The 67,463-nt window shown below is 48.7% G+C and overlaps 7 protein-coding genes across 14 annotated transcripts; 5 read left to right on the top strand and 2 right to left on the bottom strand.

The window, feature by feature from the left end:
- Positions 1-935: 935 nt before the first annotated feature.
- Positions 936-2,561, bottom strand: bk4 (brittle stalk4). The gene is made up of 3 exons (NM_001148862.1): positions 1,928-2,561; positions 1,690-1,846; positions 936-1,595 (listed from the first exon to the last, which is right to left on the bottom strand). The coding sequence occupies exons 1-3, from the start codon at positions 2,328-2,330 to the stop codon at positions 1,169-1,171; spliced, it is 987 nt and encodes a 328-aa protein (NP_001142334.1). The 5' UTR covers positions 2,331-2,561; the 3' UTR covers positions 936-1,168.
- A 4,452-nt stretch (positions 2,562-7,013) lies between these two features.
- On the top strand, positions 7,014-13,647 carry LOC100284051 (uncharacterized). Its single transcript, NM_001370574.1, has 10 exons — positions 7,014-7,395; positions 7,485-7,544; positions 8,303-8,385; positions 8,553-8,712; positions 9,830-9,959; positions 11,421-11,579; positions 11,662-11,840; positions 11,953-12,033; positions 12,117-12,263; positions 13,279-13,647. Exons 1-10 carry the CDS (start codon positions 7,309-7,311, stop codon positions 13,375-13,377), a joined length of 1,185 nt encoding a protein of 394 aa, NP_001357503.1. The 5' UTR covers positions 7,014-7,308; the 3' UTR covers positions 13,378-13,647.
- Positions 13,648-32,901: 19,254 nt separating this feature from the next.
- Positions 32,902-35,187, top strand: LOC100281801 (uncharacterized). The gene is given in 1 exon segment (NM_001154721.1): positions 32,902-35,187. A coding segment is annotated over 1 exon segment (1,971 nt). The 5' UTR covers positions 32,902-33,045; the 3' UTR covers positions 35,017-35,187.
- LOC100191556 (uncharacterized) lies at positions 33,660-39,080 on the top strand. 4 transcript variants are annotated; one of them, XM_020540286.1, is made up of 6 exons: positions 34,905-35,331; positions 35,411-35,519; positions 35,730-36,221; positions 36,316-37,316; positions 37,726-38,272; positions 38,369-39,080. In XM_020540286.1, exons 3-6 carry the CDS (start codon positions 36,059-36,061, stop codon positions 38,785-38,787), a joined length of 2,130 nt encoding a protein of 709 aa, XP_020395875.1. In that variant the 5' UTR covers positions 34,905-35,331; positions 35,411-35,519; positions 35,730-36,058; the 3' UTR covers positions 38,788-39,080. The 4 variants fall into 4 exon arrangements, with proteins under 4 accessions (XP_008650797.1, XP_020395875.1, XP_020395874.1 ...); XM_008652575.2 differs by having other exon boundaries at positions 33,660-35,331; positions 35,411-36,221; XM_020540285.3 differs by lacking the exons at positions 34,905-35,331; positions 35,411-35,519 and having other exon boundaries at positions 35,941-36,221; positions 38,366-39,080.
- A 2,429-nt stretch (positions 39,081-41,509) lies between these two features.
- Positions 41,510-52,203, top strand: LOC542470 (iojap striping 1). The gene is made up of 5 exons (NM_001112025.1): positions 41,510-41,844; positions 41,927-42,059; positions 42,359-42,497; positions 42,592-42,680; positions 51,723-52,203. Exons 1-5 carry the CDS (start codon positions 41,632-41,634, stop codon positions 51,833-51,835), a joined length of 687 nt encoding a protein of 228 aa, NP_001105495.1. The 5' UTR covers positions 41,510-41,631; the 3' UTR covers positions 51,836-52,203.
- On the top strand, positions 51,891-54,380 carry LOC542650 (dihydroflavanoid reductase-like 1). 2 transcript variants are annotated; one of them, XM_020540730.3, is made up of 6 exons: positions 51,891-52,787; positions 52,904-53,058; positions 53,178-53,372; positions 53,489-53,651; positions 53,751-53,943; positions 54,030-54,380. In XM_020540730.3, exons 1-6 carry the CDS (start codon positions 52,667-52,669, stop codon positions 54,178-54,180), a joined length of 978 nt encoding a protein of 325 aa, XP_020396319.1. In that variant the 5' UTR covers positions 51,891-52,666; the 3' UTR covers positions 54,181-54,380. The 2 variants fall into 2 exon arrangements, with proteins under 2 accessions (XP_020396319.1, NP_001105644.2); NM_001112174.2 differs by having other exon boundaries at positions 52,506-52,787; positions 52,886-53,058; positions 54,030-54,377.
- Positions 54,381-54,606: 226 nt separating this feature from the next.
- Positions 54,607-59,498, bottom strand: LOC100304293 (uncharacterized). Of its 4 annotated transcripts, none has more exons than XM_008653381.4 (12): positions 58,190-59,498; positions 57,871-58,000; positions 57,360-57,420; positions 57,139-57,252; positions 56,737-56,868; positions 56,541-56,651; positions 55,992-56,410; positions 55,796-55,895; positions 55,605-55,664; positions 55,416-55,505; positions 55,228-55,347; positions 54,607-55,128 (listed from the first exon to the last, which is right to left on the bottom strand). In XM_008653381.4, exons 2-12 carry the CDS (start codon positions 57,978-57,980, stop codon positions 54,823-54,825), a joined length of 1,623 nt encoding a protein of 540 aa, XP_008651603.1. In that variant the 5' UTR covers positions 57,981-58,000; positions 58,190-59,498; the 3' UTR covers positions 54,607-54,822. The 4 variants fall into 4 exon arrangements, with proteins under 4 accessions (XP_008651603.1, XP_035816530.1, XP_023156308.1 ...); XM_035960637.1 differs by having other exon boundaries at positions 56,541-56,645; XM_023300540.2 differs by lacking the exon at positions 58,190-59,498 and adding an exon at positions 57,555-57,742 and having other exon boundaries at positions 57,871-57,956.
- Between the last annotated feature and the right edge of the window lie 7,965 nt (positions 59,499-67,463).

Genomic DNA, 67,463 nt, shown 5'->3' with positions numbered 1-67,463 from the left:
AAAAATTTGTATTTTTGAGCTATGTGTTGTTGAAAAATTATATCACAACTAAGTCGTGCCAACCATTTATCTTAGGCACCTAAGAATATTTAACACTTAAAAAGTCTCTAAAAAATTGCATTTTGTCAAGTTAGACTAGACCAGACCAGGGGTGTCAAGTTAATTGAAAATGAATTCGATTCTAAGTTTAGGCTCATTTTCTCCTGGGGCTGAGTTTTAGGTATAGAGATTCCACAGGCAAGGTCAAGGGCACCGGCCCTTCCTGCGCCCTGGCGCCAGCTTCCCCAATCCCCAGCAGCGTACCTTGTAGCACCTCGAGGAAGGACCGCCCCTGCGTAGTTGTACTTTTGGAGATCATCACGCACTGGTTATCAGCAACAAACAGCGCCTTTGATCATTTAAGTTTGCATTTCTCTGCACATAGTTCCCAGCCTTTTGAGCATATACATATCACGGAGTCCATGGCTGCGGCAAACCTTGCCAGCACCCATTCTGAAAACAGACGTTGTCTCTTAGCTTCAAAAGGCTCCATAGAGGCGTTCAGTTAAACATGTTAAACGTTCTATTCATTTTCTCACGGAGCAACAGTTTAGTTCAAGGATTCAAAATCATATGCATTCCGCATGCCTGTACATTCAGCCATGCCAAGCGAGTCCACATTCTCTAGCTACACGCCTACAACTCACTCCAGAAGCAGGAACAAGTGTGGAATACTTTCTCTATTTTTCACAGTACAAGCAAGTTCACATCATTCATTTTTGTACCTCGGTTAGGTTGTCCCTGGTCGGAATAACCATGCTCTAGTCCAAATGTTAACAATGTGCTAGCGCTAGATAACAACCCAATAATACGAGACATACAAAAGGCCAGGTGATGTTTCGGTAGGAAGCACACAGAGAAGTTCAAGCGGAAAAAGGGTCCTGGTATGTTCAGTTCTCTTTAAACATGTGTATAACGTATCTGACAGAACCAAAGAAACCAAAACAGACTATCTATGGACAACATGGTAGTAAATAACCACAAATCTCGCAATTCACATAGACAGTACATACAGTCTATTCAAAACAACATCAACACGATGCATGCAGCTTCACGCATCCTGAAGAATCTGTAGCTCAATCTAGCGCTGTGGAAGCTTGATCAGTGGCAATGGCGCAATGAGTCCGTCTTAGCTTCCTGATTGCTGCTGCTTCTGGTCATCCGTCGGGCTGGAGGGGTTGAACGGTGCCTGCTCGGCGCAATCACGGTTGTCGCCAGAGTGCTCACGGCCGACGCCCATGAGATCAAGGTAATACTGGTAGTGCGAGATTATAACGTTCATGGCGTCGACGTATCCCTTGCCGCAGATCGACTCGCCGTAGAGTATGTTCATGGTGGCGCCGAACCCAGGCAGGCGTTTGCTGAGCGTGTCGTTCTTGGTGGGCTTCCAGTTGCCCACGAAGGCGTCGTGCGCCGACGGCTGGCTCTTCTTGATCGGCGTCATCCACCGCCACATCGCCGCCATGAATGCCAGCGTCGCGTTCTGCTCCAGGTACTCTGGGTGGTGGAGCAGATCCGCCTTGATCCCGTCACCGGCAGCGCCGTAGTTGTAGTTCCTGAAAGAAGTGCCCGACCAGAGAGAGATTCAGGGCTTGGTTGCTAATCTCTACTGCTCTCCAACTTTCGAATTGATTCAGCGGCCAGCATTACCAGTAGACAGGAATCGCGCCTCGGCCGTAGTACTCGGCGCCCTCGACGCAGGGGTACTGGGTGTAGGTCTTGTCGCAGTAGGTCTGGTCGGGGCTCATCTCGTGGTTGTAGCACAGCCCCCACGCCGTCGGCCCGCCGGTCGCCACGCCGTACCCACCTGCAATCAGTTTCGTAGCCGCTAGTCAGTCAATCGGTTCCTCCTGCAGCCCAAGCACCAGAGAGGGAGCAAGGATGTTACATGAAGTCTTGGCGCCGACGTGCCCGAGGAAGGCGCAGAGCTCCATCATCTGCATCTGCTTGCCGCCGGTGGTGCAGAACCCCTGGGGCTCGAAGAGGGCCGCGGCGGTGATGAAGGCCTGGTAGTCCCAGAACCCGACGGCGTGCGCGACGGGGGTGTTGCGCTTGGCGAAGAGGTTCTCGAACTGGTACACCTTGAAGAAGTCGGTGATGGTGTCGTTGCAGCAGTACTTGCTCCCCGAGCACTCCCACCCCTTGTTACAGATCTTCTCCTGCGACTTCTTTATCTTGGCCTTCCACGTCCCCGCCGTGAGCACCAGCGCAATCGTGCCGCCCACCAGAATCGCCACTGCAGCCAGGGCCAGCGTCCATACGATGATCTTGTTCCGCGTCTTCCGCTTCATCTTCTCTCTCGCCGAGCCCCCCGCTGCTCGCTCCGCCGGATGCTTGATAGAGAGCTAGCTGGATCTCGAAGCGGGGCTGGGGCTCGAATCTGGATCTGAGGAATGCGGATGCAAACGCGACCGGAGAGAGCGGTAGCTGAAGATCTCGCGGTTGTTGAGGGGGAGGAGATTAATCGATGGAGAGGAGTGTGAGGTAAGGTGAGAGAACGGGAAAGCGAAGTGGCAACTACACATGTGCCGACGGGGAGAGATGTGGGTGTCGGTGGCGGGAGGCTGTCAGGGGGGAGACGCGCCCGGGCAGGCAGCAACTCAGGATAGATTTTCCGCGTAGATAAAGAAAAAGTGAACGAAATTTGAGTGTTTTTCACATAAGGGGCCGTTCGGTTACTACGGAATGGAGGCCTGGAACAATTCCTATCTGAATTGTTTCTCTAATTTATATAGGTTTTGATTAGCTGGAATAAATCAGGATGTAATCCTGTGCAAACGAACGAGGCCTAAACAATTCACACAGAAGCGGTACGAAGTGTTATTATTATAGACCGATTCTAACGTCAGAATGCTTAGCAATCACAGCCGGGCATAACACGAAATAATACGATTCTCGCATTAGAAGAAAAGGAATATTACTACAATTGAAATTCCCGTGTCAATTTACGAAAGCGACAGGCTCACAGCTCAATGACAGATCATCTGTCACTCGTATAAAAAATCAGGTGGGTGATGCCGTGATATGGACTGAAGCTAGCTAGCTGGCTAGCTTGCGACATCAACTCCAACAAACACCCGCTAAAAAAACATGTACGCGAAATTTAGCGTTCCATGTCCACGCTACCACCTCCAACAACATCCGAATTTTGTCAAAACAATACGTGTGTGTTCAGTGTTCACGCTAAAAACCCCACTTTATTTCTACATTATATTAATTAATATGAATAAAAACAATTTGCAAACTGTGGATCAGTTAAAATCTTGTCAAAACAATATGTGCTCGGAAATTCATAGGATATAGAGGATACAATTTAGAGTACATTGTTGGAGATAATAAAGATATATAGAATAAAATCTTTTAGAGTGTACTGTGAATAACACAATTTTTTTTTTAGAATATGAAATTTAGCGAAGGTTGTTGAAGGCAGCCTTATGTTTGATCTGGCCTGTGTTGACGTTGTAGAGATTTTAAGAGTTCCACAACTTGCGGATAAGAGAAATGAGAAAGTAAGACTAGTATTTGTATTGGCTATGTATATAAGAAGTAGTTCTAATAAAGTTTATTTTTAAACGAATGGGAAATATACTGATATAAGGGCACAAATCTCGCGTTTGGCAAAAAAAAAAATGCCAACAACGTGAGATGTGTGCTCACGGGTTCATTTGGCAAACAAAACATCAATATCCTTAGGACTGAGATACCACGGATTCATTTGGCAAACAAATGACTTTCTGATTAGAATTATGTGTGTGTATATAATCTTGCTGCCAAAAAAAGTATACAAAACATTGTTGTTCTTACTTTATAAACCCAACCAATATTTGCATTGCGTGAAAAACAACCCCAAGAAAGAAAATGAACATTTTAAGCAAGGCTACAAATATTTAGACGCATCGTGGCTTGCTAATCACGTGTTCATTACCTGTAAGAAAATTCACCACACTGGAAACCTACGATATTTAAACATTATTGTACTTGTTCAACTCTTATCACATTGCCTCACCTACACCATAATAAGAATAGACCTAATACAACAAGCTCAATCTTTTGTTGTATAAACTATACCTGATAGAGAAATATGAAAGAATCAAAATATTCAAGAGTATACTGAATTGGTCTGATCTATTTTTTAATAATTAAGATCTATCATTTATTCCATTACATTTGTTTTGTCTAGCATTGATTTCTGTACTATGCATAAAATTCTACACTCTTAAGTTTTCAATCCTACACTAGCGTGGCAATTCTAGGAATGTAAAGACATTAATGTAATTGCACAAATGTAAATACATAAAAGTAAAGAGGGATAGAAGTACATTGATGGTTTTTAAGGTATTGGACAGTCAACACTTTCCACCGGTTCTTGTTAGAGCACTTGTGTAAGGGTATTACTTTTCCTTGATCCACAAAGGAACAAGTCTTCACTAAAGGCTATTTTTTGTTACTCCAATGCGGTGAATCACCAATGCGGTGAATCACCCACAACTGCTCACATCTTGAGTTTACTCTTTGTTCACTAATAAGCTTCTTAATCTTATCAAATATTAACCACTTCAGTAGACAAGAACTTCTCCTTGTTTTTCAAATTATTTTTTACTTCAACAAATAAGCAAGAGAGACTCTAAATACGAGATGGAGGGGTATGTATAGCCCTAAGACAAAGGATTATTTGTTGCCTCTCCACTCAATATTTATGGGACACTGGACATGTTCGGTGTGACCTTGCTACCTGCACCGAACATGTTTGGTGATACTCTAACAACTAGTTTCAAAACTAGCCATATGTGACACTCTGACTGTTAGTTTCAAAACTAGCCATTAATAGTACATAACGTCTAGTGGACACGCCCGATGAGTCCAGAGCCAACCATCTAGAAGTCTTTGTCTGTGAATAACTCATGTCGAGCGAGAAATTTAATGCATTACCAGATAACAGACATGTCCGGTGAGTGCATTGGCTCTCCGGCTCTCTTTTATCTTAGTCAAAAGGTCGAGGAAGGTATAACCATATAAGGGCACGTACAACCTTTTATCTTACCTAGCACCACGTTAGCTGAAGAACAGAGAGTCATCCACTTTTAACGTCGTTGTCCTTCAGCTAACGTAGTACGTGGTGCTGGGTGCGACTTTCTATCGTGTTGTGCTGGGATGGTTTCTTATGGGTCATATGTAATGTAACAGTTAGAGATGGCCAAATGGGCGGCACGGCACGGCCCGGCCCGGGCACGACTAGGCACGACATGGTTAGGGCACGGCCCGTTTGGCCCGTTTAATAGTCGTGTCGTGCCGGCACGGCACTAGTGCCTAAGGCCAGGCCCAAGCACGGCACTAAGCCTGCTTAGCCTTGCCGTGCCGGCCCGTTTAGCCCATATAGCCCGTTTAGCCCATATAGCCCGTTTAGCACTACACCACAGAATTTTAGTCAAATATTCACAAACACAGTTAAAACATACTAAAATAGCTAATATTGAACTGTTTAGTGCAATGGCTGACTCATTAAAAACCTATTTAGGTAAAAACTCACCCTTATGAGAAAACCCTATATAAGAAAAAAGATTACAACACACAGCTAACTAGGTGTGTTTGGATCTAATCATGCATAATCGTGCCTAACCGTGCCTGGGGGCTAATCGTGCCGTGCCCGTGCCGGCCAGCATGCCTGATGCTCGGCCCAGGCACGCAGTGGCGAATCTAGCCGAAAATATGATCGGGGTCATCAAGAGCAGCTTTGCTATATCATACAAATTTTTATGAACTTTAACAGTATTTTGCTAAAGGATTTATAAAATTTATCGGGGTCGCCTGACCCCGATAAACCCCCCTAGATTCGCCCCTGCAGGCACGACACTACCTATTGGGCCGTGCCGGCACGGGCCCGACACCAGCCGTGTCGTGTCGTGCTCCGGACCGGCACGATTAGCCCGGCACGGCTGGCCATCTATAGTAACGGTTCATTGGTAGAGGAGAATTGGAAGAGAGAAACAAACTTACACGTTTCACATATGATGTACGAGATACAACGCATAAAACCAGTACTTTAAAGGAGTAGACACGCCTCCCGAACCAACCTATACACGGGTGATTCAGCATACCAAGTTAAGATCCTAGACACATGGTTAACGAAAATAACAATTAACATGCAATTCCGCGAAACACGCCGTGGAATGGCTTTTCCTTAACGACGAAGTGTCGTCGACCATACCTGCCCATTTCGGCAGCCTCGCGAATGTTCGCCCCCCCATGCGTGTTCTGCGCTGCTCGTCGTCGTCGTCCTCGTCCTCGGATGGGGGCTGTCCTGCTCCTGCGGACGCCTTTTGCAGCTGTAGGGGCGTCGGACTAGTGGCTTTACACGCACGTACTAGTTAGTACCTGCGACATGAGGGCGCCTCCACCGCCCATTCCAAGCCCCACTTTTTTCTCCCTTCCTTTGAAGAAAGAATCCAGTCATCCACTCAGGTTCGTTCCCAATTCCATGCGTGCCCGTGCGTTTGCTGCACCAAAGCCAAACCGAGCGATCGAGCTCCTGACGCGTGCCGGGAACAGCAGCCTCTCATGCGTTGCGCCGGGTCCGGTCCATGCGGAATCAGCATAGAGCTGTGAAGTGAAGTCTATAGGCATTTTTTTTTGCATGAAGTTTGCTTTAGTTTAGTTTAGGCTAATCCCTCGTAGCACAAATTCTGGAAGAGCTTAAATAAATATATATACGCGCGGGCCTTATCCGGCCCAGTGGTCACCACGTGGTGGGCCACCAAACCTGACCGCTACCGCGCCTCATTCGTTTGACCGGGGTCAGCGCCGGCCATGTGGTCCACCTCACCAGCGCGATAATTCACTCGCGAAACCGCGGGATCAGCGAGTGAGGGTTTTAGTTTTACCGAGAGGGGAGAGGGGAGAGGGGAACGGGGAACACGATTTTGATTTTGACTAGCGAGGAAGAGCTCCATGTCAATGTGACTCATCCCCGCATTATAATACGGTGGAGGAGAGGGGAGGCGGGGAAAAAGCATGCGAATTATTCGAGGCGGCTTTATGGTCGGACGGATCACCCCCAGCAAGGAGCCGCCACCCGCCACTCCGCCAGAGCATTGCAGCGCCAGCCACCTCGCCCCCTCTCGCTGTCCCGCACCACCCGCTCCGAGGGAAGGAGAGGTAACCGGTGGCGGGCGCGGCGGCGAGCGGAGATCCCGGGAACTCCGATCGAGCGCAAGCGGCGGGACCTGCGGGAGCAGAGAGCGCGCAGGGAGGAGAAGTGAGTAGCGTGGTTCGATGGTAAGGGAGACGGGATACTACGACGTGCTGGAAGTGAGCCCGACGGCCTCCGAGGCCGAGATCAAGAAGGCATACTACGTCAAGGTGCTGCCTGCGCGCCCTTCCCCATCGTTGCCGTGCGTTCAGAGATGGTTACTTTCGCCTCATTTCGGTGGTTGCTGCTCGTGTTGCAGGCGAGGCAGGTCCATCCGGACAAGAACCCAGATGATCCGCTTGCGGCGGCGAGGTTCCAGGCAAGTATTCTAATGCTCCACTGACTCGTTCAGTTCTCAACCGCAGCAGCGGCGGATCCTACTTGTTTTCCCTGATACTACCTGCCATTGTGCTAACGCGACTGAGCTCCAATCGGCTAAATCACTGCATTTTTCGCATTACTCAACTTTTTAGGTGCGCATTTCAGAAACAGCTGAACATTTATGAGTGCGTTTGGTTGGACGTAAAATGAGGGATGAAAAGGGACGGACAGATTTTCTATAGTGTTTGCATTATAGTGTTTGCATGAGAGTCACTATGGGTGAAAATCAGATAAAAAATCAAAGAGACGGTGACGTCCCCGCCTCATACTACTTTGGCCTCAAACCAAACACATCCTTAAGTGGATAAATAAATGCACTGTGGGATCCTTGTGCCATACACCCAACAACAGTATTCCGTTGTTCAGGGTAGAAAACAATACCACCTCCGTCCCAAAATATAGTTCTTTCTAATCCACTTTTTTTCTATTCATATTCATTTAATGATAATGAATATAAACATATATACAAACTACATTCATATGTTACTTAATGAATATATGATTAGTCTAAAACGAATTATATTTTGGGACGGAGGGAGTACTATATTGAACTGGCGATTCTGCCACATGTCCATTTATCGTGGATTCCTTCACTCTGCATCTTGTTGCTTTTGAGATACATATTTGATGTCAATGCAAATCGGACTGTATAAAAAGAAAGACGCCACATCTTCATCTGAGTTACTACTACTGCAGGAATTGGGGGAGGCATACCAAGTGCTCAGTAATCCCAAGCAGCGTGAAGACTATGACTTACATGGGAAACCTGGTATTTCAACGTATGTTTAAGTACCGATACATGCCATTGTGTTGTTGAAAATTCAAGTGCTCTAGTAGAATTTATTTTTCTTGATAGTTTACTTATGTAGCTGGTATTTAATCTCATATGCTGTCAAATCTTGTCTGATGGTTGCATTCTGATTTGCTTTCTAACATTATCCTATAGGGAAGCGATAATTGATCCTGCAGCAATTTTTGCGATGCTGTTCGGTAGCGAGCTTTTTGAGGACTACATTGGTCAGCTGGCGATGGCATCCATGGCTTCACTTGATGGTTTTACTGAAAACGAACAGATCGATCCAAGAAGGTTGCAAGAGCAAATGCGAGTATGACTCTTTACCAGGATGATTTGTTGCCCTTTTGGGCATTCTATCATATTTGTCATATTCATTCTTGATTGGAAATTCATAACTGTTTTGTTTTACTGAAGACTATGATTTTTCTAAGTTTTTCATTATGTACTACCCCAAACAATTCATAGTGGTTTGTTGTTACTTGCTGTTACTATTACTTTAAGAATTTCCAAGTGAAAATGAAGCTATTGTTTGGCAAAACAGATATCCTTATTCCTGACACTAGAAGCCAGAAAGTTCATGAGAAATCATAGATCATATTAGCTTCATGAAACCTACCTTTTCTCATACATTATGTCCCAGGTTACATAAATGTGAATGTGATCTACACACACTAATTTTGACACTATTTCTCCTATTTCTTTGTTAAAACCTGTTATTTGAATGAGAAGTATTCAATCAGTGTCAGCCTTTGTAGTCACTTACTCTACACAGTACTCTAATAAAATCTAATGTTGGAATGTGAAGTTACTGCTTGCATTTAATGCTTTACCTGCGTTTAACACTACAAGATTGGCCTTTTCAACATTTTGGGAACTTCCATGAGCTGCAGAGCTTAACAAGCTTCTAATAATGATAAATTTGAGAAACTCAAGAAATAATACACTCTATGAGTTGTTTTTGCATGGCATTTCTCATGCAGAATATCAATCTTCATGCTTGTTGACCTCTGCAGCACTTTCAAATTATAGTGGTGATCCCATTTAGCCTTTATTATACCAGATCGGAATGATGGATTTATCAACCATCATTGTCGACTGAGATTAATGACACTTGATGTGGTATTATTATTAGCTGTATGGAAATGCTACCCAAATTTCTGTTCTTTAGACTATTTCCGGCAGCTTACCCATCCTCATTCCTATATTCAAATTTCAATCTGCAAACAGTGCATTCTACAGTGCAGAACAGTGTAGAACAGTGTTTTGGGTAAACATATAAATAAACTACTGGACACGGTCTTACTAGTACTTTAAATATTCAAACAACAAAACCTTTCTGGTGCTTGAAATGTTCAATTTGTTGCTCGGTGTTTCACTATTTATACTTTCTGGCGTACTGTTGATTTAATGATTTAATTATGATGTAGGTTGTACAAAAAGAAAGAGAGGAGAAACTTGCAGAGGCACTAAAAGATAGGTTGCATCTTTATGTTCAAGGAAACAAAGAGGAATTTATCCAGTATGCTGATGCTGAGGTTACTAGACTCTCTAATGCCGGTATGTGTTCATGACAACCATTCCTTCACCTCCCCAAAATATTAATGATAGCCCTATAATCCTAGTCTGTATATCCATGCAACAACTCGTGGGTTCTGTATGTATTTTCTGCTTTGATCCCTGCTTGGTAGCTCTAAATCTTTTGTTTTTTTCTCGAACCACGCAGGAGAACTGCGCGTCATTTCATTAAGAAAGAAAAAGAGATAGCCCCTAGGAGATTAGGCTCCCCCAGGCCCCCCAGGGGTGTACAGAAACAGAACACTTTACAGACTTAAACCATACACGACCATGACCTCTAGGGGGCAACACTCACGACTAAATCCTGTAGAGCTCTCGCCCCCGCGAGACACCATAAATGCCCATCTGCAGCCACAGATTGCACCACAACATGTGCATCCGGCCTAACCCTATCAAAGAAACATGCATTCCTATGTTTCCAAAGCTCCCAAGAGACAAGCACCACCACGGAGTTAAATCCCTTCCGCAACTCCTTAGGTTGTCTCCAGCAACGTCCACTAAATTTCATCCTCTAAAGGAATATTCTCTATCTTTTACAGCACTCTCGAAAAGATTATGTACTCTATATCTTCTTATATCCCCTAAATTTCATCCTCTATATCAACAATGTTACCAGATTTGACATTCTATATTATTTCTTACCGCTCGTGAGCACGTGAACACATAGACATAGGAATCAGCACAGTGCATAGAGGATCACCATACACCCTCTATACATAGCGGACGCATGCCATCCTCTAAATTTTAGTGGACCTTTTAGAGTCTCTTGTTGGAGGGATAAAGGATCTGACAAACCTCTATATTTAGAGTACATAATCTTTTACAGGTTCTGCTGGAGCCAGTCTTAGGCAGCGATCCTACTGATCGACACCATCAGGAATTGAGTCTGCTATCAGGGTCTGGAGGTCGCACAACTTGGTTCAGCCATTGCAGCACCAAGGACCAGACTTCCCTGGCCAAAACACAGGAAGAGAGCACATGATTGATCGTTTCTGGTGCTTGGTCTAAATCTTTTGTTTGCTCTTGTATCCCTGTGTATTCTTACAATTCGGGCAATAAAGAATGTTCTGTAGCACTTCCTTTAAAAAAAAATCGGTCGGGGAGGGAAAGACCGCCCTCCCGGTATTCCATATAAGAAGAGACCGAAACAATGGTCCCGACCGAGAAAATCCCCGAACCCTGGCCTCCCATCACTAACGGGCCGGCGTCAATTGTCTACTCTGCAACGGCCCAACCGGAGGGTGGCGCACAGGACATCGCAACCCGAGAGCGGATATGGCACAACAAGGGGATTTTTTTAACCAAGCCTGAAAATTCGCTCCCGATAGGAATCGAACCCAGGACTTGGAGGTGTTCCTTTTGTTTTTATGGTCACATTTTGAATATAATTAAATATTGACTACGAGTTTTTTTTCTGGTTCTATTTTTTTTCTTATTTTGCAGCATACGGTGTTGATATGTTGAGTACTATTGGTTATGTGTATTCGAGACAAGCTTCTAAGGAGCTTGGAAAGCAAGCTAAATATCTTGGTGTTCCATTTATTGCTGAATGGTTCAGAAACAAAGGGCATTCTATTAAATCCCAAATAACTGCTGCAACAGGTAAAGTTATTTTGTTCACTAAATATCATTGATGTTAGCATAGATCTGTAATTTGTTCATGAGATTTGCTTTGTATCTGCAGGTGCATTAGCTCTTATGCAGCTGCAGGAAGACTGGAGAAAGCATCTCAGTGATGAGTGCCACTACAATGAAGAGGAACTGGAGGCTTACATGCTGACACATAAGAGTGTTATGGTGGACTCGTTATGGAAGCTTAATGTTGCTGATATAGAGGAAACCCTGTCACATGTGTGTCAAATGGTCTGTTTTCATATCTTCTCTATATTTCTAAGGGGTTTAAAGATATTTTGTATCTGATATTTCGCTGTTGTTAGTTGTGACAGTGGTTTTAGTTGTTTTTAATCAATATCAGGTGCTTCATGACAGCAGTGCCAGGAAAGAGGAACTGCGAGTTCGAGCTAAAGGATTGAAAACTTTAGGCAAAATATTCCATGTACAATTCTTCATATATTTTTCAATGCATCTTGTAAGTTATCAAGTGTATTCCATGATCTGATTTAGGCTTTTATCTTGCAGCAAGCCAAGCTTAGCACTGCTGAGGGAGATCCAGCAGCAATGAATAATACAATAAATAACTTGGATGAGAATGATGATAGTTCACCGGAGTCATCTCCAAGATCTCCCAGGGACCAAATGTTCGATACAAACCCACCTTATTCCCAGGTGCTTATTTGCTACGTCCTAAGAACCAAAAAAATGTTTTTGTTGGTTGGTCAGTGCCATACTTATTGTGAGGTGGTTAATGTTAATTGCTATAATTGTCGGGAGCTATAGTATAATGATTTAGGGGAGGGGGGGGGATAAATAGTGTTATCTGAAGAAGTGTCACAAAGTGGAACATTTTTTTGTTCTGTTTATAAGCAGTATACGTGGAGATAGATTTTGTCAGGTGTTACAGAATGCTATATAAATGAATATGATATAGCATTACCCAGACCACCGTAGACATAAAAAGAATGCATCAATATGACCTCTTAAGTCTTAACTAGTTCCTCGTCCTGTCAGTCGTATGCCTCCACTTGCCTCTGGATATAGATCACTAGTAATTATCTAAATCTCAACAAATGGGACCAACATATAAAACACGGTAGCCACCACATCTTATGGTGACTAATTGGGGTCCAACTCCATCGAATTTCACCAATCTCTGCTTCAAATACATACAGCCACCCTTTATTGTTTTCTCCAGCGTCAGGTCTAGCGACTGGTGCTTTAAGCCTCAGGGGGTGTTTGAATGCACTAGAGCTAATAGTTAGTTGGCTAAAAAATTGCGAGTGGAATTAGCTAGCTAACTATTAACTAATTTGCTAAAAGTAGCTAATAACTGAACTATTAGCTAGACTGTTTGGATGTCTTTCATCTAATTTTAACAGCTAATTATTAGCTTAATGCATTCAAACACTTGGACTTGGTATGTCCTACAATGAGGACAACCAACTACTGCACTGGTCACATCAACTCAAGTCTAACTTCAGCCTTAGACCACCAGCATAACATCCATGGTTATATGTACAATACAACAGTTAACTAACACTGCAAGTAGAAATTAGGTTTGGCAGGTTCGTTTTTGTTGTCTCTTACTGTAACTGTAAAAACGTGTCGTGGTAGCAAATCCCTTCATGGACATGAGATTCTGTTGTCAAGCATGAGACTAAAAGCTGCCCTTGTTTCTGTTCAGAGTCCATACGTGGAGGCCCCTGAGTTGGGCGGGTATTTTTCCTTCGACTTCCCAATGCCTATCGCTCCGCCTGGCGCGCAGAGGGACCCTATTCCGTGACCGCCGTGAGTGCGGCGGCTCTGTTTTGTGTGGATCGTCATTTTGTACAATATTGCCTGTGTAAATCATTTTTATCTGTAACATTAGTAGCAGTAGTGTGAGACAGCAGCTTGGCACCCATTGCATCTTTTCTTTTCTTTTTCTTCGTGTAATCAATCAATCAAGCATGCGACGACGGCAGCCTTGTGTTGTTCGTAGGGCTTGGTCTGCTTCTGGCCACGGGTCAGCCATTGGTGTACATGAACTACCACCTCTTTGTTTCTTGTGTTTATCAGTTTATGGGTGCATAATTGTTTTAGCCTATGGGCCCATCTGGGCAAACAACACTTGCTTGTGCTAAGCTTTGCTCGAACTTCGTCTCGTGAAATTTGATCATCTCCTGTTCCTGCAACTCTGGCTCTGATGACTGGAATGTCTGATAACATTGCTCTACTGGATACTGAACTGCACTCTGATTCTTTTCTGATAACACCACCTTTATGTATGTTGATAGGCGGTTAGAAGATGAGAAGTTGAGTGGCTTGAAGAACTTCTACTGTGTTCTAACCTATCTATCCGCTTGCATGTTCGCCCGGTTTTAATCTATACTGATGCTTTTACAATGTTTTGTCTCTATAAATTATAGCTATAATCTTGAGCGAAGCTACGTACAAGATATCGGATACACATGCACCCACGGAAATTTATAAAACTAGTGATTTAAACCATTTTTCTCATATATGTACCACTTACATATTATTATCATGCACTCTTAAGACATTTGCACCCTCCTCTGATTTACTCTGGCTCGCCACTGGCTGTAGCAGCCTGAACACCTGGCTTTAATACAAAGTGAATATCCGGAGTTTGGTGACAAGGGAATATCAAGGGATTTGTGACAGATCTCCTCCAAGTCCCTTGTCATGAAACTAGCCTTCAATCCCCTCCAATTATCTTCCTAAACCAGTCTTAAAAACTTCTGGCTAGAAGTGGATTTGAAGGGGTCCCTTGCTAGTTAAAATTAAATTTAAAAAGGATTTAATCCTCAAAATATCCTCTAATTCCCATGTAACTGAACAAGATTTAAGAATGTAACATCTTCTAATCTGAATGGATATTGCTAGAAACATGCCTGTTAGGATGGCTCTCTGGTGAGCCTTTCTCACTTGAGGTTTCTCACTCATGATGCCGAAGCTCTCTAGTGGGCACGTGACCAACTTTTTTTTGTATTTTGATCCTTTTGCGAAAGATTTTCATAAGTATACTCTTTTCAGTTTAAATTCAGGAAATAGACTCTTATCTCGACGCTATTATTATTGACGCCGAGGTTACATATCTCGGCGCCGATAATAGTAGCGCCGAGCTCTCCTGACCTGGTGTCTAGATGGCAGGGTCGGCCCCGTGATCATTAGCGCCGACCCCCTCTCCTCGAGTGTGCCGCTCACTACAGAAGTTAAAGTAAATGTTACGCATAGAGCACGGTAGTACAGTGTGTACAGAAGTTAAAGTAAATGTTACGCTCCGTACCAAACAAAAAAGGAACGAAAAGGCTAGGCATCCTCCTTGCCACTGCCCACTGCTGCTTTAATTAAAAAGCTCATGTGCTAATCATCTCGCCAAACGTAGGTTATATTGACGGGTGAGTAGCACTCATGCATGGGCAAATAATAAATGACTCCGCTCGACTAGAGCACATGACCTAATACTAGTTCCAGAGTCCAGAGTCCAGACGCAGGTGCCTGCAAATGAACCAAAACTAATTCATCACGGCATTAACTACATACATATATGTCACGGTACCTAAATATTTTTCGGCACACTCCAACTGTATTCAAAATGCTGGTACAACTCCTTCACAGCATTCCTCAAAAAAAAAAAAAACTCCTTCACAGCATATACGATAATCAAACTTTTCCTTGCTTTTGACTATGTGTGTATAAAATTGAAAAAATTCTTATAATATACTAGCATATAGCCGGGCATGGGTAGGCGTTCGTTCGAGCCATGCAAAACCGAACCGTGCACTGATGAAGCTCTCCACCTAAGGCTTGTTCGGTTATTCCCAATACACATGGATTGGATGGGATTGGAAAAAATTGAGAAGAAGTTTGACTTACTTGGGATTCAAACCCATCTAATCCCACTCAATCCACATGGATTGAGAGCTAACCGAACAAGCCCTAATTTGATTAGCCTGCCCTTTTGTTCCTACTAGGCTACTACAAAGGATGGCTAGCTAGAACTATCGTCCCTGATTTTGTTTCCTTTGGAGATGAAAATCACGCGTCGTGCAGGAGCTGCGCTCGCATCGTGCTTCCGGTCGACACCGTTGTCCTCGCAGCCGTCGTCACACGCCTCGGGTTAGTCAACGGTGTAGACAACCTTCCATTCGCCGATGGCTGAGAACGACGATTGCCAGAGCTTGCGGTGGCCATCTGCGTCGGAGGCTAGAGAAGAACAGGACGTAGTAATGGAGACGGTATTTTAGTCATGTCCATTGTTAGGTCTACTAGTGGGGTGTTTCAACAAAAGTACCCGAGTACAAGGACTAGGACCGGATAGCGAGCCAGTTCGGCTCATTAACCTAACGACCTCGTTATGCTAACGAGCCACAGAATTAGCTCGTCTCATTTAAGAGCTCGAGCTGGCTCATTTAGCTCGCGAGTCAGAGCAGAAAAAAATATATAATAATTAATTTTTAGTTAATTTTAAACTAATTTAACAATAGAAAATAGTAATTATACTTATAGTTTTACAAACCATATCAATGTAACACCAAATTAACACAATTCATCACCCATCAATTTACAATTCATATACATATTCATCAGTTTAATCCACAATTATATTTGCATAGACAAATTTAACACATAGACATAATTCATTAATCATTAGTTTAAATCATATATCATAGATACCTCACATACATATAACATGTTCATCAATTATTCCGTAAATAATATGTATATAATTTCGTTTTCTAGAACGTGATAGCCTGTTTAGCTCATGAGCTAACTCGTTAACAAACCAAGCTAACTTATTAACGTACCGAGCTAGGATGTCAGTTCAGCTCAGGAAAAAATTCAAAGAAGTCGAGCCGACCATAAATCAAGCGAGCCAACGAGCAATGAGCATCTAGTCCCATCTTAGTAACGACCCACTTTTTATGAGTTGGAAAAGTGGCGACTCGCGACCTATTTTTGTAGAGAGAGAGTGATCTATTTTGACAAATTTCTGAGAAACGCACGTGCGGATTGCGGTAGTGTCCGCCGTGATACGAACACGATCCGTCCTCCCCTGCGCCGTGTGAAGTTTCAACGTTGAAGCAAAAGCCGCTCCTACACCAGGTGTGGGAGAAATTCGCCGTGATTCTTCGACCTCCCTCCCCACGAACGAGATCCTGTAACGTACTTCTTGCTATCCGATTTTTGTGTTTTCACTTTATTAAAAAAAAGAGGGGGGCCAGCCGAGCTGGGCCGCTACCAGGCCCACGGCCGAGCAGCCCAGCCGACCGGCATGCGCTGCTTTTTGGCTAGGGCTCGCATAGGAGCGCTGAGCAGAGTACGTAAGGGGATCAGGGAGCAGCGCAGGAAGCCTGGCGGCGACGCTAAACAGATTAGCGATCTGTTTGCCGCTTGGCCGGGTCCTGTGGCGCGGGCGTATTCATAAGAAGGGAAAACGCTTCCCTGGTTTTGTAAGGTCCTCTGCTCCTCTCTGCTCTTATCGGCTGATTGTTGTTCTAGTCTCCTCGATCCATTTGGTCCCTAGTGTTCCTGTGGTTAATCGCTGGTGGTGATTGGAAGCTGGTAGAGGTAGAGTTATTCTTGTGCAGCCAGTTTCTCCTGTGCCCCGTTGATTTACAGTGCGCCTGTGTGGTGCTCTGTCTGATCTGATCTCTGTCCACCGTGGCCTAGTGCCTGGGCTCCCTGCTGCGGTGTTCGTCTTCTCGGACTGGTGCCGTGGACGTCTCCCTCGGCTCCGGCAGTGGCTCTAGTATCTCCGTCAGCCTCCCGGCGTGCAGGCCCGGACGTGGGCGGCGGAATTGGTTTTCTGGGACAGAACCTTGTGTTCGCTGAGCTGGTCTTCCCACGTAGACAATCTACGTGTTGTGAGTTATTTGTTGCCTCATTTTATTTACTGTTTAATTTTGTGCAATCTGCTAGTATTAAATACTTGGGTGTGATTGCACTGTTGTGGGCGGATTTGTGTGCTCGATGATGTTAGCAGTGTAGTGAGACAGCGTGACAGTCTGCAGTGGCGGATTCACACCCGGGGCTGCCCGGGCTGCAGCCTCGATCGTGGCGGATTTACACCCGGGGCTGCTCGGGCTGCAGCCCCGATCGTGGCAGCTGCCAACCTGCCCCTGTCTCGACGTCTCGTACTCTAGTTTCACCATCTGCGCCTTCAGCACCTAGCGCATACGCCACCCCCCTACGGCCCTGCTACCCCTACAGCTACAACCCTACCACACTACGCCAGGCAGCGGCTAGCAGGCCAGCAACTACTAGCAAGCAGCAACCGTTGCTCAATAGCCTATACAATGCATCAACTAGTAGGCACCGCCAAGGACCGATGGATAGTAGCCAGCAGACCACCACACGCAAGCCAACAACGTCATTGCAGGCTTGTGGCCAGCAACTCCATATAAATGTACGCTGCTTTTCTAGATTTTAATTATTTTTGTTTCATTAATTATTTGCTAGGTGAAAGGGAATTAGGCTTACACCTAGCTCCTAAATAATTTTGGTGGTTGAATTGCCCAACACAAATATTGGACTAACTAGTTTGCTCTAGTGTATAAGTTATACAGGTGCAAAAGGTTCACACTTAGCCAATAAAAAGACCAAGTGTTGGGTTCAACAAAAGGGCAAAAGGAAGAACCAAAGGCTCCTCTGGTCTGGCGCACCGGACTGTCCGGTGTGCCACCAGACAGTGTCCGGTGCACCAGAGGACTTCAGCTCAAACTCGTCGCCCTCGGGAAAATCCAGAGCCAGCACGCTAAAATTCACCGGACTGTCCGGTGTACACCGGTCAGTGTCCGGTGCTCCGAAGAAAGACGCGGCTCAGGAACTCGCCAGCCTCGGGTTTTCACTCCAGCCGCTCCGCTAAAATTCACCGGACTGTCCGGTGTACACCGGACTGTCCGGTGTAACAGCGGGGCAACGGCTATTTCGGCGCCAACGACTACATGCGACGCATTTAATGCGCGCCAGAAGCGCGCAGTCGTCAGGAACGCGGGAGCAGGCGCACCGGACACTCTACAGTACATGTCCGGTGCGCCACCGGACATCCATGCGGGCCCAGAAGTTAGAACTCCAACGGTCGACCCAACGGCTATTTGGTGACGTGGCTGTCGCACCGGACATGTCCGGTGTGCACCGGACTGTCCGGTGCACCATACGACAGACAGCTCCACCAACGGTCAAGTTTGGTGGTTGGGGCTATAAATACCCCAACCATCCCACCATTCATGGCATCCAAGTTTTCCAGCTTCCAACCACTATACAAGAGCTAGCATTCATTGCAAAGCACACCAAAAAGAGATCAAATCCTCTCCCAACTCCACACAAAGCCCTAGTGACTAGAGAGAGTGATTTGTTGTGTTCATTTGAGCTCTTGCGCTTGGATCGCTTCTTTTTCTTTGGCATTCTTTCTTGTGATCAACACTCACTTGTAATTGAGGCAAGAGGCACCAATCGTGTGGTGGTCCTTGCGGGAAGTTTGATTCCCAAGTGATTTGAGAAAGAGAGGCTCACTCGGTCCGAGGGACCGTTTGAGAGAGGGAAGGGTTGAAAGAGACCCGGCCTTTGTGGCCTCCTCAACGGGGAGTAGGTTTGAGAGAACCGAACCTCGGTAAAACAAATCCGCGTGTCTCACTTCATTATTCGCTTGTGATTTGTTTTGCGCCCTCTCTCGCGGACTTGATTATATTTCTAACGCTAACCCGGCTTGTAGTTGTGATTATTTTTGAGAATTTCAGTTTCGCCCTATTCACCCCCCCCCCTCTAGGCGACTTTCAATTGGTATCAGAGCCCGGTGCTTCATTAGAGCCTAACCGCTCGAAGTAATGTCGGGAGATCACACCAAGAGGGAGATGGAGACCGGCGACAAGCCCACTACAAGCCACGGGAGCACTTCATCGGAAGAGTCCCGCACCAAGAGGAAGGAGAAGAAGAAGGTCTCCTCCAAAGGGAAGGAGAAAAGATCTTCTTCACACCACGAAGAGAAGAAGAAGGACTCCTTCAAAGGGAAGGAGAAAATATCTTCTTCACATCACAAAGAGAAGAAGGAAAAATCTTCTTCGAACAAGCCGCATCGGAGTGGGGACAAGAAGAAGAGGATGAGGAAGGTGGTCTACTACGAGACCGATTCTTCATCAACATCCACCTCCGGCTCCGACGCGGCGTCCGTCACTTCTAAGCGCCAAGAGCGTAAGAAGTATAGTAAGATCCCCCTACGCTACCCTCGCATTCCTAAACATACACCTTTACTTTCCGTCCCATTAGGCAAACCACCAACGTTTGATGGTGAAGATTATGCTATGTGGAGTGATTTAATGCGATTTCATCTAACCTCACTCCACAAAAGTATATGGGATGTTGTTGAGTATGGTGTACAGGTACCATTCGTAGGGGATGAAGACTATGATGAGGACGAGGTGGCCCAAATCGAACACTTCAACTCTCAAGCTACAACCATACTCCTTGCTTCTCTAAGTAAGGAGGAATATAACAAGGTGCAAGGGTTGAAGAACGCGAAGGAGATTTGGGACCTACTCAAGACCGCGCACGAGGGTGATGAACTCACCAAGATCACCAAGCGGGAAACGATCGAGGGGGAGCTCGGTCGCTTCCGTCTTCGCCAAGGGGAGGAGCCTCAAGATATGTACAACCGGCTCAAGACCTTGGTGAACCAAGTGCGCAACCTTGGGAGCAAGAAGTGGGACGACCACGAGGTGGTTAAGGTTATCCTAAGATCTCTTATTTTCCTTAACCCCACTCAAGTTCAATTAATTCGTGGCAACCCAAGATATACTCAAATGACCCCCGAGGAAGTTATCGGGAATTTTGTGAGCTTTGAATGTATGATCAAGGGCTCAAGGAAGATCAACGAGCTTGACGAACCCTCCACGTCCGAGGCGCAACCGGTGGCATTTAAGGCGACGGAAGAAAAGAAGGAGGAGTCTACACCGAGTAGACAACCAATTGACGCCTCCAAGCTCGACAATGAGGAGATGGCTTTAATCATCAAAAGCTTTCGCCAAATCCTCAAGCAACGGAAGGGGAAAGACTACAAATCCCGTTCCAAGAAGGTTTGCTACAAGTGTGGTAAGCCCGGTCACTTTATAGCTAAATGTCCTTTATCAAGTGACAGTGACAGGGACAACGACAAGAAGGGCAAGAGAAGAGAGAAGAAGAGGTACCACAAGAAGAGGGGCGGCGATGCCCACATGTGCCGCGAGTGGGACTCCGACGAGAGCTCCACCGAGTCCTCCTCCGACGAGGACGCCGCCAACATCGCCGTCACCAAGGGGCTTCTCTTCCCCAACGTCGGCCACAAGTGCCTCATGGCAAAGGACGGCAAAAAGAAGAAGGTTAAATCTAAATCCTCCACAAAATATGAATCCTCTAGTGATGACAATGCTAGTGATGAGGAGGATAACTTGCTTACCCTTTTTACCAATCTTAACATGGAACAAAAAGAAAAATTAAATGAATTGATTAGTGCTATTCATGAAAAGGATGACCTTTTGGATTCCCAAGAGGATTTTCTAATTAAAGAAAACAAGAAACATGTTAAGGTTAAAAATGCTTATGCTCTAGAGGTAGAAAAATGTAACAAATTATCTAGTGAGCTAAGCACATGCCATGACACTATTAACAACCTTAGAAATGAAAATGCTAGATTAATTGCTAAGGTTGATTCTCATGTTTGTGATGTTCCCAATCTTAGAAATAATAATGATGATTTGCTTGCTAAGATTGATGAATTGAATGTATCTCTTGCTAGCCTTAGAATAGAAAATGAAAATTTAATTGCTAAGGCTAAAGATTTTGATGTTACTATTTCCAACCTTAGAAGTGAGAATGATATATTACATGCTAAGGTTGTTGAATTAAAATCTTGCAAACCCTCTACATCTACCGTTGAGCATGTTTCTATTTGTACTAGATGTAGAGATATTGATGTTAATGCTATTCATGATCACATGTCTTTAATTAAACAACAAAATGATCATATAGCAAAACTAGATGCTAAAATTGCCGAGCATAACTTAGAAAATGAAAAGTTTAAATTTGCTAGAAGTATGCTCTATAGTGGGAGACGCCCGGGCATCAAGGATGGCATTGGCTTCCAAAGGGGAGACAATGTCAAACTTAATGCCCCTCCAAAGAATTTATCTAACTTCGTTAAGGGCAAGGCTCCCATGCCTCAGGATAACGAGGGTTACATTTTGTACCCTGCCGGCTATCCTGAGAGCAAAATTAGGAGAACTCATTCTAGGAAGTCTCACTCTGGCCCTAACCATGCTTTTATGTATAAGGGTGAGACATCTAGCTCTAGGCAACCAACCCGTGCCAAGTTGCCTAGAAAGAAAACTCCTAATGCATCAAATGATCATGCTATTTCATTCAAAACTTTTGATGCATCATATGTGCTTACTAACAAATCCGGCAAGGTAGTTGCCAAGTTTGTTGGGGGCAAACACAAGGGATCCAAGACTTGTGTTTGGGTACCCAAAGTTCTTGTTTCTAATGCCAAAGGACCCAAAACCGTTTGGGTACCTAAAGTCAAGAACTAAAATTGTTTTGTAGGTTTATGCATCCGGGGGCTCAAGTTGGATACTCGACAGCGGGTGTACAAACCACATGACAGGGGAGAAAAAGATGTTCTCCTCATATGAGAAAAACCAAGATCCCCAACGAGCTATCACATTTGGGGATGGAAATCAAGGTTTGGTCAAAGGATTGGGTAAAATTGCTATATCACCTGACCATACTATTTCCAATGTTTTTCTTGTAGATTCTTTAGATTACAATTTGCTTTCCGTATCCCAATTATGTCAAATGGGCTACAACTGTCTATTTACTGATGTAGGTGTTACTGTCTTTAGAAGAAGTGATGATTCAATAGCATTTAAGGGAGTGTTAGAGGGTCAGCTATACTTGGTAGATTTTGATAGAGCTGAACTCGACACTTGCTTGGTTGCTAAGACTAACTTGGGTTGGCTCTGGCACCGCCGACTAGCCCATGTTGGAATGAAGAATCTTCATAAGCTTCTAAAGGGGGAACACATTTTAGGACTAACCAATGTTCATTTTGAGAAAGACAGGATTTGTAGTGCATGCCAGGCCGGGAAGCAAGTTGGCACTCATCATCCACACAAGAACATCATGACTAGCGACAGGCCACTGGAGCTCCTACACATGGACCTATTCGGCCCGATCGCTTATATAAGCATCGGCGGGAGTAAGTACTGTCTAATTATTGTGGATGATTATTCTCGCTTCACTTGGGTGTTCTTTTTGCAGGATAAATCTCATGCCCAAGAGACCTTAAAGGGATTCTTGAGACGGGCTCAAAATGAGTTCGGCTTAAGGATCAAGAAAATTAGAAGTGATAATGGGACGGAGTTCAAGAACTCTCAAATAGAAGGCTTCCTTGAGGAAGAGGGCATCAAGCATGAGTTCTCTTCTCCCTACACTCCACAACAAAATGGTGTAGTGGAGAGGAAGAATCGAACTCTATTGGACATGGAAAGAACCATGCTTGATGAGTACAAGACACCGGATCGGTTTTGGGCCGAGGCGGTCAACACCGCCTGCTACGCCATCAACCGGTTATATCTACACCGAATCCTCAAGAAGACATCCTATGAACTCCTAACCGGTAAAAAGCCAAATATTTCATATTTTAGAGTTTTTGGTAGCAAATGTTTTATTCTTGTTAAAAGAGGTAGAAAATCTAAATTTGCTCCTAAAACTGTAGAAGGCTTTTTTACTAGGATATGACTCAAGCACAAGGGCATATAGAGTCTTTAACAAGTCCTCAGGACTTGTTGAAGTTTCTTGTGACGTTGTGTTTGATGAGACTAACGGCTCTCAAGTAGAGCAAGTTGATCTTGATGAGATAGGTGAAGAACAGGCTCCATGCACAGCGCTAAGGAACATGTCCATTGGTGATGTGTGCCCTAAGGAATCCGAAGAGCCTCCACATGCACAAGATCAACCATCCTCCTCCACGCAAGCATCTCCACCAACTCAAATTGAGGATGAGGCTCAAGATGTTGAACAAGAAGATCAAGAAGATGAGCCACCTCAAGACAATGACAATGATCAAGGGGGAGATGCAAATGATCAAGAAAAGGAGGATGAGCAAGAACCAAGGCCGCCACACCCAAGAGTCCACCAAGCAATCCAACGAGATCACCCCGTCGACACCATCCTCGGAGACATTCATAAGGGGGTAACCATTCGATCTCGTGTTGCACATTTTTGTGAGCATTACTCGTTTGTTTCCTCTATTGAGCCACACAGGGTAGAGGAAGCACTACAAGATTCGGATTGGGTGATGGCGATGCAAGAGGAGCTCAACAATTTCACAAGGAATGAGGTATGGCACTTAGTTCCACGTCCTAACCAAAATGTTGTAGGAACCAAGTGGGTCTTCCGCAACAAGTAAGATGAGCATGGTGTGGTGACTAGGAACAAAGCTCGACTCGTGGCCAAGGGGTATTCACAAGTCGAAGGTTTGGATTTTGGTGAAACCTATGCACCCGTAGCTAGGCTTGAGTCAATTCGCATATTATTAGCCTATGCTACTTACCATGGCTTCAAGCTTTATCAAATGGACGTGAAGAGTGCCTTCCTCAATGGACCAATCAAGGAGGAGGTCTATGTTGAGCAACCTCCCGGCTTTGAAGACAGTGAGTACCCTAACCATGTTTATAGGCTCTCTAAGGCGCTTTATGGGCTCAAGCAAGCCCCAAGAGCATGGTATGAATGCCTTAGAGATTTCCTTATTGCTAATGGCTTCAAAGTCGGCAAAGCCGATCCTACTTTATTCACCAAAACACTTGATAATGATTTGTTTGTATGCCAAATTTATGTTGATGATATTATATTTGGGTCTACTAACAAATCTACATGTGAAGAATTTAGTAGGATCATGACACAGAAATTCGAGATGTCTATGATGGGGGAGTTGAAGTATTTTCTAGGATTTCAAGTCAAGCAACTCCAAGAGGGCACTTTCATTAGCCAAACGAAGTATACTCAAGACATTTTAAGCAAGTTTGGAATGAAGGATGCCAAGCCCATCAAGACTCCCATGGGAACAAATGGGCATCTCGACCTCGACATGGGAGGTAAGTCCGTGGATCAAAAGGTATACCGGTCGATGATTGGTTCATTGCTTTATTTATGTGCATCTCGACCGGACATTATGCTCTCCGTTTGCATGTGTGCAAGATTCCAAGCCGACCCTAAGGAATCACACCTTACGGCCGTAAAACGAATCTTGAGATATTTGGCTTATACACCTAAGTTTGGGCTTTGGTACCCTCGGGGATCCACATTTGATTTGATTGGTTATTCGGATGCCGATTGGGCAGGGTGTAAGATTAATAGGAAGAGCACATCGGGGACTTGCCAGTTCTTGGGAAGATCCTTGGTGTCTTGGGCTTCAAAGAAGCAAAATTCGGTCGCTCTTTCTACCGCCGAAGCCGAGTACATTGTCGCAGGCCATTGTTGCGCGCAATTGCTTTGGATGAGGCAAACCCTGCGGGACTACGGTTACAAACTAACCAAAGTTCCTCTTCTATGTGATAATGAGAGTGCAATCCGCATGGCGGATAATCCCGTTGAGCATAGCCGCACTAAACACATAGCCATTCGGTATCATTTTCTTAGGGATCACCAACAAAAGGGGGATATCGAGATTTCATACATTAACACTAAAGATCAATTAGCCGATATCTTTACCAAGCCACTTGATGAACAATCTTTTACCAGACTTAGGCATGAGCTTAATATTCTTGATTCTAGGAATTTCTTTTGCTAAACTTACACACATAGCTCATAAGTATACCTTTGATCATATATTTTTTATATGCTATGACTAATGTGCTTTCAAGTATATTTCAAAACCAAGTCATAGGTATATTGAAAGGGAATTGGAGTCTTCGGCGAAGACAAAGGCTTCCACTCCACTCTACTACTCATCCTTCGCCGTCACTCCGAGCATCTCTCCAACTTTGGTATAATCTTCACTCAATTCTTTTATGACCAAAGGAGGAGAAAGTACTTCGTTGGGCTCTAATGATTCCGTTTTTGGCGATTCATGCCAAAGGGGGAGAAAATATGAGCCCAAAGCAAAAGGACCGTTACACCACCCTACCCTAATTTTAAAATTAATGATTTTCAATTGGATGAAAAATTTCAAAATTGGTATCTCTTTGTGTTCTAAAGGGGGAGCAAGTAGTATTTTCAAAATTGTTGCCTTAAAACCCTCTTGAACACTAAGAGGAGAATTTATTTGAGGGGGAGTTTTGTTTAGTCAAAGGAAAAGCATTTCAAACAAAAGGAGAAAATTTCAAATCTTGAAAATGCTTCTCAAAATTCTTATTCATTTACCTTTGACTATCTTGCAAAAGAACTTTGAAAAGAATTTACAAAAGGATTTGCAAAAACAAAACATGTGGTGCAAATGTGGTCCAATATGTTAAAAATAAAGAAACAATCCATGCGCATCATGTAAGTATTTATATTGGCTCAATTCCAAGCAACCTTTGCACTTACATTATGCAAACTAGTTCAATTATGCTCTTTTATATTTGCTTTGGTTTGTGTTGGCATCAATCACCAAAAAGGGGGAGATTGAAAGGGAATTAGGCTTACACCTAGCTTGCGATTTGTTTTGCGCCCTCTCTCGCGGACTTGATTATATTTCTAACGCTAACCCGGCTTGTAGTTGTGATTATTTTTGAGAATTTCAGTTTCGCCCTATTCACCCCTCCTCTAGGCGACTTTCACTAGGTTAGTTAATAAAATTAATGCTTATGTTTATAATGATATAATGGATATGTTTCTCATCAAAAGATGGTTCTAATTCTAACATAAGGTTTGGAATAAATTCTTTTAGTCTTGTCTTAGTAGCTCCTCCTTTAAACCATTCCTGGATCCGCCACTGACAGTCTGGGTTTTAGTGTATTATCATTTTCATCATTGATATTATTTGTGCCTAATTAAATCTCTCTTTGTTGAGGCTGTTTACCTGTGTTAAATTCTGTTAATTTATTTAGTACACAGCTCCTTAGTATTAGTATTTAGATTTGATTATTAGGCTTATTACATCTGATCTAAAACCCTGATTTGGTAAGATAGGGCTGTCACGTTAGTCGAGGATCTCTGATCACCTATTAGCGTTGGAGGGCTGTTTATTACAGCAACCCGCTATTTTGAGAGCAATACTTTAAGATAAACAATCATGTTTATTTGTTTAATCTGCCTTCTTCATCTGCAAGCCATGTTTAATTATAAAATGGACCTGAGATGTTATTTTACATGTTTACATGTTCTAGAATTGCTACTGTTCATTGCTGCAATAATTATATATGGCATTTGTCTGAGTTATATGCTTGTTTTATTCGGAATTAGAATATTTAATTTATTTAAATATGAAGGAAGCATGTCACTTATTTCTCTAATATTACAACAATCCAGAAAACCAATTCGTATTATGGCCTCCAGTTCTGATGTCATTAAGCCTGAAGCGTTCGACGGCGCTAGCTTTAAGCGCTGGCAGATTAAGACTCGCATGTGGCTCACTGACCTAAAATTATTTTGGGTAGTGACGTCGACTGTTCCCGAGGCTGCATTAGATAATGCTGATGATGCAGCGAAGGCCGCCGCACTTGCGGAGAAGGCCAAGTGGGACGAAGCAAATGAGTCATGCTTGTCTCGTCTACTGAACGTCTTGTCGAACCGCTTATTTGACGTGTACTCTGGTTTTACCTCCGCTAAGGGTCTATGGACTGAACTTGAGAACGAGTTCTCTGAAGTTGACAATGGTAATGAGTCATTCACAACGGAAAACTACCTCAACTATAAAATGGCTGAGGGAAGGTCTGTTATGGAGCAGCTACAGGAGATTCAACTCCTTGTTAGGGACTTGGTCCAATATGGATGCGTCCTACCAGACAGTTTTCAGGTGAATGCAATACTGGCAAAGCTCTCGCCTTCTTGGCGAGACTTTGTGACTTCACGCCGCCACATGAAGAAGCAAATGACTCTCACTGAGTTATCAGCTGCGATTAATGTGGAAGAGCGTGCAAGGTCCAGTAACAAGCCATCCCAGCAACTCAAGGCTCACGTTGTTTAGAAGGGTGGAGATAGAAAATTTCAGAAGAAGAAGAACTCTCCACAGAAGAATATGAACCAACCTAAGTCCAAAAAGATGAAGAAGAAAAAGGAGGACTTTATCTGCTACGTTTGTGGTGTCTCCGGGCATACAGCTCGGAGGTGCAAACTTAGGAAGGGAAAAGGTCCTCCACCTCAGCGCAAAGAAGGGAACGTGGTGGTTAACTCCACCCCAGGGTATGCACCTCAGGCCTTTATGGCAAGTCCATCAGATGACTGGTGGATGGATTCCGGTGCTACTGTTCATATTTGTGCTGATCGATCCATGTTCTCTTCATTCCAGGGATACAACAGCGCACCAGTCTTGATGAGAAATGGTGTTCCGACAGTTGTTCGAGGTACTGGACAGGTCTACCTGAAGTTAACTTCAGGAAAGACGCTCGTCCTGAAGGACGTACTCTATGTGTCATCGATGAGCCGGAACCTCATTTCAGTGTCGCTGCTATGTCGACAGGGTCTCAAATTAGTGTTTGAGTCTAATAAAGTGGTCCTGTCTAAGTTTGGTACTTTTGTTGGAAAGTCATATGAGTCAGGCGGTTTGTTCCGTCTTTCTGTTTTGAATAATCATTCTTCTTACCATGTTAATGTGGTCTGTAATAACGACTCCATTAATAATATATGGCATTCCCGTTTGTGTCATGTGAATTTTGAGGCCATTAAGAGATTAAGTGACATGTCTTTAATTCCTGAATATAAACATGTTAAAGGTGTAAAATGTGGTATTTGTGTGCAAGCTAAGCAGCCTAGAAAACCGTTTCATACGGTTGAAGGCAGAAGTACCACTCCTTTAGAATTAATTCACTCAGATATCTGTGAGATGAATGGTATAATCACAAAAGGCGGTAAAAGATACTTTCTTACCTTGATAGATGATGCTACCAGGTTCTGTTATATTTACTTACTCAGAACTAAAGATGAGGCACTAGAACACTTTAAGATCTATAAGACTGAAGTTGAAAACCAGTTAGACAAGAAAATTAAAAGGTTACGGTCTGATAGAGGAGGTGAATACCTTTCCAACCTTTTTGATGAGTACTACAAAGAGTGTGGAATCATTCATGAAACCACTGCTCCATATTCACCTCAGTCAAATGGGGTAGCTGAAAGGAAGAACCGAATGGTGTGTGACCTAGCTAATGCTTTGTTGCAAAGTTCGGGGATGCCTGACATCTGGTGGGGCGAGGCAGTACTCACAGTGTGCTATGTCTTGAATAGGGTGCCGCCTCGCAACCGTGAGGCCACGCCCTATGAAGGATTTAAAGAAAGGAAGCCAGATCTTTCGCATCTTCGGACTTGGGGCTGCCTTGCAAAGGTGAATGTCCCGTTGCCGAAGAAGAGAAAGTTAGGCCCTAAGACCGTAGACTGTGTCTTCCTGGGTTATGCACATAACAGTGCAGCTTATAGATTTCTAGTGGTCCATTCCGAGACAAGCGAAATCGCTGTAAATGTAATAATGGAGTCTCGGGATGTGACTTTCTTTGAGAGCATCTTCCCTATGCGGGATAAGGAAGTAGTAGCCCCATATGGTCCATCTCGGACATATTCTCTGCCCTCGAGTGTCCATGACCAGACTCCAGATTTGGAGTTAAGGAGGAGTAAGAGACAAAGGACTGAAAAGTCTTTGGGTGATGATTATATTATTTATCTAGTGGATGAAGAACCACGCTCCCTCACAGAGGCATATACATCTCCGGATGCAGAGTACTAGAGGGAGGCTGTCCGTAGCGAGATGGATTCAATCATCTCGAACGGAACTTGGGAGATAACTGATCTCCCAGCTGGTTGCAAGCCTGTGGGCTGCAAATGGATCTTTAGGAGGAAGAGGAGACCCGATGGTACTATTGAAAAGTACAAGGCCCGTCTTGTGGCTAAGGGTTTTACTCAAAAGAAAGAGGAGGATTATTTTGATACTTATTCTCCGGTGGCTCGATTGCAATTCGTGTGCTTTTAGCTCTAGCAGCTGCTTATAAACTTCTTGTTCATCAAATGGACGTAAAGACAGCATTCCTAAATGGAGAGCTGGAAGAGGAAATTTATATGCAGCAACCAGAGGGATTTGTGGTTAAAGGACAAGAGAGCAAAGTGTGTCGCTTGATTAAATCCTTATACGGTCTTAAGCAAGCTCCCAGACAATGGCATGAGAAGTTTAATAATACTCTGACCACTGCCGGTTTTTGTGTAAATGAAGCCGACAAGTGTGTGTATTATCGCTTCTCTAGGGGCAAAGGTGTCATCATGTGTTTATACGTTGATGACATATTGATATTTGGGACCGATTTGGAGGCTATCATGGAGACAAAATTATTCCTCTCCAAGAACTTTGATATGAAGGACTTGGGTGAAGCTGATGTTATACTGAACATCAAGCTGATAAAGGGTGAGGATGGGATTACTTTGTCACAATCCCATTATGTGGAAAAGGTCCTGACTCGCTTTGGACATATGGACTGTAAACCAGTCACCACGCCCTATGATCCATCCTACACGCTCAGTAAATATGAAGGCGAGCCGGTGAACCAGCTACTATATTCGTAGATCATCTGATCTCTCATGTACCTGAGCAGTGCAACTAGACCAGATATCTCATATGCAGTATGCAGACTGGCTCGTTATTCGGCCAGTCCAGGAGATAGACACTGGGTAGCCTTGTACAGAGTGCTTCAGTATTTGAAGGGAGCGATGAATCTTGGTATTAAATATACTGGATTTCCGTCAGTGCTTGAAGGATTCAGTGATGCAAACTGGATCTCTGACTCGGATCAAATGAAGTCTACAAGTGGCTATGTGTTCACTTTAGCTGGTGGGGCCGTGTCATGGAGATCGTCTAAACAATCAGTGTCGACACGTTCCACCAAGGAGGCTGAATTAGTTGCACTTGATTCAGCAGCATTGGAGGCTGAATGGTTGAGAGACCTGTTGTCAGACCTTCCAATGCTAGCAAAGCCGATACCGGCTGTCCTAGTATACTGTGACAACACTTCTGTGTTGCTGAAAGTGAACAGTAGAAAGGACAACCAAAAATCCTCGAGGCATATCAGAAGACGACTTGATTCATGTCGGCATGCTAGAGAGACGGGTGTAATAACCGTAGATTACATCAAGTCTGAAAGGAACCTTGCTGATCCTTTCACCAAAGGACTGGCTCAAAAGCCAATCCAAGCAGCGTGCGTGGGAATGGGACTCGTACCCTGTTAGCGGTTTCAACTGCGAATAACTGTCCTGTGTGACCGGAGATCCCGAGATCCAGGCTCCAGGAAACGAAGCACTGTGAAACCAAGAGCACAAACGATAAAGAGTCTCATGAGCTGCTGTGCTCTGTCTGTATGGCAGGTTGAGCGATATGCTCTTAATGAAGTCAATGCTGTAAGCAGGGAAATTGTCCTACAGAATTTCCTTAACGATTTTACCTATATGAGCTGACTGTGGGGTCGCAGTCCGGGAGAGAATGGGGTTTTCTCTCTAGTGAGCTCATGAATAGATATTAAAGGGCATGACCGTAACACCCTGCCCCGTAAGAGAAGCAGATAATCTGCCTAGTACTATGTGCCTTTTGTGCGAAGATTCTCACACTAGGGTTTGTGGATCAAGGCGTAGTCCTCCGCTTACTCGTGCAGGGTTGGAGTACATTGGGATAGGCTTTGGTTCAAACCTAACAAGTACATTTGCCGAAAAGTAGTATATAAACAGTACGAGAGCTCAATGACATTGATCAGAAAATAAGAGTGAAAATGGTGGGGATTGCTATCCGATTTTTGTGTTTTCACTTTATTAAAAAAAAGAGGGGGGGCCAGCCGAGCTGGGCCGCTACCAGGCCCACGGCCGAACAGCCCAGCCGACCGGGATGCGCTGCTTTTTGGCTAGGGCTCGCATAGGAGCGCTGAGCAGAGTACGTAAGGGGATCAGGGAGCAGCGCAGGAAGCCTGGCGGCGGCGCTAAACAGATTAGCGATCTGTTTGCCGCTTGGCCGGGTCCTGCGGCGCGGGCGTCTTCATAAGAAGGGAAAACGCTTCCCTGGTTTTGTAAGGTCCTCTGCTCCTCTCTGCTCTTATCGGCTGATTGTTGTTCTAGTCTCCTCGATCCATTTGGTCCCTAGTGTTCCTGTGGTTAATCGCTGGTGGTGATTGGAAGCTGGTAGAGGTGGAGTTGTTCTTGTGCAGCCAGTTTCTCCTGTGCCCCGTTGATTTACAGTGCGCCTGTGTGGTGCTCTGTCTGATCTGATCTCTGTCCACCGTGGCCTGGTGCCTGGGCTCCCTGCTGCGCGGTGTTCGTCTTCTCGGACTGGTGCCGTGGACGTCTCCCTCGGCTCCGGCAGCGGCTCTAGTATCTCCGACAGCCTCCCGCCGTGCAGGCCCGGACGTGAGCGGCGGAATTGGTTTTCTGGGACAGAACCTTGTGTTCGCTGAGCTGGTCTTCCCACGTAGACAATCTACGTGTTGTGAGTTATTCGTTGCCTCATTTTATTTACTGTTTAATTTTATGCAATCTACTAGTATTAAATACTTGGGTGTGATTGCACTGTTGTGGGCGGATTTGTGTGCTCGATGATGTTAGCGGTGTAGTGAGACAGCGTGACAGTCTGGGTTTTAGTGTATTATCATTTTCATCATTGATATTATTTGTGCCTAATTAAATCTCTCTTTGTTGAGGCTGTTTACATGTGTTAAATTCTGTTAATTTATTTAGTACACAGCTCCTTAGTATTAGTATTTAGATTTGATTATTAGGCATATTATATCTGATCTAAAACCCTGATTTGGTAAGATAGGGCTGTCACGTTAGTCGAGGATCTCTGATCACCTATTAGCATTGGAGGGCTGTTTATTACAGCAACCCGCTATTTTGAGAGCAATACTTTAAGATAAACAATCATGTTTATTTGTTTAATCTGCCTTCTTCATTTGTAAGCCATGTTTAATTATAAAATGGACCTGAGATGCTATTTTACATGTTTACATGTTCTAGAATTGCTACTGTTCATTGCTGCAATAATTATATATGGCATTTGTCTGAGTTATATGCTTGTTTTATTCGGAATTAAAATATTTAATTTATTTAAATATGAAGGAAACATGTCACTTGTTTCTCTAATATTACCACACTTCTTTCTTCAGAGGATCTAGTTTGCCTGGCCGGTCGCGCTGCGCTCCATCTTTGGTGCGCTTGTCCCGAGGCGCCGCCGCATAAACTAGCAGCCCCACTTCCGCGGCGGCGGCGCACTCACGGTCCCTCGTCGCACGGAAGCCTCAAAGGAGAGAGCCAGGATTCGCCCATGCTCGGTGGCCGCGATCCTCTGGCCCCGTTCCTCGTCGCTTCCTTGAAGCGTGCGGCGCGCCTCCGCTGCGGCGAGCAGCTGCACGCGCTCGCTGCCAAGTCTGGCCTTCTCGCCTCCAACGTCTTCGTTCGCAACTCTGTCCTCTCCTCGTACTCCCGCCTCCCGTCCTCACTTGCCAGCGCCCTCCAGCTGTTCGACGAAACACCCCCGCCACTCCGCGACGCCACCGCGCGCAACAGCGTCCTCGCCGCGCTGACTCGTGCCGGCTATCTCGACCGCGCGCAGGGCCTACTCGAGGAGATGCCACGTATCCACAGGGACGCCGTCTCGTACACCACCCTCGTGACCTCGTTCGCTCGCGCGGGACATGCGGCGCGCGCGGTGGCCGTGTTCCGCAGCATGCTCTCCGAGAATGTTGTTCCCAACGAGGCGACTCTGGCTGGTGCGATCACGGCGTTCGCTCGCTGTGGGGCACCGGCAACAGTGGGGATGATCCATGGTTTTGCTCTGCAGCGGGCGTTGGATGGCTTCGTCATTGTAGCCACCAACCTGGTTCATGCATATGCAGGGGTGTTAGAGCTTTGTTCTGCCCGTGCCTTGTTTGATGGGATGACGTATAGGAACACAGTCACTTGGAATGTAATGCTCAATGGATATGTGAAGGCAAAGATGATAGACATGGCTGCGGAAGTGTTCTGGAGGATCCCAGAGCGAGATGAGGTATCTTGGTTGACATTGATTGATGGATATATCTGTGCAGATCTGATATCAGACGCAATGAAGGCATATGTTCAAATGGTGGGTGAAGTTGGTGCAAACGACTACGAGGTATTGCTTGTTGATTTGATGAAGGCGTGTGCTCGGTACTCTGCTGTTACAGAAGGCCAACAGCTGCATACAGTTATTCTGAAGAATGGTTTTGATGCCCATGCATTTGTGCAAGCGACCCTGGTCCATTTTTATGGGTGTTGTGGTCTTATTGGCCTTGCACAGATGACATTCAGATTGTCAGACAAGTCCCACACAGCATCATGGAACGCTCTCTTGGCTGCTCTACTGAGGAATGGCCTAATTCGTGAAGCAAGGGAGCTGTTTGATGATATGCCTGAAAGGGACACTGTTTCTTGGAGTACAATGATTTCTGGGTATGTGCAGACAGGACGTTCAGACATGGCTTTGAAGCTATTCTATTCAATGTTGAATACGAGCATTGAACCAAATGAGGTCACGTTGGCCAGTGCTCTATCTGCAATTGCTGATTCTGGCACATTGGACCAAGGTAAATGGATCCATGACTATATAATGAACAGACCAGTCCAGCTTACTGATAACCTGAGTTCTGGGTTGATAGATATGTATGCCAAGTGTGGCAGTATTGCTGATGCAGTGCAGTTTTTCAATCGCGTCAACGATAAGTTCTCTTCCGTTTCACCATGGAACGCTATGATTTGTAGTTTAGCCATACATGGTTATGCACATATGTCGCTTGACCTGTTTTCACAATTACAGAGGACTAGTATTAAGCCCAATTCAATCACATTCATAGGTGTTTTAAGTGCATGTTGTCATGCTGGCACGGTAACCAAGGGAAAATATTATTTTGAGTCCATGACGAGGGAATATGGGATCCAGCCAACGATCAAGCACTACGGTTGCATGGTTGATCTCCTCGGTCGAGCTGGATACTTGGAAGAGGCTGAACAGCTTGTTTCAATGATGCCTATGAAACCAGATGTTGTAATTTGGGGCAGCATCCTTTCAGCATCAAGGGCACAAGGAAATGTCGCATTAGGTGAAAGAGCCGCTGAAGAATTGGCAAAGCTTGATCAAACCCATGGTGCATCCAAAATAGCCTTGTCTAACATCTATGCTGATGCTGGTCACTGGATCAATGTTTCAGTTGTGAGGAAGGAACTCCAGGATGCAAATCTTGAGAGGCTAACTGGAAGAAGTGGCATTGTACAGTAATAGGATAGATCTTTTCTCAGTTAGCTATAATGGGCAAGTGATGATGAGAAGCCCTTCCTTTCTTTCTGTATTCTATTTTCTGAAGATGCCGTGACCATTGTTTTCTCTTCAAACAAAAGCAGGCGCGAACATGATGTGATGGCGGAAATATAATTTCTTTTGTGGTCCTCATTCATCTTTGATGGATGGCGATATTGATATTTCATTATACACCAGAAAATTCTCTACTGCAGGACAGAGCTGTGCCGTTTCAGTGCTGATAAGATGTAGTGATGTACCCTGGGAAGCATCAGATTTATCCGTGCAGATTTACAGGTGATTTGCTGACATATTCTTGAAAAGATGATGGGAATTAAATACAATTATAACCCTATTTTTGCCCGGAACTTTTCAGGTGTTCCTATTTTCGAACACGAAGTGCAAACACTACTTCCAGAACCGCCTCAAGCCATCCAATCTCACATGGACAGCCATGTACATGAAGGCTGAAGCAGCACAAGAAGGTATGAGAGTTACTTCTTGAATAATCTGCTGCTGATCTTTAAACAACAGCATGCTGCATGTATCGTGAAAATGGACCGTCTCCTTTTTCTGCAACTTTTGACTCTGATGACTGGAATGTCTGACCACACATCACCTTGCACGCGCTCTACTGTTTCAACTTTTTTCCCGGCGTGGACTCTATGCCTACTGTTTACTTGCAATCATTAAAGGATTGGCATGTGCAGTTGTGCACTATTGGCCTCGACCGGGTGTTTCGTCACTGAACAGTCGGACAAGTCACAAGTGACCGTGGGCTAGTTGCTCAGCTACTAGGGCCTTGCAATGTACACTGTATTCAGCACAACGGGCCTTGGGGCCGTCCAAGGAAGACACTGTATTCAGCCCAACGGGGTTTGGTGCTGTGAAAAGAAGCGCGAAGTCACCGGGAAGCCACGCAGAACCGGCAGCCCCTTGAGATGTCTTTAGCATAAGTAGCCGGAGCATCGGGTTGACCCGGCAGACGACACGCCACCAGCACCAACCATCCGGCGAGAGCGAGATGGAGACCCCGCCGCGGGGCCGGTGGCCGCCAGGCTTCCGCTTCAGCCCCACCGACGAGGAGCTTGTTCTCTACTTCCTGAAGCGCCGGATCGCCTCCGGCCGCCCCTCTCCCTACGTCGCCGACGTCGAAGTGTACAAGTCACACCCCTCCCACCTCCCCGGTACGCGGCCTCCTCCTCCTCCCCCCCAACCGATTACTTCTCGCAATCCCTCCGGCGGCCTCTTTTACCTGGAGGTATTGGTGCTGCACTGCAGAGAGGTCGGCGCTGCAGACGGGGGACAGGCAGTGGTTCTTCTTCAGCCGGATGGACCGCAAGTACCCCAACGGCTCGCGCGCCAGCCGCACCACTGGCGACGGCTACTGGAAGGCCACGGGGAAGGACCGCTTCATCTGCGGCGGCGGCCGGGCGGTTGGCAACAAGAAGACGCTGGTGTACCACCATGGCCGCGCCCCGCGCGGGGAGCGTACGGACTGGGTCATGCACGAGTATACCCTACTTGCCGATGCGCTCCCGCCTGCTGCGCAGGGTCGGGAGTTCTACGCGCTTTATAAGCTGTTCCAGAAGAGCGGGGCCGGGCCAAAGAACGGCGAACAGTACGGTGCTCCCTTTCGAGAGGAGGATTGGTTGGATGACGACGATGAGAGAGTGATTGCGGGTGCAGCCGCTAATCCTGTTCCTAACACCAACAGCCCACCATCTACAATGGAGGAGCATGCAATTACTGACCGTGAGCTTCCGATTGAGGGTCTTGATCAACCACTGTCAGATTTTGGAAATGATCCGGAGTTGTTTTCTGAAGCACAGCCTGTTTCTTCCCATGGTCAAGGTCAGGGTTGGCTCAGTGAGGGGGGTGACAAAGCTGAGGTCGTGGATGCTTCCATTAGCAATGATGTTGTGGTAGTAGCAGAGAACACCTGCACTGATATCTCTCTTGGGGATATTGAGCAGTTTCTCATGCAAATATCTGATGATCAGCAAAACGATGAATTGTTCTCAGATTTATCAACACCACTTCCAAAATTGCAGTTCCAGTGCGATGATCGTCAGGTTTGGCTTGATGCCGAAATGGGACATGAAGTTTATGCTGCGGATCCTACTGCCAGCAGTGGTGCTGTTGTAACTGCAGAATGCACTGTCACAGAACTTCCACTTGGAGATCTTGAAGGGCTTCTGCTGCAAATAGCCAATGACCAGCACATGGTCGAATCCCAATCAGATCTTTCTGCACCAACTCCACATCATAACTTCAATCAGGTTTGTTTTGCTGCGTATAAGACTAAGTCATTCATCATATCAGGTTATCCTTTAAGGCTTGTTCGTTTTGATGCTAAACCATGTGGATTGGATGTGATTGATTCGTTTTAAATCCATAACAAGTCAAAATATTTCTCAATCCCACCCAATCCACTCCAATCCACATGAAATTAAAATAACCGAACAAGGTCTTAGACGGTTAGAAACCACAACGTATTGTGGCACTGGCATCATGCTTATACTAATATAGAATTGCTTCGGTTAGACCTTTAAGATGCATAGCAGTTTCTGTTGCCTTACGCATATGTCAGAATATGTTTCTTACCTTTCACTATGGAGCTACATCTTGTAATATGCATGTAATATTTACTCTATGTTTCCATTCATAAGACATGTTAATGACTTGTAGGCTGACATTGGGGATTTACATGAATCTCATGGTGCTCGGGTTGGTAATCTTTCTTGTATAGTTCAGGAAAGCACATTTTGTGAACCACGGACTGAACCAAGTGATCAATTTCCACAGTCTAATGTAACCAATTTGCCATTTAGCGGAGAAGCAAATTCTTCTGAAGGGACCAGTGTGGCACATTCTGTGTCAGGTTTGATCAGTTACCACAGTCAAGATGCTGATGAAGAGTTCCTTGAAATCAACGATTTCTTTGATCTGGAGGATGTAGGTCAGAATGCAAATTGTATGACAACTGAGTACATGATGTCTGCAACAAATGGGATGTTTGACAATTTGGAATACTCTGATGCTTCTTCGTTTCTACCTGGGTCATTTGACACAGTTGGATTGGTAGCTGAAAATCAATATTTTGATACCGATTACAGTGGAATTCAAAACCAGGGATATCAAAATACAACCGAAGTAAGGACATATAATCAGGCTGCTCTTACTGTGCGGAGCCATATGAAGCATGATCATGTAGTCTTATCCTCGCATGCATCAGGTGATTAATTATTTTTTATATTTTTTATTTTTTGTGTGTGAGCATTTGAAACTCAATTTCTTCCTATATATGATTTGGCCCATTGCCCCTTAGCAGGCACTCTGAATATCCATGCGGCAAATGAGCTACATAACCAGAGCTCCACATCTTCACAATCATGGTTCAATGCGGCTCTATCAGCCTTGTTGGACTCTGTACCTAGTAGTCCAGCATTAGCTGCTGAAATCGAAAACACTGTTATCAACAGAACACTCCAGCGCATCTCTAGCTTCCGACCACATCAAACTGCAGGTGAAGAAAACACTTTTATCAACAGAACACTTCAGCACATCTCTAGCTTCAGGTCACAGCAAGCAACAGGGGAAGAACCAGGCACCCCTAGTATTCAGGTTACCAGAGGTGGCAGGCTGATGTTCATATCTCTACTGGTTATACTTGCTTCTGTTATATGGACCTTTACTTCAGGCTCCGCCCTCAACTTTTGCAAGGGTTTATGGAAATCCTCTTCTACGTGACAGATTAAGTGGGAACCTGGTGACCTTGTCCTCTGTAAATTTTTTGGTCCTCGGTACCATTTATGGTTTGAATATCATTTCCCTTTCAAAAGGGTGAAGAGGTAGAAACATTTTGAGGGTGGTAATATGATTATAGGTTGTAGAGCCTATTTAAAACGGTAAAATGCAAGGGGGAAAAGCATATCTGATGGTAATATTTGAAACTAATGGGTTACTGTTCTCATTTGTATTTTGACAGATATATGTACTGAATGCAATTAACCTATTAATATAGCTTCAGTTTCTGTGCATAACATCATAATAGCATTAGGGGAAAGAAAATTCAGCATTGCACAACTCGAGATCCCATGTATGTAGATCTCTCTGTGTGCCGGCGCGAATTTAAATAATTGCCATTTGTTTGTCTAGTGTTGCCCATCAAATTTAAAGACACATCCTGAACCAGTGTTGAACCAGAGTATGTGACAAAAAAGTTTTCGATCTTTGTATTGGACACGGATACATATATTCGATCTTCGTATTATAATAAAATACGGCCGTGTAGACTCCGAATAGAGAATAATTCGTATCCGGCATGTACACATGAAAACTATCGAGATTTGGTATTAGATAGACGGGAACGTATCTGGTGAAAACCAACCCTTTCGTGGAACCGTTCAAACTTCTAATCTGAACCGTATGGTGTTGATCCAAGGGACGCAGGGACGTGGATAATTTTACACTTAATCGTCCGCTACTAATAACACTTTTCCAAATCCCCCTCTCACTCCTTCACACGTTCCCTTGGATTAACATCGTGTGATTCAGATTAAAAGTTTGCACAGTTACACGAAGGGGTTGGTATGCACTAGATACGTTCCCTAGATAGACGATGACTTTACATTTTTTTAAATGTGAGGAAAAGATATTAATATTTTTTATAGTTTTGATCAAACTTAGACTAGGGATGACAATTGAGAATTTTTCGTCGGAGAACAACTCCCCATCTTAGTCTTCACGATAAAAAAAATTTCCCTACGGGAATCCCATAAATGTTTACGGGATAATTTTTTTTCACCCGTCCTCCACGAGGATAAATCTTCGACGGTGATCTTCGTCTCTGTTTAAATTATAATTACAACATACGTCATTTGTTATTAATGTAAAACATTGTCACTTGTACACACTGTTAAACGTAAAAAATTACTAGTCGGTTGCCCGTGCGTTACGACGGCTTACAACAATACCCATATAAACCATCCACCAAAAGAATTTCAAGATTTTTTATTGATTGTCTCCGCTCTTTGTATAATATTTTTTTGATTTGACTAACTGATGTTATTGTTTACTTCATTCAATATGTCTTGATACAACACGACCAATGAAGTGAGTGATTAGAAGAGAGTTCATAACGACTGACTGAACGAACAGAGATTATAAAATGACATAATTCTACCATACAGAGACCAAATAAGAGAAAGTTTATGAGTTCAAGTTTCTAAAATAAGTCACATAAACTCAAACTTATAAAAAAGATATATCAATATATGGAGTGATTGCTAAAGTCAGGTATCAATAAAATTGGATGCGCTCCATATAAATTATGCTACTTCGTAGCAATTACTAACGTTTAAAACCAACAAATAACCTTTCATTCTACTGTTAGTGTGACAAATCACTGTTGCTTCATCCAATTCAGCAACCTCAAACACTATTGAGTCTATTGCGCCAATATGGTCTCAAAAACGACCTAATGCTTGTAAGAGCCAAGAACGTCGTGCCGTGCTTGGGCTGTAATCTCGGCCTGTAGTGCTGGCCCGGCCCGACACGATTATATATTTTTTTATTTTACAAAAAACGTATATACATATATACAATTTATATTCAATATTAAAAACATCAGAGCATGATGTTCTACTGGTTAGATAGCTTCACTCTCGACCTTCTTCCATCAGGGCATGGGTTTGAATCCCACCTCTTGCATCGTTTTTTAACATTTTACACTGATTTAATCAAATGAGTCGAGAGGCTAACGGACTGACCTGGCATAGTCAGCAGGTTGGCATGACGTACCTGGGCCAGAGTTGTGGCCCGCGGTGTCTGGCCCGTACCGGACCACTGTTACACTGATTTAATCAAATGAGTCGAGAGGCTAACGGACTGACCTGGCATAGTCAGCAGGTTGGCATGACGTACCTGGGCCAGAGTTGTGGCCCGCGGTGTCTGGCCCGTACCGGACCACTGTTTGGCCATCTATAGGCGTGCATCGGATTAATTTGAAATAGTTGTGAGGGGTTATTTGTAAAAAAATGACGACCGTTGAAACTGGTGCTTTAAGTATAGTATAGATTATGTGTACATCAAAATTAATATATTTGTATAATGAGTGATCTCTTGACAATGTAATTATTTATTTTTATTATTAAATAGTACATAAAAATATCATCAAATGTAATTTTAATATATCTCTGCATGGAACGGAAATGAGGCATCGAGGCATCGGGATTATTTTTTTTCGTTTACATTCTCATCGTGTAAGAAACTTCCATTCTCTAACGGAAGAATCGGCTATGAGGGTCCATTGCCGGCTCAACTCCAGACCGTTTGACTTACCTTTTGACGGAGTACCATCATGAATCACAGGCAAGGGAAACCCTTGCGCGAATCCCCAAGCACATTGGTAGCCTCGCGTGACAGTTTAAATGGGAAACGAAATGGCGAAAAAGAAAAATTGTGGCCTATCCTCTTCACCAGTGTGCTGCTTGCTTATCTCGTTCTGTCGTTCACTCGACGCGTTCTCCGCTACTCCTCGTCCTCCTGCCGAGGAAAATTTTGCAGCGGGAGCTACTACTAGCTAGAGCTAGCATGGGAGGTACAAGCGCCGCAGTCCCGAGCCACGGCCTCGCCTGCGCGCCCCCGGCAGCCGTCACTCTGAATCCGCGGGCGCGGCGGCGGCGCGCTTCCTCGGGCAGCGGCGGCCACAGGAGCAGCCCCCAGCAGCCACTGAGGAGCGACCTGCTACCCCCGGCTACCGTCGCCTGCCGAGCTCGCTCTCAGTCTGCTTCCTCGTCTAATGTGGTGAGTGCCGAAGGGGCTAGCTCCCTCTTCTCGGGTTTCTTTTAGCACTTGCTCTGATTCCTCACTCTGGTTCATCGCTTAGAACTTTGGGAGAGGGGATGACGCGGACAAGTTGCTCGAGGATTTGCTCAAACAGCATGGCGAGGTGGTGTACAGCTCCGGTGGACCTCCGGATCCCACCGTTGAGGCCGACGACGATGCCGAGTGCTTGTCCTGTATGTGCCTCCCCGCTCTCCCTCCGTCCCTGAACTCCTCAAGCCATACCACGAAATCAGGCTTGCCTCGAAAACTTTTTTTGTCACATACTCTGAAAAAAATTCCGATTTGGTTCTGAAGTAGACACGATTTCCCGATTGCGCCCCCACATGGTGTATTTGTTGTATTTGCACCGGTGCAAAAGAATTATCACATACTAGCCACTGCAGAAGATTGTTGAGACAGTACTTCCTCTCTTTTTTTATCTGCACTTCATCTTTCATTATTAATATTTAACCCAACTGTATACTTTTTGTAGTTGCCGTCTCGTTGGCTAAAGCTGCAAGTGAGATAAAGGCTACTGATATCCGTGTACTTTGTGTGAGGCGGCTTGTCTACTGGACTAGGTTCTTCATCATCCTCACTGCCTTCTCAAATGCTCAGATAGATGCTATCAGGTATATGCTGAGATATTCTCTTGCTGAACATCAAGATTATATGACTGGTGCACTTAATTTCAGCTGACAAAGAGTTCGTGTTTTTACCTTGTAGTTCCAAAATGAGGGATATTGGTGAGAAGCAGTTTAGCAAAGTTGCATCTGGTGATACAAAACCGAATTCTTGGACATTACTGGATTTTGGCAAGTCTTTATTTTCTATGTTGTGTTTTATCTATTAGGTTTACTCATTTCAGGTTATCAACTTCTACCAGAAGATCCTACTTATTGGAATAGTAAACCCTAACCCTAACAGGGGTTGGGTGATGTATTAATAGACTGAGTAAACTAGGCCAGGTCCATTACAGAGGGGTGAGATAGTAATTACACGGGAAAAACCCCAAACCCTAAACGGGTATTCTAACACCCACTCGCAGTCACAACTCTATCCTGTACAGATGTTGAGACTGGAGCGAAAGTCTAAAAATACACTTGACGGTAACCCCTTGGTGAAGATGTCGGCGAACTGCAGCGTGGTGGGGACGCTGAGAACCCGAACGTCACCGACGGCGACACGCTCGCGGATGAAGTGCAAGTCGATCTCCACGTGCTTCGTGCGCTGATGTTGCACGGGATTGGTGGAGAGGTAGACCGCGCTGACGTTGTCGTAGTAGATGAGGGTAGCGCGCTGGAGGGGACTGTGGAGCTCGTGGAGGAGCTGTCGCAGCCAGGAGGCCTCTGCCACACCGTTGGCCACGGCGCGGTACTCGGCCTCAGCACTGGAGCGAGAGACGACGGGCTGCCGCTTGGCGGCCCAGGTAGAGGTGTACATTTGGGCCGGGCCTAATGGGCGGGCACGAAGCACGAAAAAAAAGCCCGGCCCAAGCACGGCACGGCACGAAATTAATTCGGGCCGGGCCGGCCCGGCCCGTTGCATCGGGCCGACGCCGAGGCCCACGGGCGGGCACGAGCCCGGCCCGTTTAATCAGACCCGAATTGGCCCGTTTACTGGCACGAAAAGGCCCGAAATTCATAGCAGCCCACTGCCCCACTCCTGTACTCAGTCCTGTGTGTCCACGGGCCGCCGAGCGCGAGCGTTTTATCCTGAAAGGCTGAAACAGTGAAACCCTACGTCGCTACCGGCCGCCGTTTTTCTCCCGTGTCCCAATCCGCCGCCATCGATCCCGATTCCCGACTGGAGACTCCCATCCGGCCGCCGTCTCAGGCTCTCAGCCTCCAAGGCGGCCAGCTCCAGGCTCCAGCACTCCGGCAGCTCCCTGCAGTCGAGCGCGAGCGTCCCTGCGGGCTGCGGCGGTGCGGCCCTGCGCCCTGCGTCCGAGCGCGAGCGACGAGCATCCCTGCGAGTGCGGTGCGGCCCAGCCAGCTCCAGCGCGAGCGTCGCGGCAGCCGAGCGCGAGCTTCCCTGCGGCGGTGCGGCCCTGCGCCCTGCGTCCGAGCGACGAGCGTTCCTACGGGTGCGGCCCAGCTCCAGCGCGAGCGTCCCTGCGGCCGAGCGCGAGCGCCAGCGTCCTCCCTGCATTTCGGGCCGTTTTTTTATTTCGGGCCGTTTTTTATTTCGGGCCACCCGTTTAAAGCACGACACGTTTAGTGAAATATGGGCCGGGCCGTGGGCCGAGGGGTCGGCCCGTGGGCCGGCACGGCACGACCCGAAATTAATACTGGGCCGGGCCGGCCCGAAATTAAACGTGTCGGGCCTTTTCGGGCTTGGGCCGGGCTGGGCCGGGCGGCCCGAATGTACACCTATAGGCCCAGGAGACGAGGTTGGCGCCTAGGAAGACGGCGTAACCGGAGGTGGATCGACGCGTGTCTGCACAGCCAGCCCAGTCGGCGTCGGTGTAGACCACGAGTTCCGACGTCGGGGATGGTCGGAGTAGGAGGCCGTAGTCGAGGGAGCCGCGAAGGTAGCGCATGATCTGTTTGAGAGCGGTGAGATGAGGCTCCCGCAGAGTGTGCATATGCAGGCACACCTGCTGGACGACGTAGGCGATGTCAGGCCTGGAGAAGGTGAGGTACTGGAGCGCGCCGGTCAGGCTCCGGTAGGACGTCGCATCGGCGACCGGGGGCCCGTCGTCCTCTGAGAGCTTCGCCTGAGTGTCGACAGGCGTGGAGCAGGGCTTACAGTCGGACATGCTAGCCCGCTCCAGTATGTCGACGACGTACTGGCGCTGATGGAGGAAGAGACCCTGGGGCCAGCGCTCGGCGGTGATGCCAAGGAAGTGGTGGAAGGGCCCCAGGTCCTTCATCGCGAACTCCCGCTTCAGGGCGACGATCGTGCCTCGTGCGCTGTAGAAGGTCGGCGGTGGATGCCGTGAGCACAATGTCGTCGACGTAGAGCAGAAGGAAGACAGTGTCGTCGCCGCGGCGGTAGATGAAGAGGGACATGTCCGACTTGGCCTCGACGAAGCCAATGGAGACCAAGTAGGAGGCGAAGCGACTGTACCAGGCCCGCGGCGCCTGCTTGAGGCCGTAGAGGGAGCGGTTCAGCCGGTAGACCAGATCCGGACGGGCTTCGTCGACGAAGTCGGTGGGCTGGCTACAGTAGACAGTCTCTGTCAGGGTGCCGTGGATGAAGGCATTCTTGACGTCGAGCTGATGGATCACCCAGTCCCGGGAGAGGGCGAGGGAGAGGACAGTGCGGACAGTGGCGAACTTGACGACGGGGTTGAAGGTCTCGTCGTAGTCCACTTCGGGGCGTTGGGTGAAGCCCCGAAGGACCCAACGGGCCTTGTAGCGGTCGAGGGAGTCGTCCGAGGTAAGCTTGTGGCGAAATAGCCACTTGCTGGTGACCACGTTGGTGCCTGGTGGACACGGCACCAGGTCCCAGGTGTGGTTGGCCAGGAGGGCCGCGTACTCTCCTCCATAGCGCGTCGCCAGTGGGGGTCGGCGAGAGCGGTGCGAACAGAGGAGGGGACCAGGGAGGCATCCGGTGGAGTGGTAGTCGTATCAGCTGCCAAGATCAGCCGGTCGACATGTCGAAGAACGCCGGCGGCGCGCCGGGTCACCATCGGGTGGACGTGCCCGGGGTCGCGGTGGATGGCGACCGGGTGGTACACCGGTGGCTCGGGGCGGTCGGCCGGGACGTCGGGGGCCGCGGGCGTGGCCGACTCGCGGTCAGCCGGGACGTCGGCGAAGCGCACCGGGCTCGTCGACGGGCTCGGGTCAGCAGGTGCCGAGGTAGTGACGTGGTGGTGGCGGTGGAAGACGAGTGCGGGTCGGCGAATCGAGCCGCGGGCGTCGACGGGGCCGCGCATGGTGCGGGAGGGGTCGGTGGGGCCGCGCGTGGCGCAGGCATGGTCAACGGGACCGCGTGTGGCGCAGGCGTGGTCGACGGGGCCGCGCGTGGCGCAGGAATAGGCGCGAGCCGCGGCGTCGAGGCCGCACGGGGTGCGGGTAACGGCACAAGGCGGGGCGCCTAGGAGGGGGAGACCGGATCGGACTCGAGGAGGGAGTCGAGATCGGTAGGTGGGGAGGGGCCAGCAAGGGGAAACACATCCTCGTCGAAGACGACGTGACGAGAGATGATGATGAGGTGGGAGGCGAGGTCCAGACACCGATACCCCTTGTGGTCAGATGAGTAGCTAAGGAAGAGGCAGCGTATGGAGCGAGGAGAAAGCTTATGAGGGGCAGTAGCAGAAGTGTTAGGGTAGCAAGCACAGCCGAACACGCGAAGGTGGTCGTAGGTGGGGGTTGTGCCGTACAGGGCGAAGTAGGGAGTAGGGTGGCTCACCGCCTTGGAGGGAAGACGGTTGAGAAGGTGGGTGGCGGTGTGCAGGGCCTCTGCCTAGTAGCTGGCAGGGAGAGACGTCTGGAAGAGAAGGCAGCGGATCATATTGGTGGTGGTGCGAATCATGCGTTCGGCCCGACCGTTTTGGGCAGAGGTGTAAGGGCACGAGAGACACAACTGGACGCCATGAGTGAGAAAGAAAGAGCGGGAGGCGTGATTGTCGAACTCACGGCCGTTGTCACACTGCAAGGCACGGACCGGAGTAGGAGCCAACGGGTTGAAATCCCCCCGCTGTCGCAGCGTCGTGATGGTACGAATGTTGCGGCTGGAGTAGAGACCGGTGTGTGCTCGAAGAAGACGATAGCCCCTAGATGTCGAGGTAGCCGAAGTCGAGGTGGTCACGGTCGGAAGACGCGCAGCAAAAGCCTGATCTTCGAGAGGGTCGACGTTCGAGCGTCAACGATCGGCAGAGCGACACAGCAAAAGAGCACCGGCAGGCCGACCTTCCTGCTTCTTCGATCGTCCAGGCGTCAAGGAGCCCCGCCAGGGAGGCCGACGGCAGCGCACGCGTCTGTGCCGGTCAGGGTGTCCGCGTCCGCTGCAGAGTAGAAGGGGTATCGGTGGATCCGGCCGGGAAGGCCACGGCAGCGACGGATCCAGCCGGGAAGACACGATCCAGCCAAAGGGACGGCGGATCGAGCCGGGATGGTCGCAGCAACGTGGATCCGGCCGGGAAGGCCGCGGCAGCGACAGATCCAACGAAGGCGAAGAAGGGGGTGGGCGGCGGGGCGTGTCTAGCCGGGCAGGGGCCTGCGCCGGACCTGGCAAAGGGTGTTGACGGCACCGGCGACGGGAGAAGCTCGAAGGGGGAGGCGCTGCTGGGACGTCAGCGCGAGCAAGTAGGAGGTAGCTAGCGTGATGACAAGGGGCTGCATGGGCAAAGACGCCGACACAGGGGAGAGGAGCGCAGGGGAGGGCAGCGGCTGTGAGGAGGAGGCCGCCAGCTGTGAAGTCCGCGCCCGCGCCCTGGGCGGAGCTGGGGAAGGGGGACCCGGCCACGGCTGGTTAGTCCGGCCGCCGCCGTCGCCGCTGCTCCACTGGAGGGCGCGCAGGCAGTGTGGGTGGAGGTCCCGTCGAGGACGCGACGGTGTCAGCCCATGCAGGATCCAAGAAGCACGACGGCGGGCGACGAATGGGCTGCTGCGCAGCGGTGGCCTGCGTGGAAGTGAGGCCAAGCCAGGTGGGGAGGCTAGGCAGGGAGGCGGCAGGAGCGGTGCCGAGGACCGGCGAGGGGGGCATAGGGCTGGTGCCCACGCCGGCAAGGTGGCGGGGCAGGAAGCCGGCAGAGAGGCCTGGCAGGGAACCGGCTAGAGCAGCGCCGGTGATCTGTGTGGCGGCGGCGGCGGCCTGTGGGCCAGGTAGGGAGCTGGCGCTCACGCCGGCGAGGGGGGGCGACGGTCGCGCGCCCTGCTTCCGCGTGGGGGGCGAGCCCGCGCCTGTGGAGGCGGCGGCCGCAAAGGCCGCACCCACGCCGGTGAGGGAGACGAGCAGGGGAGGCACGCCGGTGCCTGTGCTGACGGAGGTGGTGGCTGCGGCCCCTGCAGGGGACGCGAGAGGCTCCATGGAGGGGAGGGAGGGGAGGGAGGGGAGGGAAGACTGGGCCGGCAGGGGGGAAGAACCGGCGTCCGGAGGTGGCCGGCGGCTGGCAGGGGAAGGGGAGCTCGCGTGGGACGCCACTCCCCTGGCCGGATCTCGCCCTTCCCGCCCCTGTTCGGACGCCCAGGCCTCTGCGCGGCTGGTGGAGGGTGGGAGGCCACCCCCGGGAGGGAAGGCGGAGCCTCCCGGGGGCAGCGGCGCAGGAGGCGGCTGCTGTGGGAGAGAGCCGGCGGCGGCTTCAGTGGGAAGAGAGGAAAGAAACCCTAATTTGATACCATGTAGAAGTGTAAAGTGGGATGTATTGATAGGAGATGGGGTACACATATTTATAGGGACTCAACCCTAACCCTAATGGGCCGGCAGCCAACAGTGGTGCCGGCCCACACACACTCACTCACACACACACAGTCTAACACAAGGCACGGACCGGGTGGTGAAACTGGGTGGGGACCCAGGCGAACAAGTGTGTGAGGGTGTTGAATGTGTCGGACTTCAATCTAAGAGGAAAAGTCCAAAGAAAATGGGAAAATTCATCCAAAATCACCAAATAGTATTTATAACCAGAAAGACTGAGTACAGGAGAGGTCCAGAGATCACAATGAACCAGGTCAAAAGCCTGCTCAGCCCGAGAAGAAGTGGTGAATGGGAGACGAGTATGTCGGTCTAACTGACAAGCATGACAGAGGCCCTCAAAATGTCCCCTACTACATGAAGGATCTAGGCTACTGGTAATCTTGGTCATGACGTCAGGTCCGGGATGTCCGAGACCGACGATGCCAAGTGGTGGAGGAGGTGGTGGAGACCAGGGCAGGAGGCGGAGACGCGCCGGATGTGGATGGTCGGAGCATGTAGAGGGGCCCCGAGCTGTCACAGCGGGCGAGGGGAGTCCCGGTGACCAGATCCTTCACAGAGAAACCAGAGGGTCAAACTCAATGGAACAAGAGTTGTCAGTGGTGAAACGACGAACAGAAAGGAGATTATGAGTGATGTGGGGGGCTACGAGAACGTCGTTGAGGTAGAACGGTCCAGGGAGAACTGAGGCACCTACTGAGGTGACAGGCAGAGTGGAACCGTTCCCAACGACGATCGATGAAGGATGAGAGGAATGGGGGGATGGGAGCGGGAGAGCGTGCATGTAGTGGGAGTGGTGTGGTAGGAGGCACCAGAGTCGATCACCCAATCGGAGGAAGGAGGGGTCATCGCCATGGTGCTGAAAGCGGCGGTGAGGGAGGCGTGGTCCCAGCCTCCAGACAGCGGGGACCAAGTCGTCGTGGGGGTCCCCGGGGGCAGGAGTTGGGGCGGAGCCGGATGCGATGCAGGCACGCCGTAGGGAGGCACAGTCAGGAGGGCCGGCGCCGGGGGACGGGAGGCACGAGGGGCCTGGCCCGGCCACATGGCGATGGTCCTGGTCCAGGGGTTATAGAGTGACGGCCACGCCTGGCCGCCACCCAGACCGGGGGCCACCACGAGAGGAGCCGCCAACCCCACGGCCGCCCTTGCGGGAACGACGACTGCCGTCGGCGGCGGACGCCTCACGAGGGGCCGCAGGGACGGCAGGTGTGGGGCGGGTAGAGGCCCCGGTCGACGGAGGGCGAGGGGCCTGGCCCCCTAAAGGTGCCTGACCACCGGGAGGAGCGCCAGAGCCGGAGCAGTGGCCTCATACGCCATGGTGAGCTCTTCGAGGAGAAGCTCGTTCCTGACGTCATGGAATGTGGGAAAGGGAACGGTCCTCTTGATGAGAGCCTTCAGGTGGCCATAGCGGGGGTTGAGGCCACGCAGAAGGTTCAACACCAAGGTCCGGTCGGCGACAGGCTCGCCGAGGTCGCGGAGAGAGTCCGCCATGCCCTTCATCTGGCGGCAGTACTCGTCCACGGAGAGGTCCCCCTGAGAGAACAGGTGGAACTGGGCGTCGAGGTGCAGGGCGCGAGCGTTCCGGTTCCCGAGGAACTGTTCTTCGAGGGCGAGCCACGCCTGACGACCCGTGTCCGCTTGGTCGCGGATGATATCCTGGAGCTCGACGGTGATGGTTCCGTGGAGCCAGGAGAGGACCACGGAGTCCATCAGGGACCAGGCCCAGGACGACGGGTTGGCGATGTCGTCGAGGACGTGGTCGTCGAGGGCGTAGCGTCGCAAGGTGAGAAGGACCTCCCCCCTCCAGCGGGGTAGTGGGAGGACGCCGAGTCCAGAACGACGGACATGAGGGGCCGAATGTTCTGTAGTCCGGCCTCTTGGGCATGGAGAGCGGCGATGTGGTCAGCATCGAGTCCAGAGGCGTGGCGAGCCTCTGGGGGTGTCTCCTAGTCGATCAGAGGATGGCCGATGGCGAGACGCTGCGCAGTGGCCATCTGGGTGGTCAGTGTGGCGGCCAGGGCGCGCTCCTGTTCCAGGGCGCGGGACGCGGCGCGCTCGCGCTTCTGAGAAGCGGCCAGGCAGCCTGGATAGCCGCGATGGCCGATGACATGGTGGAGTCAGTGGAGAGCGGCGTGGAAACCCAGGTGGCATCGGCAACGAGCGGACGAGTGGTGGAGAACCCAGGGGGCGGCTGCCTGGGGATGCGGGTCGGCGATAGGAGATAGGTAAGGGCGCCTGTACACGCCGTGTAGTCCGGTAGGCCAAGCCCGAATGGGACGAGGTCGGCGGCGCGTGCGCGGGCCGCAGCAGTGGCGTTAGGCGAGGAGAGGCCGGCGGCCAGGGGCGCGGCCAGGCGTGTGTCAACGCCGGTGGTGGCTGCGCCAGCAGTGGGAAGACCTGCGGCAGCACCAGTAGGGGCTAGACCCGCGGCAGCGCCAGCAGGGGCCAGTCCTGCGGCTGCTCTGCCGTGGGCGGCTACGTCAGGCACGCCGGCGCTGACGTTCTGCAGAGCAGCGGCGTGACGGTGGTCCATGGCTGGGCGGAGAGGAGCCGACGCGGTGGAGGCAGGCCGGCGCGGAGCTGGAAGAAGACCGGCGCAGGGGACGGACCGGCGGCAGGGGAGGAGGCAGGCCGGCGCGGAGCTGGAGGAAGACCGGCGCTGGCGGCGGACCGCCGGCTCCTTGGGGGCGTGTCTGCGCGGTGGATCCGGCGGCGCGCAGGATCAGCCGGAAGGTAGGGGCGCGGCCAGGTGGGAGGAGGGAGGCGACCGGCGCAGGGAAGGGAGGAGGGGGTGCCGCGGTGGCTCCAGGGGCAGCGGTGGCTGCAGGGGTGGTGCGGCGGCGGCTCCAGGGATGGCGGCGGCTGGGAGGGTCGGTTGGGGAGAGAGAGAGGGGGAGGAAACCTAATTTGGCTCTGGTACCATATTGGAATAGTAAACCCTAACCCTAACAGGGGTTGGGTGATGTATTAATAGACCGAGTAAACTGGGCCAGACCCATTACAGAGGGGTGAGATAGTAATTACACGGGGAAAACCTCAAACCATATACGGGTATTCTAACACTACTATTTGCTGTCTAAGCAATAAGAAACCATTGCCCCTATGATATCTAAAGAGAACATGAATTAGTTTCATCGTTTTAGAAAAAAATGTCAGATGTGGATGTTCAGTTTAAGAAAACAATGTTCATGTGAAGTTTCGGTTTGTTTTGTTTTTTTCTTTTTTTTTTGGGGGGGGGGGACTAATTAGGACAGGGGTAGGTTTTCGATTCAGTTGCAAACTTGGCGTAAAATAACTCCCCTTGCTCCGATGATTTCTCGTATACAATGCAGTTCTCACTTGCACTGTTCAATTCTTAATAGTCATATTTCTGAATTGTCCTTGTGTATTATTATATCCTAAATGGGTGTCTGGAACAAGATGAAATCCTATCGGACGGCCTTGCATGATTCAAAGCTTTTCATGGACCTAGCTAACAATTCGCACTTGTGCAGGTGATGTTGTGGTCCATATATTCCTTCCGCAGCAGCGAGCATTCTACAACCTGGAAGAGTTCTACGGCAACGCTACACCCATCGAACTCCCTTTTGACACCCAACGGCAGTGATCGTTGATCGTTACATCCGAGCCAGCGCTAGGAAGCATCCCAGTGAAAAGTGAGATTTTTTCGTGAAGCCAGCCAGAAGACATTGTTACCGGCATCTCACTAGTCATCAGATGTGGTGAGCTGCCCAGAGAAAAGAAACCTGCGGTGCGAGGTCGCAACTGACAAAACGCTTCCTACAACCGAAGCGGCGCGCTGCTCGCAGCCTCCGATGCAGTGCTGAAACGGCAACTTGATGCGAAAATTCTAGGTTTCTGTTGTGTCATGTCATGCTCTGCATACCCTGTGTGAACTATCGAATAATGTTGGCAACCGCACCGCACCGCACTTGGCTTCCCATGACCGGGAGGATCAGTGTGTCGATCCAGAAATTGTTCACTGGCTCCTGGCTCGCTAATATTAACACCATCTGACTGATCTGACAGCTTGTAAAATTTCACTGCTGGTTTACGCAAGGCTGCACTGAACAAGCTTGCTAGAAGAGGCAAGTTAAAGCACTAATTAGTCTACAAATTAGTGACTCGTCTCGGCGGTCAACTGAACGGTAAACAGTGGAAAGTGGATGATCTTTCTCTGCAATCCGTAAAGCGGTCAACTACACCGACGGTAGCATTGTTTTGCACACCAACTTATCACCTACAAAAGCGACGCGTCCTGGATCGATTGCAAATCTACCCCCAACCAACCCAGCTTTGTATCTGCTAACTGTGATCACCAAAGTTGTGCTGATACGATGTGCAATTCTCGCTCTTTCTTCTCTAGAATGTTCCTGCCGATGCTTTATAAGAGAAGGTTGGTCAGCATATCGATCTCTGCCAGTGTCTAGCTGAGAACATGGTGACCTCAAGCAAGGGCAAGGTATGTGTAACCGGGGCCTCAGGCTTTGTTGCCTCTTGGCTTATCAAACGGCTCCTCGAGTCTGGATATCATGTGGTAGGGACTGTCAGGGACCCAGGTATTTGCGAAATATCATTACTTTCGTATCAGTCCTCTTTATTACATTAATAATTCTTGATTACCAATTTTTTTTCTTTTTTTTTGTAACCCCACAAGGAAATCACCAAAAAACAGCCCACCTTTGGAAATTACCTGGCGCTAAAGAGAGGCTGCAAATCGTGCGAGCTGATCTGTTGGAAGAAGGGAGCTTCGACAGCGCCGTGATGGCCTGTGAGGGTGTATTCCACACTGCATCCCCCGTCCTCGCTAAACCAGACTCTACTAGCAAGGCATGCCATCGCCGCATATATATGCATATCTGGACCATCCATCCTACTGCAGCCTTTTCTACGGAAGCGCGTTGCATCTACTAGCTAATTAAGCTGTTTTTCATGCATGCATGGTGCAGGAGGAAACGCTCGTTCCTGCGGTGAACGGTACTCTGAACGTGCTGAGATCGTGCAAGAAGAACCCCTTCCTGAAAAGGGTCGTCCTTACGTCTTCGTCGTCTGCGGTGAGGATCAGGGACGACGGCCAGTCCAGCAGTAACATCTCGCTGGACGAAACGGCATGGAGCTCCGTGCCACTCTGCGAGAAGATGCATGTGAGATACTGAACAGTGTCTACTCTCTGTCATCGTCGATCTCTCAAACCGTGATCTGAAAACACGCATGCACACGTCGTTGCGGTGTCGTCCCTTGCTTTGTTGTTCACCCGAAGCTATGGTATGCCCTAGCCAAGGTATTTGCAGAGAAAGCGGCGTGGGAGTTCGCCAAGGAGAACGGCATCGACCTTGTGACTGTCCTCCCGTCGTTCGTGATCGGGCCCAGTTTGTCCCACGAGCTATGCGTTACCGCTTCAGACGTCCTAGGCCTATTCCAAGGTACTCATTCGTACGTGTTCTGGTTTTCGTATGTTAAATAGATGACTGGAAACAAGAGGTATATATATATATATATATATATATATTCTCTGTTCCCAGGCGACACGGCAAGGTTCAGCTCGTACGGAAGAATGGGATACGTCCACATCGACGACGTTGCGAGCAGCCACATCCTGGTGTACGAGGCCCCCCAGGCCGCCGGGAGGTACCTGTGCAGCTCAGTGGTGCTGGACAACGACGAGCTGGTCTCCTCGCTCGCGAAACGCTACCCGATATTCCCCATACCCCGGAGGTCAGTCGTCGTCGCGTCGTCTGGATGTGCGTGCCATTTTAAGATCTCTGAACGGAGAGCCGTGTGCATGGTCCGTTCTGCTGCAGGCTGAACAGCCCCTACGGCAAGCAGTCGTACCAGCTGAACACGTCGAAGCTGCAGGGGCTGGGCTTCAAGTTCAGAGGGGTGCAGGAGATGTTCGACGACTGCGTACAGTCGCTCAAAGACCAGGGACACCTGCTGGAGTGCCCCCTGTGAACTGCGATGGGGTGCCTCCGCCTGTGAACGCGCCGGTTGGGTTGCGTCCCGAACCCGCTGTTAATTCGTTTTTTTTTCTTCAATAATTCCACGTCATGTCACGGTGTCCTCGCGCAGACTGCTACTGTCAGGGCGTCATAGCTCACGGGCTCTCCGGCTACATGAATAAAAATGTCACGCTCGTCATTTGCTTTGCCTTTTTTTTTGGTTCGTTCTGCGAGCTTCCGTTCGCTGTGTGTACTTGTGGCTGCCGGTCGCCTTGTCGGTGTGGCGACTGGTGATGGTGATCGGAGGCAGGCACCGGTGTGTGCGTGCGATCAACCGAACGCCATGTGGCGGTTGGACGGACGAATGGCTCCACCATCGATCTGAGCCATTCGGATTTTGAACCGCTGATTTTTCCACTGGACGGCACTAGCATCAAGATTCAGTCTCAAATCCCAAATTCCTCAACGCAAAGCCCACAAAGAGAGAATGTACAGTGTTTCAAAGCCACAGCTCACTAGCTCAAAAGTAGTGAGCATGCACACCTGTATTTACATGCATGCATGTACACCCCCACCCCCACTACTTGTACACTTTGTAAACCAACCAACCAAGCAAGCAATCACACAGAGCAAACCGTACGTGGCTGGCTCCCGCCTAGTCGTCAGCCAGATCCCTATGTACAACGTATCTGAAGGACGACTTGTACGGCATCCACTCGACGCACTTGTCGACGGCCCTCCGCCGGAGGCCGAGCTGCAGCTGCTTCTGCTGCGCGTCCGACAAGGTCTCGCACACCAGCTCCACCAGGTGCCGCAGCTCCAGCGCGGCGTCCCGGGCGTAGCAGTGCAGCACCTTGGGCAGCAGCAGCGCCTGCTTCCGCACCGCCACGCTGCCCCGGATGAACTCCGTCCGCGCCGCCTCCAGCTGCTGCTGTATCTTCTTCGCCGTGTACAGCCGCACCTGCAATTGCAAACGCGACAACCGACTCATTATTATAATGCACGCTGCCTTTATTTCCATAGAGGTGGAGAAGATCAATCGAACACAGCTTATATATACAGGTGGGTCCGAAAACGCTCCGGTCGACAGCGCGAAATGCGCAACGGGTTCTGGGTGCTGGAGCGCATACGGGTGCCTCGCCGCGGATCTTTTCGCCGGCGTGAACAGCGCGCGGACCCACTGCAGATTTCATTCACGTCAGTTTGTTTTGTTTGCTCTCATTCGTTTTTGTTTGCAAATGCACGTACCAATGATGGACGGTGGGACTGGCGGCATCCAAGAATCGAGTTCTGAATAGTCTGCGCATTTACTGATTGGCCGCCAACATTATACGCAGCCTGTCCCAAAAGATGCCACAGATAGATACATTTGCGTGTAATAAGCAAGCAGAGATAGATAGCACAGCACAGGAAGAAAAAAAATGAAACGGGGTGTACCTTCAGAATCATGTCCGTGCTCTTCATGCGCTTGTCGTGCAGACCATAGGCCAGAAAAGCCTGTCATCATGTCACAAGGCAGCAAAGCAATACAGGTTTAACGATGCATTCTGAAGAAGAAGAAAAATCATGCATGGGCTGGCTAACCATGGGACAGTTTGAGACTGAAACTTTTGAGTGTAGGGCAATACATGCATGACCAGAGCATTGTGGATATTGATCCAAAAGCAGAGCTGCTCCTCGTGCGTCATCTTCACCGGGTCGACTTTCTCCAGGCGCTGTATCAGAGACCTGCCGTACAACAAACAAGCGCCCTGAGTGAACAACTCTGCCATCAGTCCAAAGACAAACTCCACTGCTTCTCTTGCTTCTTCGCTTCGCGCTTACCTGGTAGTCTCGAGCATCTTCGACGCGTACTCAAACGTGTCAGCGTCGACGCGTATCCTCGGAACGACGACCATCATCACGCCTGGGCTCTGCTCACCGCTCTCCTTCTCGACTCCACACGGCCGCGGGCTCCAGCTATCGAAGTTGTTGCACCGAGACCGAGGGCTCCAGCTATCGTTCCGGCGCCTCGGAGAGAAGGTGCTCCAAGACGAGACCGAAGGGCTCGGCGAAGCCACGCAGCACTCCCCCTCCGCGCCCGAGAGCTTGCAGTAGACGGCGGCGATGCAGCCCAGGATGTCCTCCGACAGCTTGCACGAGATCTTGGGCACGTACTCCGAGATGGAGGCGCTCAGGAAGTTGACGAGGCTGGAATGCCTCGCGCCTGCCTTTGCCTCTGGTGGTGCCTCCTCCTGCTCCTCCTGCGCGCGCGGCATGCGAGGCGTCAAAAAAAAAAAACCAACTGTTTCCCGGCTACGAAAGACCACCGCGCTGCTGATACGAACGAAACAGTTAAAGAATGGATGAAAACGATCCGTGCGCAGCACTGACAGAGCCTGAGATGGTCGTCGTCGGCAGGTCGAACGCCGCGGAGCGCTTTATGTCCCTCAGACGTAGCGCGCCCTCGTCGATGCTTTTCAGAAATTCTTGGTCCACCTGCTGCTAATAAAGTGGGTAGCGATGTTAGACTTCGTACCGTCCGATCTATCTCAGCAGCGTCTGATACGAGGGGGTTAGGGTAGGGTACCTCGCTTGTGAAGCTGCAGGATTCAGATACGTATTGATCAAACGCTCTTCTGTAGAGAGCGAGCAGGTGCAGTTCCTTGCGTATGACTTCCTGCTCGAGCGCTGCGATCTCCCCAACCAAATCTGCAACAGACTGTGGAGAGAGAGAGGCGAGATCAGGAGCTAAAAATGCACAAGAACACATTTGTTTTTCTCGGTTCAGCTTTCAGTGTCATGAACATGTTCGTGTTCAGATTTAAACCCGTACGTCACTCTGCCCGAATTTAACTGATGCATAACATAACCGCTATGCATGAACAGTAGCCCCTACAGCATTTGCGTTTTCATATTCCGTCTGCTTTGAGATATAGATATTACTGTTCTCGATGCTTTTTCCAGCAATTTTCCAGGACTTGCTACAAACCTTTGAGCTAGCCTTTTGGGTCCGTTCTGTTGCTTTTCTGGAGTAATGACCTGGCAATTGCTCTGGTAAATTCAGGGAGTGTCTTCTGTTGAACATCTTCTCTCTGTCGGCGGCCTGCATGATAAAAAAAAAAGTCATTACAGTAAGTAAACTGGAGAAATGCCTATGCAGGATATATATATATATACATACAGCAAGATAGGTCCGATTAATTTACTCACAGGCTTGCAGTAGGAGAACCGTGGCGACATGTCCAGTGCGCCATCATGTGGCTTCAGAATGCTAAGATGACAAGCAGTAAATGATTAGAACAGTTTTTTTCCATCTTGATATGCTGGCGCAAATCAGCTGAAAGTCGCCCTAGGCCTTGCTGACATTAGAACAAAAAAAAAACTCTGCACGAAAACTATTTTTACAGCCAGTGTGAGTTCGATCCATGCATGCTGGCAGCCTGGCACCATTGTCAACCGGTGTTCATGAGGATGGTCTCCGGGCAGTGGACTACACTACAGCTAGCGGGTACTGTACTTGTGGCCCAAAGGAATTCGATGCGGCGTGAAGAGGACGGTTGAATTGTACAGCAGGAAGTTAATAGGCTGCCGAACTGAAACAATGCAAAAAATCGCTGCGTGTAGAGGACGGGAGAGGAAAAAAATAAATCTCCATTCAGGTTTCACAGCGTTTGAGAGCTGAGAGGGCGCGTGCGAGAGAAAGTACAGCGCGCGAACTAACCTCCGTGAAGAGTACCGGCGCTGGAGACTGCAAGTCGACTGAACCGACCTCGGCGTGCCGGCGCAGGACGCCGTCTCCGAGAGCACCCTTGACCTCGACTCCCTCTCCATCGCCGACCGAGACCTAGAACCTGCGTCCAGGCGCCACAGCCTTTTTCAGTCCATGGCCAAGAAGAGTAGCATGTGCAACGGAAGCGATCCCCACACAGCTAGCGATGCACCGGATCAATCTCCCAGCGACCTTGTCGGTTGGGTTAGCAAGCATTACTGTAGCGGCGGTAGAGTATCTGGCGGCAGGAGCAGGGTCGCCATGCCCATACCTTGAGCTGTTACTGCCGGGAAGAGCGAGCTGTCTGTCCATGTGCGGCGGAGAGCAACAAAGGCGCCGTGGCTCAGCTTTCTCCGGGGGAGCTCAACTGCTGCTCCAGGCTCCGGCTGTTCGAAGAAGTGAGCTCCCTCACTCAGCTCGCTCACGCAGAGGAAAAAGACCAAGTCTTTGTTTTCTTGGATATCGCCGACAGAACAGGATCAGTAGCCAAGAACAAGAGGGAGGAGACGACAGGCTAGCTAGCTGCTGCTCGAAAATTCACAATGGCGCTCGTATAAGGACGAGGCCGAGAGGTAGGAGGAGGAGAAATAGCCCGCGAGGCGAAAGAGGCACAGGAAAGCTGGTGGCGCGGCAGCCGCCGCCGCCGCCAAAACAAATGGGAATGGAAAAGACGGGCAGGGAAAGCAAGGGCGGGTATTAAAAGGGAGGGAGGAGGAAGAAAGAGGAATCAATTAATCGGACAGTGGGCATCAATCCTCGTTGTCCCACCGCTGTTAATTCTTTAACCGGAGGAACAGGGAAAGGCTAGCGGCCTACTCCATCTCCCCCCAAATCAACCACTGCAATCTAATCACCACTGGTAGTGGTAATGATAACAGCGGATAGTCTGGCTGTATGTATCAGTAGCAGCAGATAATCTGGCCGGATCAGTAGCAGCGTCACAAGCAGGCAGGCAGGCAGGCACCAAATCTTGTTTTGTATTTGTGGCAAAGGATATGTGAGGATGGATGGATGGATCATGGAGTATTGTTAGGTGGGGGAGCAGGGAGGGCAGGTGGGATTTGGTTACTGGCTTCTCATGTTGCTGCTTTGGGGGAAGTAGCGTTGCCAGGGTTCATGACCAAGAAGATCACCATTCTTGGTCAATCACCGATTCACCTACACAGCATTAGGCTCTGCCATTTACCAGTACGCTCTGTGTACGTTGGTTCTCTTGTTCGTGGAACTGGAACCAGGCCAAAACACACAAAAAGGGTTTTTGGTTGCTTAAAGATCTGGGTGAACATGTCCGATTCTTTGACACTGCAAAGAGGGGCAAACAGTTGCACCTTTCTGTGGAGCAGACGCAACGCGGCTCGGGTTGAGTGAGCCAGCCAGCCCTGGCGGCGGGTGGTCAAACCGAACCGACGGTGCCTTGCACCAAGAGCAGTCCAACGCTGGTCGGCTGGTGGCGCCTTGCTCCTTCCCGTGACCCTCTCCCCCCCTGTCCAAAAGAGAAAGAGAGAGAAGACAGAAGAGATCGGCCTCTGAACTCCTCCGCTCTGATGCAACATCTCATCGTCTCCTCCTCCTCCTCCCCTCCCTTGTCCTGCAGGCCTGTGATCTGATCTCCGCAATAATGCAGGGTGAGAAAAAAAAAACGAGCACAGTTGTAAAGGAGGACCTCATCACCCACCGCCGAGGCGAGGCGAGCACCGGGTCACTGTCGTCTACCGCGACGTGCGTGCCAAGGAGCCAACAAGCCCGGCCGGGGAGATTCGGCGTGCGTTCCGTGCACGCACGCACGCACTCGCGAGTCGCGAGGCAGGCAAGCGGACAAACAGCGGCATGCGATTCCGCGCTGTGCCTGCCACACGAACAGACGTACGTCTGTGAGTCCCACCACACTGTATCGCACGCGTCGCAGCAACTCGCAGCGCATCAGATTTTACTACTAGTGCTGCTGCTACGGCAGGCCATGGCCATCATTCGCCGTTGATTTAATAATGATGAAAGGATGGGTTCGCGGCCGAAGATGAAGATCGGAGTGACAGGGGGATTGGGGGGGGGGGGGGGCGAGATCCGAGATGGGGGTCCGTCCAAGTAGCCAAGCTCCGATGGCGACGAATCCGCGCTCGTAATTTTTTATATGCCAGCCCGACCCCGCGAGTAAACAAACACGGCCAAGAATATAGATGTCCAATAAGCACGAGGCCCGCGAGCCCAGCACGAAGCCCGCTTTTTGGGCCCGGTCCGAGCCTGGCACGGCCCGGTTATATACGGGCCCGGGCCGGCCCGGCACGAATAAGCGGGCCGGGCTCGGACAGGAAATTAGGCACGGTGGGCTAGCCCGGCACGGCCCGTTTAGCTCTAAGCCCGTTAAGCCCGCTTTTTTTACACTAAAACGTACTTTTCGGCCCGTATAGCCCGCTTTTCGGCCCGCTTTTTTCGTGCTAAACGGGCCGGCCCGGCCCGTTTAAGCCCGTTGCGGTCCGGGCTCGGACAAGAAATTGAGCCCGCGTGCTTAGCCGGCCCGGCCCGGTTTTTTAATCGTGCCTGGCGGGCCGGGCCCAAAACGGGCCGGGCTTCACCGGGCCCGGGCCGGACCGGGCCGGGCGGCCCGTTTGGACATGTCTAGCCAAGAAGCAGGCATCTTCGTCCCACGACGGCGAGCGCTCCATATCCGCCGACGCGCGAGACGGCCAGACGAGACCGGGGCGCTGGTGGCCACCACCCACCTACCTTACCTGCTGCTGAGTTGCGTGTGCGGGGTGGATGGCCTGGCCCTGCTGCGTCTGCATGGCGATGGCAGCTGCTGACGCGCCCGCGCAGCCTGTTGCCTCACTGCCCGCCTGCCTGCCTGGTACTGATGATTAAGAGGCGCCTGATCAGCCGCGCGGCGCACACCGATGCGCCAGCGTTGCGGGGACGTTACACGTGTGGTGCACTGCACTGGTGTGGCTCCAGGAGACGGCAGCCGGTCCACTCCACCTCGCTGCCCATGTGTGCGTGCGGCCCGCGGCCGTGTGTCGGTGCCGATCCACCTGCTGGCGGGATCGGGGGGGAAAAAACCCATGCGCCCACGCCCATTCATTGCGCGGCGCGGCGCGGCGCGCTAGGTGGCGGACGGTCGGATTCCGATGGTAGGTAGGAACCAAACAAAAGCGGGGCGGGGCGGGGCGGGGCGGGGCGGAGAGACAGGCAGCGCGTCTGCCCGCTCTGCTGGTGCTATGCTATCCGTCCCGTCCGTGCGATGCTGGTCGACGAGGCATCATCATCATCGTTCAGGTCCCCGGAACCTTTGCGAGCTCGAGGAAATTTCATGGCGCCCGCAGCCGTCCCGACATCGATAGGATTGCGGGCCCACCGGACCAGCAGCGTCTTTTCTCCCCTATACGGTAGTACTACAATAGGAGTACGTACTTTTTATTATTATTTTTCTCTCCTGCCGTCGTTGATCCGTCCTTTCCTACAGGCTACAGCTAACAGGTAGGCGTCGACAGCGACCAGCGGGCACTGTATTTTTCTCTCTCTGGTTAGGAAGGAAAATAGAGGAGTTGTCCGTCGTGGACCAAATCAAAGATAATTGTGAGTAGATCGGTCGCGCTCTGTTTGGTCGCCCGTTCAGCGAGCGCGACGTTTATCGATCTGTTGCAATCGGTACAACTGATACTATCACAGTAGTACGTACGTACGTACTCGTAGGACAGTGAGCGTGTGCTGCGCCAAATGAGCCTGCCCCAGCTTTTATTTGCAACACGCCAAGGCGGCCGGCCGGCCTTTCGCTACGTACGTCCTCCGGTCCGGTGGGCGTGCATCCTGCTAGTCCGTTGTAAATTATGAATCGTCATCTAGCTTTCTGAGAGTCAAAGCATCACAGATAGTAATCAAATTTATACAACAGATCCAGTAACGACGATTAGAGGCTACCAAATCAAAAGGCCAAATGTTTCTGATTATTATGAAACTTCCTAGGAATTTTTTTAACACGTCTGATTTAGTGATTTAAAAAAAATTAACGTGGTATTTCCATTCGAGCCTCTAATTAGTAATCGTAAGATTTTTCATAGCGTGCTTATGTGGTGTTATATTTTTTTTTTTGGTTATTTTGTCTACAGTAATTTTGATTATTTTTTTTAGATGTTCTTAGTCTGTAAGAGAGTCAAAATAATTTGTAATTTGAAACTGGCTGCTTTCTCTCGCTGCTAAAACAAGAGCACGATAGACTGGCAGACGGGCCAAGGACACAGCGCACAACTAATCCACCAGCTTTGTTTCTTGGACACCTCCATCGTGTGGACCGATGTGAACTATATAGTACCATTATTAATTGATCCGGTGGACCAATACGTACGACGGAAGATGCAGGTTCGTTGGGCTAATTGCTTGTTCATTCGAGTGTCGAGCGAGCGAGCACTCCGCGCGCCATTCCGCGGTCCGATGGACGACCGTTGAGCCAGCCAAATCCAAAGTGTGACTAGGTAATGTGCTGATGGCGATATGGCCCGCGACGACGACAGCGTTGCTTCAGTCTCCAGCAAAATGCCCGTCTCACCTAACCTAACCTAGCTACTATATATTACGATGCAATCGACAGCGTTGACTTGAACGCGTATGTATGTATGTATATAGATCAACATCCGCTGACGCCACCCCAACCAACAAGGCACACAGCATGCTTGAGACGCCACTTACGCCAGTTCATTTAACTACGGGATTGCGACTGCCTCTACCCTAAGCTTTGTACTAGTCTCCGTCCATTATGTTATTTATGTGTTTGTGTAGCATTTCTATAGGTACCTGAAAGCCTGAAACGAGCATACGCGCACGCACGAAAATTCAGAGAATCGATATGGCGGGCGGCGTCTCAAGGGCAACGAACGGGAAAGAAGAAGAAGAAAAGACGAGACATTTGAGCAAAGCACGTGAACGCTCTTCACACACATCTTTACTGCTTTACGGCCGATCGTGCGTGTCGCGCCGCACCGCATGGTGAGCTTTTCTCGGCCGTGGCGTCGCGTGGATATGCTATTAATATTGCCTATATATGCACGGCGGGCTACGTGGTGGTGAATGGTGACGCACGGAAGGAAGGAATCTTGCACGTACTTCTCGAGACATGTTTCCACTGGCCTGTGCCGCGAAAGCTGGCGCTGAAAACGTTGCGAATCTACCCTGCGTCTTGGTGTCTTTTGATGCAAGTCCAATTTACAGCGTAGTCGAGCTACGACGACCACATGCACCCAACCCCGGATTGTGTGTTTGGACTATAGATGTACATGAAAGCCCCAAGCCACAAAGTTCGGCCCGAAACTCGTTTTCTGGTCTGGTAAGATCCTGGTTTGGCCCAAGACAAATAAGTGGATCAGGTCCGGATACAAAAATGAATCCAGGGTGCTGGTCTGGTCCCACACGTTTTGCCATTTTTGTCTGCTTAGCCCGCTTTTTGGTCCACTTTATCCGTGCTCACCGAACCGACCCAACACGTTTAGGCCCGTAGCAGGACGGGCCTTTGCAAGAAAATGAGCCCACAGACTTGGAAGACCTGGCCCGATTTTCCAACCGTGCCTAGAGGGTCGACCGGCCCGTATGCCATTAGGTGATGAGGAAGTTTATTTTCCCATGAGGATGTAAACGGGGAAAATTCCCACCCCCTCCCTGACTGGTAAACGGGGACGTGGATGCGTTAAACTTACATGTGACGATGCTTTTATGTAATAGTTAATGATAAAAATAAATAATTGTCTTGTCTAGAGATAAATCATTGTAAAAATTTGTTTATTTTGATGTACACATAATGATTTTTACATTATAAGTGACAATGTTTTACATTAATAACAAAGGAATTCTAATCTCTACTACAAGCGGTGATGGGGATCCCCGACGGAGATTTATCTCCGTGAGGAACGGAAATGGAGAAGAAATGTCCCCCGCAAGCATTCGTGTGGATCCCTGTGGAGATTTTTTTTTTGGGTGGAGAATTCCCCATTGCCATCCCTATTTGGTCTAGTGCATTCAACTGGACCTGGCCCGTAGGATGCAGAGTTCGCGACGTCGAATGGATGGATCATGGATAGGCACATCTGGTCTTGGCCCATCTCATGCAAATAATTAGGGATGAAAACAAGACGGGAAAATCCCGTATTGTCTCGTTCCGAATAACGGTTTTGTTTACTTTGGGTATTTTTCGGTTTCGGGACGAAAACGGGTAGATTGTATTTGGGAACGGTATCGAAAACGGTTTAACTGATTTTCCGTTCATTTTACTGTTACCATTTTGTTTCAAAAAAAATATCATTCTTTATACCGTTTTAGCAATCCGATTTTGAGCTCGGCCTGCAACCTTAAGCAGTTGAGCCTTCAGCCTTCCCACCCCCAATGTCCCAGCCCATACATTAGCCCCAGGCCCCAGCCCCAACGTGTAGCCCACCCTACAGCCAGCCCAATACACCGCCGAACAGTATACCTGTACGTGAGTGTGACATACTGACATGAGTATAAATATAATTTTCCATTTAACTAATGTTACTATAGATTAATGTTTGACTACTGTGAAATTAATATATATTAATGTTTGGATTAAGTAATTCAGTTTGTTGTTTGTTTTGTCAATTACCGACAAGTTTATCATATTTCGGTCGTTTTCGACATATTTTTGTTTTGACTTTTTCGTTTTCGAATGACCGATAATTTCGATCCCGTATACGGACCGTAATATTTTCGTTTTCGTTTTCGTACCATTGTTATAAAACAAAACCAAAACTAATATAAGTGTTTTCGATCATTTTCAACTGTTTTCATCCCTACTAATAATAGCGTCATCGAACCTTGGCTCCAACCAAAAAAGAGAAATGAACGTTTCTCGGTGGCCAGGCTTCCGTGGGCCACAAGCGAGCAGATTCATGCACTAGGCTGCTGGGGCGCCCACTGGTGCTGCCCACGCTCGAGACCTCCCTCATATGTCATATCCGTGCCTCCATTTCCCACTTCCCCTTTGGACTTAGGGATGGAGATGGGATAGATACAGACAAATATAGGGTCATCACATATTATACTCTAATGTATTTCTATCAGATACAGAACCAGACATGAGTAGTTAAAATTCGAGATAGATACAAGATGGGACCAGGTAATAATTTAGGCGATAAGAAACAGATATCCGATATTAACCGGGTAGATAACGGATATTTGTCGGATAGTTCGTCCCGATAATATTAGTTGTCCAACCATCCAATAAACATATAAAATAATACATAATCATGTACATTATAACTGAAGTATAGAAAAATAATTGATAAAATTGACATCATATAGTTTAAAGTTACTAATCACAAGGACATTATAGAACCAACAACACAAAAAGGCAACATATCCCCTATTTTAGGCATAATAGGTAGAATCATTTGATTATGTAAATTTGATCAAGCTTAAGATATTTTAAATCTCCAGGGAAGACAAATTATAATTTTGCATGAAGTACTAAATTAAAAGGCAAGATGGTTCTTATTATCGTGAGAATTTCATAAATTTATATCTTTCTTCTGGTATATTTACTAGCGAGAATTTGTTGTAGCCTTGTAGGAGCCTCTGTTTAGTAACAGTAAGATGAGATTTGTTTGATTTTTTTGAAAATAGATAATAGCATGGGGCATGGTGGATTGGGTCAGCAGGCCGCAAGAGCAAGGCGTCAGGCCCAAGCAAGGTACGAGAGAGACTCGGATAGCAAAAGCAAACTGCAGACCCTAGCCGTAGACACTGCATGAAGTTAGTTTATATATTTAGGTTTGTTTTAAGTTTAATAGTTAGTTTAGGTTATCTATACCTTTATATAAAGCACCACTTTAAACTTTACAACAGCCATCCAAACAAAATGCATCTAGAATCATCCCACCTTTGAAGCCATACTTATTTGGATCATACCTCCCTCATCAATCATGCTTACACTCGAGTTCAGCCCACAACTGACGGCGTCTTATGGGTTGGAGGTAGCGCGGGCGTCGTACGCGGCGTACCATCGGGTAGAACGCGTTGGAGTGCAGCGTGGTGGACTCGAGGCTCGTCCCCTTGAGATGCACGCTGTTGCCGAGGGTGAGAATGTTGGGAAGTCCTTGTCAACGGTGGTGACCCATGGCATGGAGTTGATGACTGTGTGGATACGGAGATGATGTGGCACCACCGTGGATGGTGAACTTGAAGCCCGGGAGGACAGCGGCTGTCGGTGTTTCGGGTCCGACCGCGCACCCGGGGTTGCCCCTCAAAGTGCTTTTTGGAGTAGGACGGTGTTATCGACTGTAGCTCGATGATTCGTGCTAAATGCACGAGAATAGTGGACAGTTATGTACAGGTTCGGGTCGCTTTGAGATGCGTAACACCCTACGTCCTGGCTGGGATGCTTTATGCGGTGGGTTACAAGAGAGCTCTCTAGTGTCGAAAAACGTAGAGAGCAGGGTGGATGGCTAAGTGACAGGTGATGTCTCTCTCTCGATCGATCGTCTTGAAGGGGTGCCCCCTAGGCCTTATATACTCGACCGTGGGGCATTACATGTGGATATGATAACAACGTGAACCGGAATAGTAGTGAACTAACTGAGTCTATCTTCCTATAGTTTAGCCGACTCATCCTCGCCCAGTTCTGACGTACGGGGCTCCTGTGCGGGAAGATCGGGTCACTGCTTGCAGTTATTGCTCAGATGTTGTTGGGCCGTCTGGGCTTGCACCGACCCGGCCTTGTGCTGATTTGTCTCACTGCTCGTTCCTCCCAGGCCCACGAGGGGGATGACCTTACGAATTATGGGGCCTTTGGACCTTTCGTGAGGTCTTTTATCCTTCTAGTGGACCCGGGGATATCTGTCCCCCACAAGCCCTCGATCTTTGGGCTGATTTTGAAATAAACGGCCCAAAGATCCCAGGTCCAGCTTGCGGTATTTGATTTTGCCAGGGAATGCTTTTGGAAATGAGTTTGCCGGGCCACTGCTTCAGAATTCTGGGCGATCCGGTTAACACGTCTTCTTTTATTGTCTTCTCCTGCTATTATTCCTCAAAATTTGGTGTTCTGTCTCGGGTTTGTGCTTCGAAGGTCAGCATTTCGTACTGTCGAACTGTGAAGTCCATTGGGTGCACCGAAGGTGCACCCAATGGGTGTAGCCCCCGAGCTTCGAGTAGATTTTTTGCAGATAATCCACTCGAAGGTCTTCACTTCCGGTATTATCAGAAATCATTTTTATCTTCCACTCGTGTTTTTTCAGAGGTCAGCCTAGCCTTAACTTTACCTTGTGCTTTAGAAGTCAGCATTTTTGCTTCTTCGGGGATGATGATTCATTGGGTGCACCCAATGGGTGTAGCCCCCGAGCTTCGAGTGGATTTTTGAAAATAATCCACTCGAAGGTCTTCATTTCGTGCTTTTTCTGAGAATCGTCCTTTTCTTTTGTTGAATGCCTTAGAGGTCAGCATTATGTCATCAACGTTATGCTTCAAAGGTCAGTATACATTTTTGTTTTTGAAGCCGAGTACACGATCTGCTCATATCTTGCTAGGTCTGGCAATTTATTTGATCTGCAACTGATTGG

Source organism: Zea mays, chromosome 7 (assembly GCF_902167145.1).
Source record: "Zea mays cultivar B73 chromosome 7, Zm-B73-REFERENCE-NAM-5.0, whole genome shotgun sequence".
Lineage (NCBI taxonomy): Eukaryota > Viridiplantae > Streptophyta > Magnoliopsida > Poales > Poaceae > Zea > Zea mays.
Note: the sequence above shows the minus strand (reverse complement) of the source record. Positions and strands in the feature narration are given on the sequence as shown.

What these genes read in the sequence shown, in the direction of transcription:
- bk4 (NM_001148862.1), bottom strand. Translation starts at nt 2,330, where the DNA reads ATGAAGCGGAAGACGCGGAACAAGATCATCGTATGGACGCTGGCCCTG. An exon ending in CGTCGGCGCCAAGACTTCAT is followed by an intron (nt 1,847 to 1,927) that starts GTAACATCCTTG and finishes AACTGATTGCAG; the next exon opens with GTGGGTACGGCGTGGCGACC. An exon ending in GGCGCGATTCCTGTCTACTG is followed by an intron (nt 1,596 to 1,689) that starts GTAATGCTGGCC and finishes CACTTCTTTCAG; the next exon opens with GAACTACAACTACGGCGCTG.
- LOC100284051 (NM_001370574.1), top strand. Translation starts at nt 7,309, where the DNA reads ATGGTAAGGGAGACGGGATACTACGACGTGCTGGAAGTGAGCCCGACG. An exon ending in TTGCGGCGGCGAGGTTCCAG is followed by an intron (nt 7,545 to 8,302) that starts GCAAGTATTCTA and finishes CTACTACTGCAG; the next exon opens with GAATTGGGGGAGGCATACCA. An exon ending in GGTTGCAAGAGCAAATGCGA is followed by an intron (nt 8,713 to 9,829) that starts GTATGACTCTTT and finishes ATTATGATGTAG; the next exon opens with GTTGTACAAAAAGAAAGAGA.
- LOC100191556 (XM_020540285.3), top strand. Translation starts at nt 36,059, where the DNA reads ATGGAGACCCCGCCGCGGGGCCGGTGGCCGCCAGGCTTCCGCTTCAGC. An exon ending in CACATCATAACTTCAATCAG is followed by an intron (nt 37,317 to 37,725) that starts GTTTGTTTTGCT and finishes AATGACTTGTAG; the next exon opens with GCTGACATTGGGGATTTACA. An exon ending in CTTATCCTCGCATGCATCAG is followed by an intron (nt 38,273 to 38,365) that starts GTGATTAATTAT and finishes ATTGCCCCTTAG; the next exon opens with CAGGCACTCTGAATATCCAT.
- LOC542470 (NM_001112025.1), top strand. Translation starts at nt 41,632, where the DNA reads ATGGGAGGTACAAGCGCCGCAGTCCCGAGCCACGGCCTCGCCTGCGCG. An exon ending in GCTCAGATAGATGCTATCAG is followed by an intron (nt 42,498 to 42,591) that starts GTATATGCTGAG and finishes TTTACCTTGTAG; the next exon opens with TTCCAAAATGAGGGATATTG. An exon ending in TTGGACATTACTGGATTTTG is followed by an intron (nt 42,681 to 51,722) that starts GCAAGTCTTTAT and finishes GCACTTGTGCAG; the next exon opens with GTGATGTTGTGGTCCATATA.
- LOC542650 (NM_001112174.2), top strand. Translation starts at nt 52,667, where the DNA reads ATGGTGACCTCAAGCAAGGGCAAGGTATGTGTAACCGGGGCCTCAGGC. An exon ending in AGGGACTGTCAGGGACCCAG is followed by an intron (nt 52,788 to 52,885) that starts GTATTTGCGAAA and finishes TAACCCCACAAG; the next exon opens with GAAATCACCAAAAAACAGCC. An exon ending in CGTCCTAGGCCTATTCCAAG is followed by an intron (nt 53,652 to 53,750) that starts GTACTCATTCGT and finishes CTCTGTTCCCAG; the next exon opens with GCGACACGGCAAGGTTCAGC.
- LOC100304293 (XM_008653381.4), bottom strand. Translation starts at nt 57,980, where the DNA reads ATGGAGAGGGAGTCGAGGTCAAGGGTGCTCTCGGAGACGGCGTCCTGC. An exon ending in CGCCGGTACTCTTCACGGAG is followed by an intron (nt 57,421 to 57,870) that starts GTTAGTTCGCGC and finishes TTGTCATCTTAG; the next exon opens with CATTCTGAAGCCACATGATG. An exon ending in GGTTCTCCTACTGCAAGCCT is followed by an intron (nt 57,253 to 57,359) that starts GTGAGTAAATTA and finishes TTTATCATGCAG; the next exon opens with GCCGCCGACAGAGAGAAGAT.